Source organism: Prenolepis imparis, unplaced genomic scaffold (assembly GCF_030444845.1).
Source record: "Prenolepis imparis isolate NDT839.2.m4 unplaced genomic scaffold, iyPreImpa1.0 SCAF_12, whole genome shotgun sequence".
NCBI lineage: Eukaryota > Metazoa > Arthropoda > Insecta > Hymenoptera > Formicidae > Prenolepis > Prenolepis imparis.
In genome coordinates, this window is record NW_028141170.1 from 14390205 (window position 1) to 14462293 (window position 72089).

Sequence of the window (72089 nt, forward strand, 5' to 3'; positions counted from 1 at the left end):
CTGCATTGTGCAGATTCCCAGCAGACCCTGCTCGGTTTCTGCCGCCAATCTGCTATGATAATTTTATACAAATCCTACTTGGTTTCTGCTGCTGACTTGCTACCAAATTATGTCAGCAGGCTTTGTAACATTTCTGCCAACATTCTGCTATCATTATTTCATATAACAGATTTTGTATACAATCTGCAGTTTTTTTGCTAGCAAAAATATATAGCAGACGTTTGGCAAAATCTGTTCAAACAGATTTGGCTGTCTGGGTATATATCTATATATTGTCGGTATGTATTTAATCGATTTTATAATAATTAAATGAGCTTCATTAAAAGAAATATTAATAAACGTAAAATTTTTAATATATATATATTATATATATGTATATATTATTTAAAATATTCTCGAATAAAGGTTAACTTTTGATTTTAATATAAGACTAAATAATAATAATACATATATTTTTATATATTTATTTGAATTTATATTTATATATTATTTTACATTTAAAAGTGTCACGAGATTTTTCACATAATCGAAAAATTTCTTTATTATATTATTTTTTTTCATTCACATATTTTTTAATAAAGAAATTTTTTGTAGAGAGTTGGAACAACATTATTGATTGTATCAATATTTATTGATTTATTAGGCGATACTTGGGATTTGATAGTGATATGAGCAGTATTTTTTTCCTGCAGGACGTGCAGGACATCGGACAACTATTGATGGATCTAGGCCAGGGCCAGGACAAGAAGAGCAGTTCTTTCATCGCGTACTTCCTGGCGGCGCATGGCGCCGACCTGGAGTTAAAGAACAAGAGGGGCCAGAAACCTTTGGACCTTTGTCCGGATCCCAATCTCTGCAAAACCTTAATTACCTGCCTCAAGGACAAGGAGTCGTTATATTAGTATCTGAGCGCGTGCGCTCCCTGATTTTTTAAATCTTTGGTTTCTTTATTTCTTAACCCGTTTTATAAACAAAAAATATTATTTAATATTATTAAATTATAATTTAATATTATTTAAAAATATTATTTCAATATTGTTAAGTATAATCGAGTCCTTCTTTTAAACTTTGCCTAATATAATAATCAATTACCGGCATTTAAATACGAGATAGAATTTTTTCTTTTGCAAAAAATGATACATAAAAGTAAAAGAGAATCACGAGAAAGTAATCACGAAAGATCAAACGCAAACTCGATATATTTTCTGCAAATTCGATCAAATTAGATGTTCCAAAAACAGTTTCTTGTACAATTATACATATATGTAAGGTCTGAGGTATTAAGAATGTCTTTACTTTTAATAATTAAATTCACTTTTATAATGTTATGATGAACATTTATTGACACATTTTAAAAAGAATTAATAACACAAAATAAGAAAAGCAAATGTTCAAATGTTTAATAAAGAAGTAACGCAAATAAGCTGAATTCGTATTCACACACAGTCACACAATTTATATAAATCGTTCTCGCACAGTTATCGCTCGTGTTCATCCGTTGTATATTGCGGTTGGCTTAAAATTGCCTCTCGTCTCTCGCGCTCTCGTATATCGGCGCTTTCTCCCACTCTCACTTGCCGTTTTTATTTAAATTCCTCCGTATACATTCCCAAAATCTTACGTATACGTTGCGTCAAATAATTGAAATAATATCTATATTCTCAGGAGCCTACAGCTTCGGCCGTCCTGGCGTTAGTTCGTCTCGAACTAATTTTCGCTTCGAGAATGTCATAATTTTAAATACAAATATAATTATACGCTAGCAGTTTACAAAATTAAAATTTATACGAGTACCACTAAAAATTTTTAACTTATTATATAAAAGAAATTTAACAAATTTATTCTTTGGATCACCCAGAATCATCGTTCGCTACGTTAATCCATTTTTTTATTTTGTCCGCTGATAATATAGTATTTAAAGGCTTTATTGAATGACTATAACCCGGAACATCCACAACTACATAACGATTTTTATTTAACACTTGTTTAATTTGATAAGGTCCTTTATATTTTGGCAGTAACTTTCTATTTGTGCTGTAGAACCCTTATCAACACCAGATCACCTTCACAATATTTTGACGGTTTTTTGTGACGCTTATCATATTGGGACTTATTGTATTCTTTTAACGCACGATTCGCTATGTCCGCTGCATCTCTTAATTTGTTTCGCTTTTCCTCAAAATCTTTATCGATATCAGTTAGATTATCGATAAATTGTCGCAGTCGTCATCGTTCACATTTCGTTGCTCGAAACCTAATAGCAATTGACTTGGAGTAGTATTAATCGCTTTATGAACCGTATTGTTTATCACGTACTGGGCCTTTCCTAAATTTTTTTCCCATTCGTCAGAGTTCTTAATCATTTTCGCTAAGGTTGATTTAAGGAAACGATTTACTCGCTCCACTTGTCCATTAGCCCGTGGAGACGCCACGGCTACCATCGTATGTATTGTCTCATTTGATTTCATAAATTCCGCGAAAAGTTTAGAAAAAGCAGTTCCCCTGTCGCTAATTATTTTTATCGGAAGGCCGAATGAAAGGAACAAAGTAGAGAAATGTTTTATAACTTCTTCTGTAGTTGTTGACTTGCAGGGATAGAGCCATACATATTTAGTAAACGAATCAATAATTACTAGAATATATTTAAATCCCTTTTTCGTTTTTTCAAGAGGTCCGAAATGATCCACATGCAGAATTTGCATAGGTTTTGTACAATTCTCCACCAATTCCATTTCACCCTCCTTTTTTCCGGACGCAATCGAACAACTCAAACATCTAATACAGTTATGGATATATTGTTTTACTTTCCATTTAATACAAGGGAACCAATAATGACTGAGAATTCCGCGCATTGTCTTATCAACGCCTACGTGGCTCATATCATCGTGATATATTCTGATGACGCTATTTATCATATTCTCCGGTATTACAAATAAAGGTTTGTCTTTATAATTTCTAAATATTAGGCCATCTATCAATGAAAAATATTTATTATCTTTACATTCGAGTTCTATAGCGATTTCTTTTAATTTCGGGTCCATTAACTGCTTGTACATTAATTCGTCTTCTACGGAAATAAAATTTACTAGCATCACATTTCGACTTAGACAATCTACATGAACCATTTTATTTGACGGACGATGTTTTAATTCGAGATGATAATTTTGCAAAAATAGGCTCCAACGAGCAATGCGTGGATTAATATTAATTTTTTTCATGGCCAATACAAGTGAATTACAATCGGTAACAATAGTGAAGTTAATACCCTGTACATATATATAAAAACGTTCAATAGCCCTAACAATGGCCAGAGTCTCCAGTTCAAAGCTATGATATTTTTTCTCTACGTCCGAAGTTGCCTTACTAAAATATGCTATCGGCCCGAAACGACCGTCTGTCTGCCTTTGCAGTAAAATTGCTCCGAATCCCAGGATACTCGCGTCAGAATGTAACTCAGTATCCGCGGATGGATTATATATACACAATACCGGGGGAGACGACAATTCTTGTTTTAGCTGAGTAAAAGACTCAATACATTCATTATCGAACACGAAGGGCACGTCTTTTTTAAGTAAAGTTTGAAGCGGTCCGGTCTTTACAGCAAAATTTTGAATAAAACGTCGAAAGTAATTGCACAGTCCAAGAAATGCTCCTTTATATTTTTAGGTTGCGGAAATTCTAAAATCGCCTGCACGTGTCTTTTACATAATGTAATGCCGCGTTCGGAAACTAAATATCCTAAATATTCTATTTCTTTTTGTAAAAATGAACACTTTGACAGATTTAATTCGAGCCCATATTCTTTTAATCGAATTAACACCCTCCTCAATACATCAAGACCCTCCTCGACATTAACCGATGGAATAAGCAAATCATCAATAGTAGATATACTGCCAATTCTAACTCAGGTCCTCCGAGGGGAGTGCGGGGCGCGGGGGTATCTCGATGGTGCAGGGGCTGACGTCACGCGGGTGGAGGGGATGTTTCGACAAAGGAGGGGGAGTTTTATTATATGAGTGTAATATTTGTAGATGAATATCTTTACGACTTTTTTTTTTTTTTTTTATGAGGGATCCTAGACATTTTCCCAAAAAGATATAGAACAAGCGCCGATGATCGACAATTTTGTACCCTCATTAGTATAATTTTATTACGGAAGCGCCGATGTCCGGCTGCTCGAAATTGTCAACGGAGCGTTCTAGAATCCATAAAACTATGTTTTCTCATTTTATGGACATTTTATCATTAGGAAAGAAATGAAGATTTTAGGGCCAACGCTGCGACGAACATGTTGAAACGTGATTAGGCAAAAGCGTTGACGTTCGGCAGCTTTGTACCCTCGCGGAAAATCTCCCATAAAAACGAGAGCAAAACATTTTTTCTTAATATTTATATAAGTGCAAATGTAAAAGCGTTGACGTTCGGCAGCTTTGTACCCTCGCGGAAAATCTCCCATAAAAACGAGAGCAAAACATTTTTTCTTAATATTTATATAAGTGCAAATGTAAAAGCGTTGACGTTCGGCAGCTTTGTACCCTCGCAGAAAATCGGTCGTAAACGAGAGCGAAACATTTTTTCTTAATATATATTTTTTTTTAAGGAAGAATTGCGATAATTTTGAGAGGAATGGGGGTTGAAACTTATGAAGAGAGTCTGTCTCCGCATCAAACAGTCTTTAGCATTCGTATAGCACAGATCAGAGTAAAAGAAATGGATGAAGATATTATGACTGAGGATAGTGATAATGACATAGAAATTATAGATATTGCGGAAGATAGTGATAATGACATAGAAATTATAGATATTGCGGAAGATAGTGATAGAGAAGAAAATGATATAGTGAGTGAATCAACAGACTCCGATTATAATAGCGAGCACGGCGGGGACTTGGATATAATTGAACAATTATTGGGAGTGCCTGTAATCAGCAACATAAATGTTGTAACGAAGGTGTGCGCTATATATTCATATTATATACCTGAAGATTATATTAAATTATGCACTGCTTGTGTAGTACGAAATGCGGAACTATTTGTAAACATTTGTGCCATACGCGTGCATTGTACCACTTCTTATGAAGTGATTATAGAAGAGTGGTACAGCGATTGTCACGCTCCGCTGCATCTGATATTCACGCGGAACATGTGTCCACTTTGTAATCATTGTAAGTATCCGTTTTATATTTATAATAAATTAAAAATTTGAAAAAACAAAAGTAAAATTCACTGTTTCTATTTTCAGTATAAGACACAGCCTTCACTCTACTACCTCACCAGTCATCGCTGCAGTCACTGTAACCACCTCCATCGCCCGACCATCTCACAGCTGCCGTTGCCGCTAGCATTTTTTTTTTTAATTTTATATTTTATAATTAATAAATAAACGGGCTAATAAGAGCCGAGCGCGGATAGAAGCGCGACAAAAAAAAAGAAACGAACTTATAGTTACAAAGTTAATTTATTCAAACGTTTCGGTCCCTGATTCGGGCCATCCTCAGTAAGCTGTACAAACATAAAATAAAAATAAAAGGTAAAAAATACAAAATTGAAAAAATGGCAAAAATTATTTAACAAAAAAACGGTGAGGCGATGGTAAACAGAAATTTAGTATAATTATAATAAAAAGGAGGATCAACATGAGATAAAGAATAATTAAAATTAAAGATAGAAACAATACGTACATAAAAGAAAGAAAGAATGATTCATAAGAATCGTGCGGCAAAAAACGGCGAAGAGCCCCGCAGCCAATGTATAATCGCAACAGCGTCACCTCTCATCGTTACCAAACGGAAAGAGAACGTTTGTGAATGCATATTATTGCAAACCTGTGTTGATTAAAGAAAAATTGATCGAGCTAACAAAGAAACACAAAAGAAAGAGGCAACTTACCGATGCTAGAAAACACAGAGGCATACGGGAACGTGACATATAATCGCACTTGTTAAACGATACATCGCGACTGGTCTTTAAATGGAAAGATGAGATCGAGACAATAATATAAACACAGAACTGAGGTCAACCGAAAACAGATGATAAATGAGCGCACGCTTGGCTTTAGATATTATACATATGTTCTATCATCGGGAAATATATATGGTCTAAACACTCCGTGTCATTTTGTAAATTGATGCTATTTTTTTGTAATTTGATGTGAATCATTTCGGAGTCTTTTCCCTAGAATCGGCTCCTCATCCAGGATCTCCACGCTGTTCCAATCAAACTCATGGTTTAGAAGTCTATGGTCTGTTATGACCGAGCGCTGCGTCGTGTTTCTATTGATGTGGTTGCGGTGTTCGCTTATTCTCGTTTTGAGGAAACGGCGCGTTTGACCGACATAAGAAGCGTCACAGTTATTGCAGGAGATCTTGTATACAACGTTCGTGTGAAGGTCTTTCGGCAAGCTATCTTTATGCACTTTAATAAACTTGTTAAGCTTGTTGATGCCGGTATATGATATTTTTGTATCCAAATCTCGAATTGCACGACTAAATTGCTCGGAAATGCCAGGGACATACGGAATGTTAAAGAAAGTGATTGGAAGCTGTTCTTTTTTGCTTGTGTCATTCTTACTTAGAGAAGAATTATTTTTCTCCTTAAATTTCGCGAACAGAAATTTCAATCTTTCGTTAATTGTATCAAAGATATACTGCAATGGATACCCGTTATCGAGCAAAATATTTATAACGAGTTCGAAATTCTTTCTATGGAACCTGGGATGTGACAGGAGGAAAACTCTATCTGTGAGACAAAAAATTGTGCCTCTTTTTTGGCAAAGAGCGTGTCGTGATTCGAAACTTTGATATCTCCCGGAGAACGTCGGTTTATGGAACCAATCGAATTCCAACTTTCCATCGTTAACAATAACAGTGACGTCCAGGTAGTTAAGTCGATTATCGACGCCCTCCTCCATTGTGAACTGGAGTCTCGGATGGAAGGAATTGAAGGTCTTTAATATGTCTTTGAGCATGGAGGAGGGAGCCGCCAACGCGACATCATCGACATATCGAACATAGAAAGGAAGTGCAACCGACAAGTTCGCAAGCGCTTTGCTTTCTAGGTCCTGTAACGTTAGATCAGCAATAATCGGTGACAGCGGTGAGCCCATGGGGGTGCCAAATGTTTGTCTATAGTATACGCCATTGAAGGAGAAGTACGTAGAATCAAGCACAAACTTCACAGCCGATAGAAAATTGTCTCTTGGTATGACGCATTTCCTTTCTATGTCCGGCCACCTACTAGCGACACTGTCCATTGCTAAATCTAATGGGATGTTGGTGAATAGCGAGACAACATCAAGAGAAATTAATTTATGTTGATTATCAATGTATGCGTCTTTAAGTTTCTCTACTAATTCAAAACTGTCAGCAACGTGGCTGTCGGCTGCAGGTAGCGAGGCATGTACAGTATCGTGCAAAAATTTAGCCAAGAAATATAATGGACTGTTTTTTGAAGAGACGATTAGCCTAAGAGGGCATCCGGCTTGTGAATTTTTGGCAATCCGTAAGCACGCGGTAATGTACTATCCGAGCAATTCATTAGCTTGTAAGATTTTTCTGAGATATAATCTCTGCGCTTCCACAACATGAGTAGCTGACGGAGATTGTTAATTAGAGTTCTAGTCGGATCTTTCTTTACCACCGTGTTTGGTAACGATGAGAGGTGACGCTGTTGCGATTATACATTGGCTGCGGGGCTCTTCGCCGTTTTTTGCCGCACGATTCTTATGAATCATTCTTTCTTTCTTTTATGTACGTATTGTTTCTATCTTTAATTTTAATTATTCTTTATCTCATGTTGACCCTCCTTTTTATTATAATTATACTAAATTTCTGTTTACCATCGCCTCACCGTTTTTTTGTTAAATAATTTTTGCCATTTTTTCAATTATGTATTTTTTACCTTTAATTTTTATTTTATGTTTGTACAGCTTACTGAGGATGGCCCGAATCAGGGACCGAAACGTTTGAATAAATTAACTTTGTAACTATAAGTTCGTTTCTTTTTTTTTTTGTCGCGCTTCTATCCGCGCTCGGCTCTTATTAGCCCGTTTATTTATTAATTTTGAATAGTCAGAGCCTTGACATTATATGTTTATTATTTATATTTTATATTAATTTTTTTTTTTTTTTCATATATCTTCATTTTTATTTTATATTTTCTTTTATCCATTCAATTTCATACTTATATCTTTGATATTGAGAGCCGATAAAAATATTCTTAATTTTCTTTAATATTAATTTATATTTACATTTTATTGTATTCTTTTATATTCTTTTATATTATATCTATTTTTAAATTTTACATGCTTTTATATTTTTAATCACACACACACACACACACACACATTTTATGAATAAAAATTATTCTTAATAGAAAAAAAAAAAATTCTCTCTCTCTTGCGAACACCTCATGCTCTCCTTCGCTGCATCATCTCTCGCGTGCGCCTCGCGTCATCTCTCTCTCTCTCTCTCTCTCTCTCTCTCTCTCTCTCTCTCTCTCTCTCTCTCTCTCTCTCTCTCCTCGCTGCGCCTCGCGTCATCTCTCTCGCGCTATCTCTCTCGCGCTACCTCTCTCATGGTCCCTAGCCTCTCGGTCCCTAGCCTCTCAGTCCCTAGCCTCTCAGTCTCTAGCGTGACGTTCCCCCTTCCCCGCATGACGTCATCCCCCGCAAGGACCGTGCAACGAGCTACGTATGAGAGCTGGGACTGCTTACGGGTGGGAGAAAGATGGAGAATGGAAATGCATGCAAAGAAATTACATCATAATTTAGACTTAAAAACTTTTTATTCTTCTTTTAAATTTTTTTTTTTTCTTACATATTATGGACTAAAAACTAAAACTGTCAGTTCGCAACCGATGAGCTGATGCTTGTTGAAGGCGTCGCTAGCGCGTATTACATTTGATACTTCTTTAGGATTCGTTACATTGGACGCGATATTTGAAAATTGCGTAAACTTGATATCGACTGTATTAGTAATTTTAACCAATCGGTCAAAAGTTACATCAATGCATGGATCGAGATCGAACATACGGTGTAACGTCGATTCGATCATCATCATGCATACATTTGAAGAATCAAGACTTATTAACTTGGCGTCGTTAATCGTACGAACTCGCACTGTTAACGGTCCAACGCTTATAAAACTATAGGCATCTTTAGAATCATTTCGAAGCAGATTCTGAATATTGTGAAGTTGCTCGTAGAGTCCCTTCCACACTTCGAGAGATAGTATCAGTTCCTTTCCTCAATGATCTCCTATTGCGATTTCCACGTAACTCGGTGGATCCACTTTGATACCAATTTCGAGGAATTTAAATTCCGTAGCTGTCAATGCATATCGTCTACCTAGTATACGAACTGCACGAGGCTCCAACGAAATGCTGTAAAAAATGAAATTAGTTTGAAAAATAATACAATTTGTAAAAATATAAAGACAAAAATACAAAAATAGAAAAAGTTAAACTTACTTGTCGCATTTGTTCTCAAACGATGGAGTTTCATTACAATTCGGTATGTAATTATTCACATGTCTGCCGGAGCCGCTGCTTCTTTCAGCGTAGTACATATTTCCAGATATTAAAAGTGAACCACCAGCACGAACGGTTAACGCAACATTGATCGTATAAAGAAATTAATCGAGTGTTGTACATGACGCTTATTTTTAAAAGAAGTGGGGTAAATGTGGTGGGAGATTCTAGAATACTATTGGCGCTATGAAATTTAGGAGAAGGGAAAATGGCGCTCGGATAAAAAGAATTCTTAGAAACGATTCGTGAGGAAAGGATTGGGGAAGGGGAATAAGAGATAAAACACATTAATGTTTAAATATTTTATTTTTCCAAATCTTGCAATTCTTTCTGGCGTTGCGACCACCAGTTAAATATTTTGAATACATTTTGTAATGCGCAATTCTTAACATGTTTTCCACATCGCATAGTGTTTTTAACATCTAGATTATTTAGAGACTCGATATCGTCGTAATCAGCATCCAAGGTCTCAATAATGAAACCGTTTCCAGCATCATCCAATATATCGGCTAACCATTCTCGCTTTTCAAGTCCTTTTACATATACGAGAAAGGATTCTTCTTCTTCTTCTTCTTCATGCGGTCCACCAACGATAGCTGTTGTAATCAAACGCTGAGCCATGCTATATGGAACGTTTCCATCTACCCATTGCAATCTATGATGATTTCGAGTCAACCATGAGGCTTGGTGTCTCTCAGATTTTATGAGCACACCCCATGGTACAGGACATGCGAAAAAATAATGTGATAAAATAAATCCTCTTCTCAGGATTGCCGCTTCCTTTACAATGAATTGTTTATTGAGGATAAACCCCTGTAGATCCACAAACGTTGGTACAGACATGACGAGATCACTCTTTCTTCGATGTATCAGTTAAAAAAGAAGAATGACAACCATCTCATAACACTTTGATTTATATTCTGCTATGCTTCCCCCTCTCTCTAAATTGTTGGTGCGTTTAGGTGATTTTGCGCACAACGTTGGTCAACGGGTTGTACTGGATCACGCGATCGTGTATGATGAGACAGTACACAGTGGTATACATCGGCACATTCTCCTTACACTCGAATTCCAATCTCACATCCACGGTTGCGCTCTTGACCGATTCGTTTTGTCGAGAACAATCGATGATTACGAACGGACCGTTACGTAGAAACATTGAGACGGTGAGACTAGTATGGGTATGAGTATCTCGGCTCGAGATACTCATACCCATACTAGTTCTTGCAGAAACGCGCATACGTATCGTACAGAATCGACCATCTGTTTTTATCGAAATCCAGATTCATATCGTCGTACGGATAACATTCCGAGTTCAGATAGAGTTTCACATTGGTCATCTTGCAATCGTCGAATCGACTCATATCCTCAGACATGATGTTTTTCCGACCTGTCTGCAGAGCGAAGATAACATATCGTGGCTTCTCCAGCTGAGTCGCTGTCTTAATGGCCCATGAATGCTTGGTTGTACGCTGCAATAGCGGATACTCATACAGATCCCACGAGCGAAAACCCATGCTGAGGTATTGTCCGCTTTCCAGAGCGCGCAGCATCGACAGCTTCTTAATCTCGCTCAATAACACATGTGGCATTCGCCATTGTATCTTGAATATGTTGATCACAGGCTCCAGCGTCGAATCTCCAACCAGACAATTGTTGTCGTTGCGCGATCGTATTAAGATTAACTCATGACGAGCGTTAATCACCACTCGTCTGTAATCCTCGCAAAATCCCAATAACATGTAGAGCGGTACGCAAAAATTGAAGTTTCCATTTGCAGTAGTCGGATCAGTCCAGCCGGCGTTTCTCATAATCACGCTTCTATCGGATGATATCGTTACATAGTTTTTGAGCAAACTTGTTATTCCCACGTTTCTGTTGCGATCAATCTCCACGCCATCGAGTTTGTATCGAATCTCATCGAACATGAATGCGACACAATTATTTCCCAGTATCACAGCAGATCCTTCGGCTGGTTTATTTATCTTTAGTTCTCCCTCGATGTATAGGAAACTTTCATACGGCAACGTATACAGATCCTGTTGTTGTATGGATATTCTTATCTCATCACTGTGTCCGAATGTTGTGTTAGCGAACGGGTTGTACGTGTGAGTCTCGATCTTGACGATGCGATCGTCGAAGATTGGCTCGTCTCCAATGTTGAGGATGTCGGTCATTGTTCAGATGTTTCGCACCGCAAATCCCAAAGATTGTAAAAACGCAACGTTTGATGCGTTCAGTTTCTTTTTCTTAGTGCAACCGGATGATTGGATATTAGTGAATGTCGACGTTGTTGTTCTTGTCGCTGGCTCCGTAAAGATTGTATTATCTCTCGTGTCTTTCGATCCGTTCAACACGAGCATCTCATACACCACACACGTACGTTATCGCTGTCGTCGTCGTACGTGCAATCTAATGGTGATCTCTTCTCGAAAATCGAGCAATCGTCTGTCCTGGTCGACAACGCGTAACGTTAAATCCGTAATGCTCCGCACGATGATCGGCAGGTAAATGATGTGTGCCGGTGTTTCCAATATCTTATATCCTGGTGGTACCCTCGGTGAAAATTCGTGTATCGTATGAACGAGTTTGCCGTTGCTGTACGCGCCCGCGGTCACCTTACATTCTACGCGGATAATGTTCACGTTGATAATATTAATCGGCATGTCCGACTTGTACCATTTTCGCGGCTGCAGTATACGGTTCGAGAATCCTAGCAGCGATCCAATGTTATTAGGCTTGCTAAAATTAATTCTGTAGGCGCATTTGATCTCGCTCCTCATCGTATTATAATTAGCGCGGAGCACTATCGGATATTCTCCATCTTTAAAGTCACCGTCCTCATTCGTCCGAATATGCGTGATGTCAGCGTGTTTTTTATCATCGTCACGAACAACGTGTCGCGGACGTTTTCGTGAAATTGCATGTTTCAAAAACTCATGTATCGCTTGCAGCTCGTACGATCCCTCGGGAATCGTAATTTCCGCGTCATCTTTGCCAAAGTAAAATTTATTATTCGAGGAATTCACGTTCGATATCGTATGATAAGTCTCAAAATCCGCTAGACCTAGCTCGTATTCATCGTCGCTCAAATCTACGGCGGGAAAGTAGTTTACCGCGAGAACACTACTCTTCCCGGTCAGTGTGAATGTCATAGACATGTTGACAAAACTGTTAAACGAATACTGAGGTAAATAGCGCAATGTCAGTCTTTAAATTCACGTGCATCGATCGCTCGGAGAAACTGTAAGCACAATTGTCCACAGATGCTTTGATTGTAAGTTTGAACAGGTGTGTAATTGTATTGTATCTTTGTCACATTTAAATATCGCACCAATTCATTCGGCGGTCGAAGATTGCCGAAACTGTCAAAATATATAGCGCGATCCCCCCTCTTTGCATACGCTACCCAATGAGTACCCGATCCTTTAGCGTTATCCAAATTTACGATGCCGCTCTCGTTTCGATATATACCACCGATTGGTAATGAATCACGCATGAAAACACCTCTAAAATACGGAATGTGCATACGTTTTGCCAGTTGTAGCAATTGTATGTTGGTAGTTACGCCCTGCGGCATTTTTAGCGACTCTTTGATGTTTTTTTTCCCCCTTTTTTCTCGTTGAAACTCCTCGTCCGTGTTTGTATGGAGCGAGATACAATCCGTGACCTTCCATGGCGCGATTCTGACGTAGCATCTCTTGCAACTGACGTTGTGCAGCTTTTCCGTCGTTCACCATCTTTGCTACACCAGTCGCTCCACCGATCAGAGATCCGAGCGCGCCCAACATTGGTAGAATCGGTAATACACCCCCACGTTTCGCTACCGGAAGTATTCGTTTCTTCGCCATCTGTTTCTTCGCCTTCGTCTTTGTCGTCTTCAGGCCCATACCTAACTTCGTCTTGGCTTTCATCGCTGCCCAGACAGCTGTGGCGGCGGCTCTCTCACCGAGAGTCGAATCTCTCGCAACGAAGCGAGTTTGCGCTTCTTTTGCGAGTATCCTATCTGCCGCGTGTCTCTCGATGAGATCGTTGCTTCGAGAGTACGCTATATCGTGTTCACGGCACGCCGCGTCCAATGAGTTGATACCTCGATCGCCTCTGGCTAATCGCTTTTGTAGTCGCGTGCCCGGACCGCAAAACTGATAGCCGGGGATATGGAATTCGATCGGAAGTGCGTTTATCACCTGATTTAATAGGCCTCTACCTATTTTCGTTGACATTCGCTGCAATCTTTTATCATCGGCGCTGGACCGTCAATGTGCGTTCGCTGCCACGGTCGATTGTAATGTTCGAAACAGCGGCGATAAGTTTGAACCTCCAAATCCGCCTTTATATGTTCCGGAAGCTTGTCCCACACGCAGTGGACGTAATTGCCGCACATTCGCAATAAAACTGTTTTCGACACAAATTGTAGCTGTTCGGCTCAAATTACAAATATCGTAAGGACTTGATAGCAAGACATTTTTTCGTTACTGAGCAATTCGCGGTTCCGCTCAGCTATAAATAGGCAGACGTTCGATCCAGTTAGGAGTGTGAACATGAATTTCGTGCAACAACCTTTCGCGATACGCGTGACGAATTACGACGCCAGATTACGATCGATGGGGGACAACGCGGAGATGCGTAGACACGGTACGATACTGCCGACTACTATACGCGCGATCGTTTGCGGCCCCTCGAATTGCGATAAAACTAACGTGTTGATTAGTTTGATAGAAAGCCCGCACGGCGTCTGCTTTGAAAACGTGTACGTGTACTCAAAGTCGCTGCAACAGCCAAAATATCGGTATCTGGAGAATTTGTTGACGTCGATCGATGAAATCGGCTATTTTACATTCTTCATTAACAGTGACGTCATTCCACCGAGCGAAGCATGTCCAAACTCGATTTTCGTTTTCGATGACGTGGCGTGCGACAAACAAAATACGATAAGAGAGTACTTTTCAATGGGACGTCACTCGAACGTCGACTGCTTCTATCTCTGTCAGACATACGCAAGAATACCGAAACATCTTATACGCAACAACGCAAACCTGCTAATCTTGTTTAAACAGGACGGTACCAACTTGAAACATGTGTACAACGATCACGTGAATACCGACATGTCATATGAGGATTTCAGTGAATTATGTCGTACTTGTTGGCAGCAAAAGTATGGATTTCTAGTGATAGATAAGGATAGCTCGCTTACGAACGGCCGATACAGAAACGGATTTAACGTGTTCGCGATACCGCAAAACAATTAGTCGTTGCCGATGTTCTGTCGAGAGAGGTGAAACACGAGCGTTCGACACTCTACCGACATGGCTGAAAACGATAATATTCGCGAACGTGAAAAGATAGCGAAGGAGATTGCGAAAACGAGTGAATCAATCCGCAAGAAACATCGCGCTTTGAAGACCGGTAAGATCGATGATGATATCGCGGTCAAGACCCATTTTAGACCTATTATTGAGCCGCTACAAAAGATGGTCGACAACTCGATCATGGTGAAAAACGAGCCGGAAAGTACCGCAAAGATTAAAATCTTACCCATCAAGCGGTACAAAGAGGAGGAGGAGGAGGAGGAGGAGGAAGAGGAGAAGGATGATGCGACACCGAAAAAGAGGAAACGGTCAAACCCGAATCGCTCATCGACACCGCGTACATCGAATGCTTTACTGGATGAACCGATGATAACCTCTACACCGTTCGCGACAACGAGAATCGTACAACCTATGATACCCGAAACACTCGCAAACGAAAATGTTTTCGAAACCTCGGGCAGCACGCTCGAAACATCGTTTGTTCGAAACACATTACAAACGCTGGAAGGTCAAGAAATGTTGCAAAAGCACTTGGGACCACTGGGACAAGAGTACATGAGCACTCTCCTCAGTGGCGACAAAGAAAGGAAAATCGATCACGTGTACGGTGTCTATTTCGACAAGGATGAAATGCGTCTCGGTAACAAACGATTCGACATTGACAAATATGATTCTATAATTATAGACAAAGTGAGGTACATTGGTACACCAGGATTATACGAGTTGATCTTCAAGAGAATTCCCGATGATGACATTTACACGGAGGATGATATGCATAAATACAAGAGCATATTATTGGCGACGAACGCGCATAAACGTAATTATGACACACAAGGCCAATTACGAAGCAACAGGGGATACAAATACAAACAAATAATCGCACCGTTGATGTCAATTGAAAAGAAGAAATCTGGAAAGGGAGTATTAATGCCTCACGCGATGGCACTAACCGACAATAAGATCGATTACATACACTGGGATGACCCCAATGAGCTAGTGGATCGGGTACGATTGCTGGACGCTTCGCGCCGAGCTGGTCACAACGCTCACGTCAATGAGATCCTGTCGATCATCGAGGAACTTCGCGAAGCAGGCATTATTATAAATTGAATGGTGTCTCGACAAATCTAATCAGTCGATCAGCATCACTCGTATCGGGGAAAAAAATGCCTATCAACAAATTTGGATTATTCGAACTAAGAAATGATGCAACCGGCACAAGCGATCATTGGGATAGATTGGTGAATAGTTACGTGCGCGGAAACGCTCTGTGTCGTGTCGCTACAGACTATGATGCAAAATCGCGCAAGATTCGTTGTGTAGCGCAACTTGAAGCTGACACTGATGCCGTCAACAAACTGTATGTGGAATCCTGCGTTAAAAGATTGATGAATCAACAGAAAGAATCAGATGAGAAGCTGACTTCGTTCGAGAAGGATGTGCGGGCAATACAGATTGTGATAAACGAACTTCAACGCGCGGCTAACGCTAACTCAGAAACGGCTATCAACCTGAATGAGCAGCAGTGAACGGGTTAGGAGCGGCTATCGAACGGTTATCGAACGGCTACGAACAATTATCGAACGGCTACGAAGGATTATCGAACTGCTATCTAACTACAATGAGTGGTAGTGGTAGTGAACGGCCTAGCAACAGCTGCGAACGAGAGTACGAACAACTCAAGCAGGGTTGCGAACGAGGCTACTAACAAGTCATTAAAGACTACATACAAGGCTACAAACAACTCAAGCAGGGCTGCGAACGGGTCAGTAACGGCTGCGAACGGGTCAGGAGAGGCTACGAACGGGTTAGAAACGACTGTGAACAAGGCTGCGAACGAATCAAGAACGATTTTCGAATGAGTCAAGAACGGAAGTAAACAACGCAAGAACGGCTCAAGAACGGCTCAAGAACGGGTCAGGAACGGGTCAGAAACGGGTCAGGAACGGGTCAGGAACGGCTCAGGAACGGGTCAGGAACGGCTACGAACGGCTCAAGAACGGGTCAGGAACGGCTACGAATGGCTCAAGAACGGGTCGGGAACGGCTGCGAACGGGTCAAGAGCGGGTCTAGAACGGCTACGAACGGGTCAGAAACGGCTACGAACGGCTCAAGAACGGGTCAAGAACGGAAATGAGCGTTAAAACAAGCAGCGACAAACGGCGATCGAGAAAAACCGACGAAGCGATGAAACAACATAGTTTGGAGAGACGGCAGTTGGTGAACGAACTGCACGCGCCGGCGAGAAAAAATTTTCCCCGAAGACATGTCATAGTGCGAGGATATGATGATCTGTGGCAATCCAACATCGTCGAGATGCGTCCGTATTCTCGTTTCAACAAAGGTTATCACTACATACTCACCGTCATCGATGTGTTGAGCAAGTACGCGTGGGCCATACCACTCAAGAGTAAAGGTGGAAGCGAGACGGCTGACGCTCTCGCCGAGATAATTCGAGATAGCAAGAGATGCCCGAAAAACATGCAAACTGATATGGGGAACGAATTTTACAACGCCGACGTGCAACGGCTTATACGGAAACATAACATCAATCATTATTCTACATATTCGGTAATGAAGGCATCGGTCGTCGAGCGATCCAATCGTACGCTGAAGAACGAAATGTGGAAGATGTTTACGCTGAATGGAACTTACAAGTGGATCGACGCGTTGCCGCGGCTCGTATCGGATTATAACGCGCGCAAGCACCGAACAATCGGCATGCGACCCGCCGACGTCACCCCCGCGATCGCTGATAAACTTTTAAAAACAGTATATAGTAACATAAAGATTGCCGCTCCGGCGAAATTCAAAGTAGGTGACTCGGTACGCGTTAGCAAGTACAAGAAACTTTTCGAGAAGGGTTACACGCCAAATTGGACGACGGAGGTTTTTAAGATTGTTAAAGTGCAGCGTACTAATCCCGTAAGCTATCTACTCGAGGACTATCGCAAAACATCTGTCGCTGGAGCGTTTTACGAGTATGAGTTGCATAGCGCGAATTATCCGGATGTGTATCTTGTGGAGAAAGTACTGCGCAGGAGGGGTGACGAGGTTTACGTGAAATGGCTGGGATTTGACAATTCGCACAACTCTTGGATACATAAGGATAATACAATTTAATTCATACAAACTGTATTTATTAATTACTCAAAAATTAAAAAATATATAATGTGTACAACATATAAAAATATATAAGATCTTTATTAATACATCCTTTCCGTTACTATATGAAATACATACACATATGTTACATAACATTAGGTCACACATACATTATATTACATTATATTTTATAAGGGTATCTGGTAATGTCCCCATGGTAATGTGTCGGTAGAATCAGGTATGATATACCGCTTATCGTCGTACGGACTTAGAGCAATTTTCGTCTCGCGAATGGTGTATACTTCATGCAATTTCGATCTAATACATGACTGACTACGTGTCATTTCAATCTCTTCATTCAGGCACCGCGTATAATCGTCGAATGTTATCGTTCTTGCGACAACGTTACTTTTGACACCTTTAACCTTTTTTGTATCTTTCTTACCATCTACTCGCATAGCGTACATTTTTGCTCTAAGTCCTACAAATTCAGTCATTATCGTACCGTTATTTTCATCTTTCATTAGACCTGGCACCTTTTTATTTACAAGCGGTATACCGTACGCGTTGTCAATTGGATAATCGCTCGTATCGAATCTAGCGATATCGCGTTTCATATTTTCATAGTTTCACGTCTTCGCATTTAATATGATATATTAAACTATCTGTATCGGTGTACATTACCCGACATCTGTCGGGTCCATGCAACGCAATGCGAACCATGAAACGCAATCAACGCTACGGCGAGAATTATGCGCGGATAATGAGTTGTCGTACGAACAATGCATATAATAAGCGATGCTGAATACCTTGTGATGTTGATAATTTGTCGCTTCTTCGGTCTTTGCCAAAACGCATTCCAAGTCGGCGCACTACAAACAGAAGTCGCTCCTTTCTGTTGTAGTTGTCAAACGATAACCACTTGTCTTTATCGCTTGGTAACCGGATAGCGCAGTCGTTTATCTTTCCGCAGTCTACTGTATGTGACTGCAACTTGTTCTCCGATCCGAAATAGTGCAAGCATCTATGAAAGAAAAAAAAAATTACAATTTTATTTACAATTATATTTTAATATATAATTTGCAATAAATATACACACCGATCGCAGATATATTTCTTGTGACCATTTTTGCTCAATTGCGTGTTCACAAGGCGGGATAGATTCTTGATCCACGCGAAGTCCAACGCTGTTGCTGTCTTGCACATACAGCAAGTTGACATGCTTGTCTTTCTTTTGCTCCGAAAGACGAATCGGGACGATGTCATTCTCAATACTATATATATTGATAGAGATATTATTTGCTAGTTCAAACTTTTTAATTTGATTTATGGTCACTGGAAACTCAATGTCTTGGAGATTTAGCACCGTCGTATAGTGCGGATATGAAGATTCCCGTGTCACATTTCTTTCGGCGGGGTACAGAGCGGCCACCACTGACCACGCGAAACACGCATTGTCTTTAGACTGCACGTTCACCACCGCTCTCTTTGTCACAATTTCTCGCGGTAAGTTTAGATAACACCCCGCGCGCATTGAATTATACTTGTTTATATTTATAGTCAAGTTAATTATTTGTGACAACGCCCAACCACTATCGCGTTCTTGAAACTCTTCTAGCGATGCTAGCGTGGGCTCGATAACGCGGCGCTCGTACCACTCGTGTAAATCGGACGTGTGAAAGAGTTCATAGTTTTTTGTATTGACACTTTTGTTGGCGCGTTTATCACCGGACACAAACTCGCCATTAAACACGGTGTTCACTTTTACATTAATGTATTTTTGCATCACTTTCTGCACGTGTTCGACCACAATGTCTTTGGCATCTTCGAGAAATTGACGAGGTTCGATGTAATTATTGTTTATTACCGCACCGGTCAAGATGCGGCTCTCGAACGCCGTATCAATCTCTCGCCAAACGAGTTTTCCCACGTTAGTCACGAGTGTCACCACTATAATTACCACCACTGGATATAAATTGTTTCTGCAATCGAATTTTTGCACCCTCGAGTCGCGCGATTCTAGCCACTAAAGATTGTCTATTTCCAATCGAGAGTCGCGGACGCTTGTTACGGCTGTTTTCTTCGAGCAAATTGATAAATTCCTCGCAGCGCAGCGCCCATGCAAAATATTCACCCAAGGTGGTGACTTGGCGGGACCGCTCCAACAGATCGCGTTCGTTCTGCTCGATGTTTTCCATTATTTCTTTTATTCACTATTATATCACTAACACTTCTAATACAAGAAAGTAGTCACTAAACTTTTTTCACCGCTGCATCTATGCGCTTTCATCGTACTATGGTTTGACGCGCTCTCATCCTCCTTATATATATTTCATCTAATTCTGTCTCCTTTTCTAACATTTGGCGTATCTCAAAAGATAGTTTCCCGAGATATTGGTTTTATGGATAGAGGAGTAAGGACACAAGCAGCCGAACGTTGGCGCCGATACGTTGCATTCTTCCTTAAAAAATATTAAGAAAAAATGTTTCGCTCTCGTTTTTATGGGAGATTTTCCGCGAGGGTACAAAGCTGCCGAACGTCAACGCTTTTGCACCTAATCACGTTTCAACATGTTCGTCGCAGCGTTGGCCCTAAAATCTTCATTTCTTTCCTAATGATAAAATGTCCATAAAATGAAAAAACATAGTTTTATGGATTCTAGAACGCTCCGTTGACAAGTTCGAGCAGCCGGACATCGGCGCTTCCGTAATAAAATTATACTAATGAGGGTACAAAATTGTCGATCATCGGCGCTTGTTCTATACCTTTTTGGGAAAATGTCTAGGATCCCTCATAAAAAAAAGAGTCGTAAAGATATCCATCTACAAATATTACACTCATATAATAAAACTCCCCCTCCTTTGTCGAAACATCCCCTCCACCCGCGTGACGTCAGCCACTGCACCATCGAGATACCCCCGCCCCGCGTGACGTCATACCCCTCGCCAACGAGATACCCCCGCGCCCCGCACTCCCCTCGGAGGACCTGAGTTAGAATTGGCATAGTATATCTACTATCAATATGAACTAATACTTTGTTTTCTCGTATCAGTTCATTGAAAACATGCAACATTCGCTTTTGAAACTCCGCGGGTGCTTCCGAGAAGCCAAACGGTAATCGTACATATTCGTATTAACCGCTGGACGTTGCAAAAGCAAAATATTTTGTAAATTCCGGATGAATTTTGATCTGATGAAAGCCATCTTTAAGATCTAACTTAGTGAAAAACTTCATGCCATGCAGCTTGTCTAAATGATCCTCGATAATCGGAAAAGGGTATTTTTGCGGTTGCATTCGCTGATTTAACGGCCTCAAATCAATACACATCATTTTTTGCCCGTTACGTTTAGGAACTAAAATCGCGCGCGAACAGTAAGGCGAAATACTAGGTTTTATAATTTCTCTATCTAACAGATCCTTTATGATTGCCTCGAGTTCGTTCTTTTCGTTAAACGATAATCTACGTGGAGCAAAGCGAAAAAGTGAGTCATCCTTTATATGTAATTTTACGCTATGATCGTCCTGTATTGGCTCAACTTTCATTGTCTCTACAGACTTAAATACTTCTATTAATTTCTTTCTCTCAAGGAAGGGAGTATCCGGATTCAAATTATTTTCGATCTCATCGTATTGATCAAATTTTTCTACATCTATTGATAATATCGAATGCACAAAATCATCTGAATTTTTTACTTTTTCAAAACTAAATCCTCCTTGATGATAAATCAATTTAATACCTGAGTTTACAAAGAATTGTCGACCCAACAATAAATCGTATTGCATTGTGCTTTCATTTACAATAAATAATTCCACATCAAACCAAGAATTTTCAATATCCGGCATTGAGATCTGATCATAAAATTTACCGAAAATTGTAATTGATGAATTATTTACACCTTTCAAATTAATGTTGTTTACAATCCTAAAACTTTCTTTATTGGGAAAAAATCTTTTAAATACAGAATAAGACTCACCGGACTTCCTGTGTCGATTAGCGCTTTAAGACTTACGTGAGGGTTGCTAACGGATTTTATTCTAACGCACGCTTCGTCTTTAGCTGCAAAGTTCATCATTTAAAAAAGGTCAACATTTACACTTTCAGACAATGAGGCACTGTTCCTTTCCACCATCGAATCCTCCTGTACGATCACGTGACTCGACGAATTTCTCGCTGTTGATTTCCTTGGACAGGCCACACTGATATGTCCTTCTTGTCCACATATAAAACATGTAATCTTCCTCTGTGTACAATCCTTTGAAATGTGACCAGGCTGCTTGCAATTATAACACGTCCTTTCAGATCCAAAAGGTCGTATGCCTTGATTCTTGTTTACCGAATTTCCTCGACCTCCAAAACGACTGTTTGCTTCTTTGTTTTTTGGAATTGTTGTGTCTTCCGTTATCCTTCTTACATGTTCTAGAAAGTCAGGTATATTTGAAATCCAGGTACTCAACACGAGTTTCCTTAGTACAGGATCCTTAACTCCGTCGGCCAATAAATCGATTTTTTCTTTCTCCGTCAAGGAAAGAGTCTGCATTAGTGTCAATTTTTCTTCAGAGTAGTCAATAAATTTTTCAGAATGAGCTTTCCATGTCCTTTGCCCAATTCTTGCCAGAGTAGCAGTATACGATTCCTTGATTTCGAAATGTCTTCCAATATAATATTTAAAATCTTCCCAAGTTGATACTGATTCCAAATTCTGTCGATTATACCAATCTAAGGCTCTGTCTTTCAATTGCGATATCGCCGCTAGGAATACCGTGTCGTTTCTTAAATTGTACAGACGCGCAACACTCGAAATTCGATCCAACCATTTGGATACATTCTCCTCCTCCTTTCCAGAAAAAATTGGAATTAGCTTGGTCGCGAATTTTATTTGAGACCAATTATTTGCATCCCGACTGCCTGCACCACTGCTAGAGCCAGATCCCTCCTCAGCAAAAGGCGAACGTCTCTCCCTCCTCGGATTACGCTCCCTCGCATCCAGCACTCCAATCACAGCTCTAACAATCTCCTCCACATTCAATGCAGCAGCAGGACTCGGTTGCAAAACGTTAGATCCATTAGAAACTGCCGACACTTCCGATTGCAGAGTATTTTCCCCGGACGTTCCCTCGCCCGTATCCTGCATATGATCCATTGCTCTTCTAATCCCTGGCCCACTTCTATCGTAAAAGTCCAAAATTCTCACAAGAAGTGTTGCTCGCGAGCCAGCCACTGACAAATTTAAACTTGACGCCAACGATCGCAACTGATTTATCGTTAAAGTTTCCACAGTCGCACGATCCATAAGAACTGTCAACAGACCTTGACCTATATCCGCCAAAACATGCCTTCAATCACGTGAACACGTCCTGGGCGTTCGAAATCCTTCTAGAATAATCGAGCGTTCGAATTCCTCTCGAACCGAGAATTACTCCACAAAAATAAAATTAAATGTTAATTAATGCTCTTCAGGTCGAGCATGCGCTCAGATCCCACTTCTGAAATTTTTACCGCTGTAAGGTCTGAGGTATTAAGAATGTCTTTACTTTTAATAATTAAATTCACTTTTATATTGTTATGATGAACATTTATTGACACATTTTAAAAAGAATTAATAACACAAAATAAGAAAAGCAAATGTTCAAATGTTTAATAAAGAAGTAACGCAAATAAGCTGAATTCGTATTCACACACAGTCACACAATTTAATATAATATAAATCGTTCTCGCACAGTTATCGCTCGTGTTCATCCGTTGTATATTGCGGTTGGCTTAAAACTGCCTCTCGTCTCTCGCGCTCTCGTATATCGGCGCTTTCTCCCACTCTCACTTGCCGTTTTTATTTAAATTCCTCCGTATACATTCCCAAAATCTTACGTATACGTTGCGTCAAATAATTAAAATAATATCTATATTCTCAGGAGCCTACATATATTTCATACACTTCTGTATAATGTTCACTACGCGACTTTTCTTTCTTCCAGACATGATATCGAAATCGTTACCCTATCGGCAGCGATCGACGAGTGCTTCGTGTGCTCTGACGGCAAACGGGAATGTTTAGCCCATGCTCTACTGAAAATAAGAAGACTCTGTCACCGATCGAATTGCGCGCTTGAATTTTCCGAGGTCGATTATACGATATGAATTATAGTATAATTTACGATTATCTGCGACATTTTTCGCGAGAGGAAAAACTGACTAATTTCTTAACAGTTATTTTTGACAACAAGATTATATCGAGCCGAATCGACAGAGCAATATTGGTTTAAAAAGACATGATCCAGTTGCAAAAAACTAAAAAATGTATGAAAACACTATATGTATATGCTAAATAATAATATAACCGACATAAAATTTATATTGATTATATTTATAACATAAGTGCCTTTTATATCAACTTTATTAGTAATAATAAAATGTATTACAAATTTATAAAAATCAAATCTTTTATTAAAGATCCGAAATATTTTAGTTTTAGACTCTTGAAAATGTGAATCATTATTGATTCAATGATATTTTATTTTACAACTATTTTTTATCATGGAATATTGCTATATGTGCTAGTGAAGCAAATTAATTAACACCCCGTATATTATTAATCATAATATCTATATATTATGGACACATTATATATTATAATTTTTCTGAATAATAAATGAATATATACATATACCCAGATAGCAAAATGTTAGCAGCATGTCGGCAGTATGACGGCAGATCTAATCATGACTTTACAGCAGATTCCTATCCACTGTGTCCGCAATTGATGATATTCTGCTAGCATAGTTAGTAAGCAAAATCTGACAGCAGATTGGCTGCAGAAACCGAGCAGATCTGTCAAACGCAATCTAATAGCAGATTGGCGGCAGAAATCGAGCAGGATCTGCAGTTCCTTGTCATTTGAACATATACCTAGATAGTAAAATGTTAGCAGCATGTCGGCAGTATGACAGCAGATCTAATCATGACTTTACAGCAGATTCCTATCCACTGTGTCCGCAATTGATGATATTCTGCTAGCATAGTTAGTAAGCAAAATCTGACAGCAGATTAGCGGCAGAAACCGAGCAGATCTGCACATATATTATAGTTTGATGGCAGATTGGCGGCAGAAACCGGACAGATCTGTCAAACGCAATCTAATAGCAGATTGGCGGCAAAAATCGAGCAGGATCTGCACAGTTCCTTGCCATTTGAATATATAAGTATAATAAAATTCAATATTTTTCGATGAATATAACAGATGCATAAGACATGTTATCCGCTACTTATAATTTTTTTTTCATAAATTTTTCATAAATCGATATTTAATGTATAACATATTATATTGTATGTAGTTATATCTCACATAGCAATTAAATGTTCAATTTAATCTATTAATTAAATTAATAAAATAAATTGTAAAAATAATTAAATTTATATAATTTATAAAATTTAAGATATAATTTATATGAGAATTAAATTCTGCTTTATGCTTTAAATAGAAAGTAAATGGATAATTTTTCATATATATCCTATTGATTCTAATAAGTTTAATATTCTCATGTTAAACTTGTCAGATATCAAAAATTAAACTGATAGAAAAATATACTTTTGATCTTTTATTAATAGCCACGACTTACAGACTTTATATCTATTTTTAACAGAAATTTGATTGCGAGAAAATACATCACATAGCGGTAGGTGAAGGAACTATTAAATAATTGCAAAATGCAGATCCTGTTGTCAATTTGCCATCAGATTGTGCGCGCGCAAATCTTGCTCGATTTCTGCCGTCAATCTGACACCAAACTGCGTTGCGCAAATCCTGCTCGGTTTCTACTACCAATCTGCTATGATAATTCTATACAAATCTTGCTTGATTTCTGCTACTGACTTGTTGCCAAATTATGTCAGCAGATTTTATAACATTTCTGCCAACGTTCTGCTATCATTATCTGATATAACAAGTTTTGTATAAAATCTGCAGTTTTTTGCTGGCAAAAATATATAGCACACAGTTTTAATACATGCTCTTGACAGATTTGGCTATCTGGGTATGCATATATAAAGTAATATTCACACATGTGTTGCTATGGTAATAAATAAACTGTCGAACTTTCTTTTCACCTGTGCGTCCATCATAGTGTGCTCCACATTTTCGTCGCTCACGATAAAATATATATTAATAATTATAATATTCATTGAATATAACAAAGAAGCAGTTCAAATATAAAGACAAAGGTATGTATATATTCATATACTCAATATTATTCATATTTATTCATTAAAATATTGAATTGTAAATTACACATATGTATGTGTGTTGCATGGCTACCCACATAGAAAAAAATATTTGAGACGAATCAGATATTTCTCATTCTACATCTGCATATCAGACTTTTTAAAAAATCTTTAAATAGCTTTCCTATAAAATCAATATTTTTGATTTAAGACAATGCAAAAAACAATACAAAATACAATACAAAAATTTTACATATAGTTTGTTATTGATAATATATATATTATGTAATGACTCTTTACAATTTTGTATACAACATTTTTTATATAACGCGTTTACAAGTTAATTCAAAGTGCACAAGTTACGTGTTTCACCATGTATATGGATTTTTTTTTAATAATTATAAAAAATTCTAACTTTCTTACTTTTATATTCTAACATTTCAGGTTGTTTGGATTTCTTCGCACTTATCTATTAAAAAAACGGAGACTCTTCAGATTCAATATATCTTTTAAGTGTGCTTTATATCTCGTCTGTTTCAAGAAACAAAAAGGTACATATATATATATATATATATATATATATATATATTTATATCTATATACATAATATCTATATATGCCAAAATTATCTATATATGAAAGTCTGTTTTTTCGAATAACAATAATAATCGCAAAGAAATATTTTTACATTTGACGTGTCACCTCTATTTTGTGGAAATATATTTATAATAGTTACGTTGAGTTAAATTATAATATTATGAAAAATAATTTTTTTATTATTTATTAATCAATCTGGAATAATTGGTCATTTATTATCGGAATTTTTCTAAGTTGAACATATACATATAATTTAAAATTAAATTTTCACAAATTATAGTTTTATGAAATTATTGAAATTATTATAATTTTTTTTACAAACAGCATATTTTTCATTATTACAAAATAATGGATTGTTTTATTCAAATAATTTGAAATTGCTAGTTAATTTGCAATGTGTCCAAAGCAGATTTTGTTATCATAATTAATACATATACAGGGTGGTTCACGTAACGGTCGCCACGATTTTTGAGACATTTCCGCCAATTTAAAAAAAAAGTTCATAAAGTGAAAATTAATCTGCTTTACGCAAGCTATAACATGCAATAAAAAAATTTTTTTTAAATTTTTTTTATACAAAAATCAATGTTATTTTTTAAATGGAACCATATTTTTTTATATAAATCGATTCCTCATAATATTCTGCATAAAAAATTATAAGGGTAGGATGGTCAAAAAGTGAATAGTTTACAAGATATTTTATACTTTAATTTCACATAATCTTACATAAACTATGAAATATCTCGTAAAGTATTCACTTTCCGGTGATCTTACTTTAATATTTTTATGCACAAAATAATGAGAAATCGATTGGTGTAAAGAAAACACATAGTTGTTTGTAAGAAAAAATATGTTGCCGATGGTTGTAAATTACATATTTTTTGTTTGTGTGTTTAAACACATTTAAACATGTTTACCCGGGATAAAATCTTAAAATGGCCCATGTATAATTATATATAAATATATATATATAGATATATATAACTTATTCTATATAAATATATATAATTTATATTTAAATATGTATAAATATATACAGGGTGAGTCATTTTAATCAATACACGCAAATATGCAAGAAAGCGATAGTATCCCATTATTGGAATTAGATACAATAAGTCCTATTAAATTTAATTCCTATAAATTTTTGCACAAAAATACCGAAACAAATAATCCGCCAAAAAGTCCATCAATAATCTGTCCACTATATCCAAGGAAGAGACTGAAACAATCTCGACTTGCATTTTATTCAATCAAGAATAATGAAAAAAAGGTGTGTAAAGAATGGTACTGTCCTCAAGTGTAGACAAACATAAGGCAGCTAATACATTGCACACTATAGAACAAATTTTTATTCAAGATGTTTCTACAGCAAATGCTACTGTTACTGAAAATAATGCTTCAACACTAGTGAACAACACTAGTGAAATTTCCAAAGATGTGATAGAAGTCAGTCCAACGCAAAGAAGTGTTACGTCAGAAGTCAAACAGTCTTTAAAACTCAAGAGGAAATATCCTGTAAAACATATAGATTTTGGATTATGTCCTTCGCCTAAACATATTTTTACGCAAATGGATGATAAATCTTTAATGAATACTGCAGTTAATACATTGAAAGGTAAAATTAACATAAAGTTGTCTTTCACCAATAAAAATGCATAACAAGATTGAGATTAAAATAAAAAAATCGATTAAAACTAAAAAAAAGATGAATTATTAATAAATAAAGTAAAAAAAGATAAAGTACTTATATTTAAGATATAAAAGACTTTGCCTGTGAAGACAAACTTTTTATCTGCCTGCAGAGCAAGCTGCAAATATAAATGACATGGATCATTTCAATTTGGATGACAGAAAACAAGCCACCTGAAAAAAATTTGGATAAGTTTAATGTGTAAATGTCACTTCACAATTGTGGTAATGTTAGTTGCTTTTATATATCTAATGAAAATATTTACAGACGGTCAAAAAGAAAGAACATTTCAAATAACCAGCTTACCATGCGATGTAAAGCTGACAGAGCAAAGTTAAACGGCTGGGATTGCTGGGAATGCAGAGAAGTAATACAATAATATAAGATATAAATAAATAAAAAAATATAAATAAATAAATATAAATATTTTCCTATAAAAGAATAATTCATGATATTTGATTATTAGTATTATAATAATTTGTCTTTGTCAAGAGAAGAATTACAAAAACGAAAGAATCAAAGCTCGCGACATCGACACAAATATGAGCGACCAAATACACCAGAAGGTTTATAATATTTTATTTTATTATCACTTTTTATGTTATGTATGATAAATATAATATTTTTAAAGGTTTTTGGGATCCCCAGAGTTTCCCGAGACATGTACTGATTAACAGAGAATAAAAGCTGAAATGTTTCATCACTCAAATTTGATTCTCAAGGCTTCATTGTGACTCGTGGTGCAGAAACATTATCGTAATATGAGGTTGTTTTCACTGGGTAATTAGAGATAAAGATAAGCTATAAAGATAGTTTAGCTATTTAATAAGAAGTTTAAATATTTAAATATCTCGTAAACTATTCAGTTTTTGATCATCCTATCTTTAACTTTTTATGCCAAATATTGCAAGGAATCGATTTATATAAAAAAATTGTAGTGGTTTCAATTAAATAAATAAAGTTGACCTTTAAATAACCCTCTAGACTTTGATTTAATATCAAATAAAGATCACCATTAGATGACCCCCTCAACACCAAATAATTTTATTTAATTATAAAATTTATAAGATTGCCATTTATTTTCGTTAAAAACTTTCCAGGTAGCAAAATTAGTCATTTTGACGTAATTTGATGTTAAATCGACGTCAAAATGACTAATTTTGCTACCTAGGTTGTTTTAAGAAAAATAATTAATAATACTTTAATAATACTTAATTAATAATACATAAATATTACACTCCTCACAATAATTAAGGGATCAAAAAAATTGTCTAAAAAATAGGCAATTTTTAAATAGCTATAACTTTGTTTTAATTATTATTTTTAAAAAATTAGAATTTAAATTTTAAAACAGGATTTCAAAACTTGAAATCTCTACTTTCGAAAGGTTATAGCTGTTTTTCATTTTCTTTAATTCTGGTATATTTTACATACAGAAAACGATGAACTTAACAAAATGGAAAATTTTCTTCTCACTTTGTAGACGTGTCGCATGCACAAAAAAATTTGAAATAAATTTTTATTTTTTCGCGTTAAAGCTTGAAGTTTATCCTGCAAAATTGTTTTTTAAAATTTAAAACTTGATTTTTCCTTATCAAGTTTTATCGAGAATTGAAGAGAAAATGGTTTTCACTTTGATCGTTCATAATGGGTGCTTTCCTGCAACGACACAGTGCGACACAGAGTATCATTCTATCTTTGTTGTTCACTCATACTGAAAGAAGATAGAATGATACTCTGTGTCGCACTGTGTCGTTGCTGGAAAGCACCCAATAACTCCGTTAACAACCATCGTACAACAATTTTAAAACTGGATTCTTAAAACTGAATCTTTGCTCTATAGTATGATATAGTGGCCGAATTGTTTTTTAACTTGTGAACTTTTTACAAATAGGTGAAAATAACGAAAAAAATTCGCGTTTTCTTTTTTTTTGTTTATACTTTTTTTTAACGGAGTTATGAACGATCAAAATGAAAATGACTATTTTCTCTTCAATTCTCAATAAATTGATAAGGAAAAATCGAAATTTAAAATTAAAAAATCGATTTTACAGGGCAAACTTCAGGCTTTAACGCGAAAAAGTTAAAAAATGTTTTTCAAATTTTTTTGTGCATGCGACACGTCTATAAAGTAAGAAGAAAATTTTTCATTTTGTTAAGTTCGTCGTTTTCTGTATGTAAAGAATACCAGAAATGAAGAAAAACAGCTATGACCTTTCGAAAGTAGAGATTTCAAGCTTTGAAACCCTTTTTTAAAATAAAAATTTTTATTTTTTAGAACAAAGTTACAGCTATTTAAAATTTGCTTATTTTTTAGACAATTTGTTTTTATCCCTTAATTATTGTGAGGAGTGTGTATATAAATAATTCAAAATATTTTTTAATACAGTATTTTTTATTAGGATATATAATAATATTTAATTAAATAACAGGTTTGTAAGAAGAATCAAAGAACACAATGCCAAAAATTAAAAAATTTAAAGAGATATCAAAAAGACAACAAAATCGTCGTTTATTATTGGCTACGCAAAATGACAATATTTTTGTTAAGCTTCCAAAGAGGCTTCTCAATAACAATCAAGATTCTTCTCTCAATAACAAGCAAGATTCTTCTTATACAGAATCCTCTCCCAAAAATTGTGTTACGTCCTGTGGACTCCACGATTCTTTTCTTTCGGAGAATGCAAGGCGATATTTGAAATATTGCAGCTGCACTAATAAACTGTGATTTGATAAGCGAGAAAAACATACACAGAGATAGTTTAATAATAATAGTAAAAAATCGTTACGCCCTGTGGACTCCACGATTCTTTTCTTTCGGAGAACGCAAGGCGATATTTTAAATATTGCAGACACACAGATAAACCGACAATCTGACAAGCGAGACAAACATATTCCGAGACAGTTCCATCGTAAAAGTAAAGAGTAAATACAGAACTTGAGAAGCAAACAGATCAACTCAGAAAATTCAAACTATAACTCATTATATTCTAAGAAGTTAAACTATAGTCGACAGTTCTCTAAACGAAACCAACACTCGGAAACTAATAACAATTTAGAAGAAAGACTAACAACGATAACCGAACCTAAACAATTCTCGCCTGACAGATCGTCGTTACGCGATATCTGCCTGAGATAAATTCGAGAGGGTAATAAAAATATCAACCTCACTTGACTACAACAAATTCTCCATTGGTCGAAACCTAGAGCACTAAACAAAAGCCCTAACCAATCGTAGTAATTGTAAAATTAAAAGAGACGCCTCCGGGACCTAAAAGGCGTCATTGAAAAATTTCCTATTCGTCAGGAAATGTTAATAAACCAATGGAGAGGAGGAGCAAGAAGGTTTATATACCCGCGGTATCCCTCGAGAGATTAGATTTTAATCCGAACTTTCGAGCGCAGTTTGCCGTGTACAAGCTATCCGAGCTCGTATCTAGACTCTTCGGACTTTTATATACTTTCAATTTCGAAATCCGCTTTCAACTCAAATTCCGACGTTCGTTAGAGTGCAAGTGAAAAAACATAGTGGAAGTCCGGAAGACCACACAACCAGACTAGAACCCTGCAGCCATTATTAACAACGCACTCTACTAACAGTAAGTCAAGACACACATATATGTATATAAAAAGGGAAAAACATAAAGTACAATTTTCACCCCGTATCAAAATAATTCTTGGATTTATGATAAAGCCATCTTCTTTATCTCCTTTTGCGCAAGTCCTATCATATCCAACCCTAAACCTTCTTCTCCCTCTCTCTTCCACCCCGAAAACCACTCAGGATTTCCGTGATAACGGCGAGATCCGTGATTTCATCCATCTCCAAAAATCACTCAGAATTTCCCGTGATAACGTCGAGATCCGTGATTTCATCCATCTCCAAAAATCACTCAGGATTTCCCGTGATAACGGCGAGATCCGTGATTTCATCCATCCCGAAAAATCACTCGGGATTTCTCGTGATAACGGCGAGATCCGTGATTTCACCCGTTCCAAAAATCACTCAGGATTTCCCGTGATAACGGCGAGATCCGTGATTTCATCCATCTCCAAAATCACTCAGGATTTCCCGTGATAACGGCGAGATCCGTGATTTCATCCATCCCGAAAAATCACTCAGGATCTCCCGTGATAACGGAGAGATTCATGATACCATTTCCCATACCTTTCCCCTATTCAACATTATCCAGTCTCTCTCTCTCTCTCTCTCTCTCTCTCTCTCTCTCTCTCTCTCTCTCTTTCCATTTCTTTCTCCTCTCTTATCTCTTTTTCTTCATCTTTCTTCTTGTCCATTTATTCATTATATACATTTATATGTGCATAGTAAACAGATATATGTTGTGTATTTGTGCTGTGTGTAACAGTAATTCTGAATTAATTATATTATAGAATTATGACATTACTAACCTTCTCATCCATATTCCCAATCTGCGAGAGTAGAGATACTATGCCGGTTCTAACTCAGGTCCTCTGAGGGGGGTGCGGGGCGCGGGGGGGGGGGGTTCTCCGGGGCGAGGGGTATGACGTTACGCGGGGCGGGGGTATCTCGATGGTGCGGGGGCTGACGTCACGCGGGTATTTCGACAAAGGAGGGGGAGTTTTCTGAGTGCAATATTTGTAGATGGTATCTTTACGACTTTTTTATGAGGGTTCTTAGACATTTTCCCAAAAAGGTATAGAACAAGCGCCGATGATTGACAATTTTGTACCCTCGTTAATATAATTTTATTACGGAAGCGCCGATGTCCGGCTGCTCGAACTTGTCAACGGAGCGTTCTAGAATAAAACTATGTTTTTTTTTTCATTTTATGGACAAAATGTCCATTAAATGTCCATAAAATTATTAGGATATTATGGAAAGGAATGAAGATTTTAAGGCCGACGCTGCGACGAACATGTCAAACGTTATTTATAGGTGCAAATGTAAAAGCGTTGACGTTCGGCAGCTTTGTACCCTCGCGGAAAATCGGTCGTAAACGAGAGCGAAACATCTTCCTTAATATTTTTTAAGGAAGAATGCAACGTATCGGCGTCAACGTTCGGCAGTTTTGTACCCTCGCAGAAAATCGGTCGTAAACGAGAGCGAAACATTTTTCTTAATATTTTTTAAGGAAGAATGCATCGTATCGGCACCAACGTTCGGCAGCTTGTGTCCTTACTCCTCTATCCATAAAATCGATATCTCGGGAAACTATCTTTTGAGATACGCCAAATGTTAGAAAAGGAGATAGAATTAGGTGAAATATATATAAGGAGGATGAGAGCGCGTCAAACCATAGTACGATTTGAAAGCGCATAGATGCAGCGGTGAAACAAGTTTAGTGGTTACTTTCTTGTATTAGAAGTGTTAGTGGTATAATAGTGAATAAAAGAAATAATGGAAAACATCGAGCAGAACGAACGCGACCTGTTGGAGCGGTCCCGCCAAGTCACCACTTTGGGCGAATATTTTGAATGGGCGCTGCGCTGCGAGGACTTTATCAAACTGCTTGAAGAACGCAGTCGCGTCAAGCGTCCGCGACTCTCGATTGGATATAGACAATCTTTGGTTGCTAGAATCGTGGGTGAGGCAAAGACTCGAGGGTGCAAAGACTCGATTGCAGAGACAGTTTATAACCAGTGGTGGTAATTACAGTGGCGATAATAACACGGGAAGACTCGTTTGGTGAGAGATCGATACCGCGTTCGAAAATCGGATACTGACAGGTGCGGTGATTAACGCAGACTATATCGAACCGCGACAATTTTTGGAAGATGCTAGTAGTGTAGTGCTCGAGCAAGTGCAAGATGTTATAAAAATACACAACTGTGCAAAAGTAAATACCGTGTTCAACGGTGAGTTTGTGACAGGTGATAAGCGCGCCAACAAAAGCATTAACACGAGAAATTATAAACTCTTTCGCACGTCCGATTTACGCGAGTGATATGAGCGGCATGTCATCGAATCCACATTGGCGTCTCTCGAAGAGTTTCAGGAACGTGATAGCGGATGGACATTGTCACGAATCCTCGATCTTATGGTCAACGTCAAGAAGTGCAATCCTATGCGTGCGGGGTGTTATTTAAACTTGCCACGAGAAATTATGACGAAGAGAGCAGTGGTGAACGTGCAGTCTAAAGACAATGCATGTTTCGCGTGGTCAGTGGTGGCCGCTCTGTACCCCGCCGAAAGAAATGTGACACGGGAATTTTCATATCCTCATTACACGACAGTGTTAAATCTTCAGGACATTGAGTTTCCGATGACGTTGAACCAAATAAAAAAATTTGAACATATAAATAACATCTCAATCAACGTCTACGGCATCGAGAGGAAGAAAGAACTATCTATTCTTCCGATACAACTCACCGATCGCAAAAAAGAAAAACATGTAAATTTGCTGTACGTGGAGGAGGATGATAACATTGGGCATTTCGCGTATATAAAAAATCTGTTTCGCCTCGTAAGCTCGCAACTGAGCAAACATGATCACAAGAAATATATCTGCGATCGGTACGTATATTTATTGCAAATTATATAAAATAATTGTAAATAAAATTGTAATTTTTTTTTTTCACAGATGTTTGCACTTCTTTAATTTGAGCGAAAAATTGGAGACTCACATTGCGGACTGTCGAGAACGACTGCGCTATCCGGTTACCAAGCGATAAAGACAAGTGGCTCAGCTTCGACAACTACAACAGAAAGGAGCGACTTCCCTTCGTGGTGTACGCCGACTTGGAGTGTGTGCTGAAGAAGACGCCGGAACACGTGTCATACGATCAACATCACGAGGTATTTAGCGTTGGGTACTACGTGCAATGTTCGTACGACAACTCGCTATCCGCGTATAATTCTCGCCGTAGCATCGATTGCGTTTCATGGTTCGCCGAAGAACTTAAAAATTTAGCTCATCGCGTAAAGGGTATTTTGTCTGATAATGTCCCCATGACAAAATTAACGCAAGATGAACGGGAAAAATTTCATAGCGCCACGCAATGTCACATTTGCGAAAAACCGTTTGCGCCGGATGATACACGCGTACGCGATCATTGTCATCTGACCGGGCGATACAGGGGTCCCGCGCACTCAAACTGTAATATAAATTACAAAGACTCTTATGTCATTCCTGTAGTTTTCCATAATCTATCCGGCTATGACGCACATTTTATCATAAAAGAAATAGCTACCGCGTATGAAGGACGCGTAGATGTGCTTCCAATAACAAAAGAAAAATACATTTCATTTACGAAGACTGTCAATAGTACCGAGGACAAAGATCGGAAAACTTGCGTAAAATTACGATTCATCGATTCATACAAATTTCTCAGTGCTAGTCTTGACAAATTGGCATCTTTTTTGAATAAAGAAAAATTAAAAATTTTACGTTCCAATTTTTCCGCATTATCCGTTCACAATTTCGAATTATTAACGCGAAAAGGTGTCTTTCCGTACGAGTACATTGACTGCGTGGACAAGCTGCAGGACACGCGTTTACCACCACGCGAATCGTTTTACAGTTCTTTAACCGGTGATTAACTGTATCCGAGAGCGATTACGCGCACGCCGAAAACGTATGGAATCGATTCTCCATTCAAACCTTGGGTGAATACAGCGATCTGTACTTAAAAACTGATGTCTTGTTATTAGCAGATATTTTTGAAAACTTTCGCGACACTTGCATCGCGAGTTATGGACTCGACCCTGCGTATTATTATACTCTTCCCGGGTATACATGGGACGCGATGCTAAAACATACACGCGTAAATTTCGAACTGCTTACCGATATCGATATGTTTATCGAACGGGGTATACGCGGCGGTCTAAGTCAATGTTCCAACAGATACGCGCATGCTAATAACAAGTACATGCAGTCGTACGACTCATCGAAACCATCATCATATTTAATGTATTTAGATGTAAATAATTTGTACGAATGGGCAATGTGCCAACCATTGCCATATGCCGATTTTCGATGGGTCGACGATGTATCTAACTTTGACATCTCGTCAATAGCGCTCGATTCACCTACAGGCTATATCCTCGAAGTAGATTTAGAGTATCCACAATATCTTCACGACACGCACGCTGACATACCGTTTTGCCCGACGCGCGACAAGCCGCCCGGCAAGCGGGAAGATAAGCTTCTCGCAACGCTATATGACAAGAAGCGTTACGTCATACACTACCGCAACCTGCAGCAGTGCACACGTCACGGTCTTCGTATCGTAAAGATACATCGAGACACCATTCAATTTATAATAATGCCTGCTTCGCGAAGTTCCTCGATGATCGACAGGATCTCATTGTCGTGAGCGTTGTGGCCAGTTCGGCGCGAAGCGTCCAGCAATCGTACCCGATCCACTAGCTCGTTGGGGTCATCCCAGTGTATGTAATCGATCTTATTGTCGGTTAGTGCCATCGCGTGAGGCATGAATACTCCCTTTCCAGATTTTTTCTTTTCAATTGACATCAACGGTGCGATTATTTGTTTGTATTTGTATCCCCTGTTGCTTCGTAATTGGCCTTGTGTGTCATAATTGCGTTTATGCGCGTTCGTCGCCAATAATATGCTCTTGTATTTATGCATATCATCCTTCGTGTAAATGTCATCATCGGGAATTCTCTTGAAGATCAACTCGTATAATCCTGGTGTACCAATGTACCTCACTTTGTCTATAATTATAGAATCATATTTATCAATGTCGAATCGTTTGTTATCGAGACGCATTTCATCCTTGTCGAAATAGACACCGTACACGTGATCGATTTTCCTTTCTTTGTCGCTACCGAGAAGAGTGCTCATGTGCTCTTGTCCCAGTGGTCTCAAGTGCTTTCGCAACATTTCTTGACCTTCCAGCGTTTGTAATGTGTTTCGAACAAACAATGTTTCGAGCGTGCTGCCCGAGGTTTCGAAAACATTTTCGTTTGCGAGTGTTTCGGTTATCATAGGTTGTACGATTCTCGTTGTCGCGAACGGTGTAGAGGTTATCATCGGTTCATCCAGTAAAGCATCCGATGTACGCGGTGTCGATGACCGATTCGGGTTTGACCGTTTCCTCTTTTTCGGTGTCGCATCATCCTTCTCCTCTTCCTCCTCCTCTTCCTCCTTGTATCGCTTGATGGGTAAGATTTTAATCTTTGCGGTACTTTCCGGCTCGTTTTTCACCGCGATCGAGTTGTCGACAATCTTTTGTATCGGCTCAATAATAGGTCTAAAATTTTGACCGCGATATCGTCATCGATCTTACCGGTCTTCAAAGCGCGATGTTTCTTGCGGATTGATTCACTCGTTTTCGCAATCTCCTTCGTTATCTTTTCACGCTCGCGAATATTATCCTCAGACATGTCGGTAGAGTGTCGAACGCTCGTGGTTCACCCCTCTCGACAGAACATCGGCAACGACTAATTGTTTTGCGGTATCGCGAACACGTTAAATCCGTTTCTGTATCGGCCGTTCATAAGCGAGCTATCCTTGTCTATCACTAGGAACCCATACTTTTGCTGCCAACAAGTACGACATAATTCACTAAAATCCTCGTATGACATGTCGGTATTCACGTGATCGTTGTACATATGTTTCAAGTTGGTACCATCCTGTTTAAACAAGATTATGCAGGTTTGCATTGTCGCGTATAAGATGTTTCGGTATTCTTGCGTATGTTTGACAGAGATAGAAGCAGTCGACGTTCGAGTGGCGTCCCATTATAAAGTATTCTCTTATCGTATTTTGTTTGTCGCACGCCACGTCATCGAAAACGAAAATCGAGTTTGGACATGCTTCGCTCGGTGGAATGACGTCACTGTTATTGGAGAATGTAAAATAGCCGATTTCATCGATCGACGTCAACAAATTCTCCAGATACCGATATTTTGGCTGTTGCAGCGACTTTGAGTACACGTACACGTTTTCAAAGCGGACGCCGTGCGGGCTTTCTATCAAACTAATCAACAAGTTAGTTTTACCGCAATTCGAGGGGCCGCAAACGATCGCGCGTATAGTAGTCGGCAGTATCGTACCGTGTCTACGCATCTCCGCGTTGTCCCCCATCGATCGTAATCTGGTGTCGTAATTCATCACGCGTATCGCGAAAGGTTGTCGCACGAAATTCATTTTCACACTCCTGACTAGATCGAACGTCTGCCTATTTATAGCTGCGCGGAACCGCGGAATTGCTCAGTAACGATAAAATGTTTGTCCTGCTATCAAGTCCTTACGATATTTGTAATTTGAGCGCTGAACAGCTACAATTTGTGTCGAAAACAGTTTTATTGCGAATGTGCGGCAATTACGTCCACTGCGTGTGGGTCAAGCTTCCGGAACATATAAAGGCGGATTTGGAGGTTCAAACCTATCGCCGCTGTTTCGAACATTACAATCGACCGTGGCAGCGAACGCACATTGACGGTCCAGCGCCGATGATAAAAGATTGCAGCGAATGTCAACGAAAATAGGTAGAAGCCTATTAAATCTCGCGATAAACGCACTTCCGATCGAATTCCATATCCCCGGCTATCAGTTTTGCGGTCCGGGCACGCGACTACAAAAGCGATTAGCCAGAGGCGATCGAGGTATCAACCCATTGGACGCGGCGTGCCGTGAACACGATATAGCGTACCCTCGAAGCAACGATCTCATCGAGAGACACGCGGTAGATAGGATACTCGCCAAGGAAGCGCAAACTCGCATTGTTGCGAGAGATTCGACTCTCGGTGAGAGAGCCGCCGTCACAGCTGTTTGGGCAGCGATGAAAGCCAAGACGAAGTTCGGTATGGGCCTGAAGACTACAAAGACGAAGACGAAGAAAAGGATGGCGAAGAAACGAATACTTCCGGTAGCGAAACGTGGGGGTGTATTACCGATTCTACCAATGTTGGACGCGCTCGGATCTCTGGTCGGTGGAGCGGCTGGTGTAGCAAAGATGGTGAACGACGGAAAAGCTGCACAACGTCAGTTGCAAGAGATGCTACGTCACAATCGCGCCATGGAAGGTCACGGATTGTATCTCGCTCCATACAAACACGGACGAGGAGTTTCAACGAGAAAAAAGGGGAAAAAAAACGTCAAAGAGACGCTAAAAATGCCGCAGGGCGTAATTACCAACATACAATTGCTACAACTGGCAAATCGTATGCACATTCCGTTTAGAGGTGTTTTCATGCGTGATTCATTACCGATCGGTGGTATATATCGAAACGAGAGCGGCATCGTAAATTTGGATTACGCTAAAGGATCGGGTACTCATTGGGTAGCGTATGCAAAAAGGGAGGTTCGCGCTATATATTTTGACAGTTTCGGCAATCTTCGACCGCCGAATGAATTGGTACGATATTTAAATGTGACAAAGATACAATTACACACCTGTTCAAACTTACAATCAAAGCATCTGTGGACAATTGTGCTTACAGTTTCTCCGAGCGGTCGATGCACATTAATTTAAAGACATTGCGCTATTTAACTCAGTATTCGTTTGACAGTTTAGTCAACATGTCTATGACATTCACACCGACCGGGAAGAGTAGTGTTCTCGCGGTAAACTACTTTCCCGCCGTAGATTTGAGCGACGATGATGTTACGTCCGCGCGGAGTCGCGGGGTATAATTCGCGGAATATATTTTCACGAACAACGTACTCGGACTATTGCGCAAGACAACGTCGCTATTCGGAGATTTACTTCCGGGGATTGCCCGCGACGGAGGCTATCCGAATATATGGTCACGCGTCCAGAACGGATAGATACAAGAGTGAATAGGAAACACGAATTTGCGTTGTTTAGTTAGAGGTATTCTGGGTACCTGTCGAACGAATAATTAATCGCGTGGAAAACGGTCACTACTGTTTTGCCGTCACTGTTCGTGTAGGGAGTTTCTTCTCCGTCGATATACTTTAGATATGCGATTTGACACACGAGACAATGGTGGTGTGGGTCGCGAGTTTGTGTCAATCTGTTCAAATTACACACGGAACACGTTATCCCAGTGGGCAACTCACCGATTATGAGGTGGTGCTTTACTGAAATTACCCAATTAGACTTTTCGCTTTTGCTTAATTTGAAGTAACAACGTATGCACAACGCGGCGTCCGTACCTAGATGAATGTACCCTGTGGCACATTGACAATAAATCGTCTCCACAGTCTCGATTGTCTCGTATTCCTCCTCAAAGGGTGGAATAATATGGTTGGAAAAACTACGCGGACACATGAGTAATATATTGTTTAAACAATTAAAGCGTGTTAATATTGGAAAGTATCCGTTCTCTTACTCTAGCACGAAAAGCGAAACCGGCTAAAGAATTTGGAAAGAGAAATCGCTCCTTTGTCTTTTTTTTTATGACTGACCCTTTTTTTCTATCGGACCCGAGTTTCACTTTTATGACTGACCCCTTTTTTTTCTATCATGACCCGAGTTTCACTTTTATGACTCTGTAGCTACGTACTATTTTAGTTTGGTTTGCCCGTTGAAGAAGTTGTTCATTTACAGTTAAAATAGAACGTTATTGTTACTTTTAAGTGACCGAAGGATCATAAGTTGACGAAAGATATTTCTTCTACTTACTTTTTAGTCGAGCTTGTAGTTGGTGGGTGGCAGTTCCACGATGTTTTGGAGTGGCTTCTCGTATTGCTCGTGCAAGGCTTCAGCTCTGCGTTGGAGGTAACCGGATTTGCGGGGGTCGTTTTCTGGGATGTCGACTGGCGGGGGCTCAGGTTTTTCGATGTCGATTTGCGATAATTTCGCGGGCCACTCTCTTAATAGCACGTGTTTGGTGAATAATGCCTCGTAGTCAGGATCGTTGTAATAATCTGTGCCAATAATAGCTGAATATTCGTTTGGTTTTGCCGGGTGGTAATAACGCGCGACTATTCGACGAAGCTGATTCTTCCTTCCTGCACGGCGTGTCTTAGGCATTATAAATCATATAGAACATTCTGGAGACTGCGCTACTTTCACAATAAGTCGACGTGCGGCGGTCCTCACTGTCGGTTATTGTTTCGGTATATGACTGTGAGCGGGTTGTCCTCTCGAAACAGTCATTACAGGTTCCAGAATTTAATAGAAGAAATGAATTGTTTAGCAACGATGAGCGGTTCGTCCTCTCTAAATCGCAGCCTAGAATTCAATCGATAATAGGTTATTTAATAAGTAAGTAATTTATACGACACGTGCACGCTGGAGAAACAACTGAATTTAGAGATTTTGAGAATAAATATAAGATGTAGAACTAGAAAAGCGTGAGGTTAAAGATGAGGATTGTATTTTCAAATAAATATTAGAATTGTTAATATAAAACACACAATTTATTTAAAGTTAACACTAGACGCACTTAATACAAAAAAATCAAATCTTAGAGTTAGAGCTTATTATTAGATTTAGAATTAGAGTTAGAATTTGAACTAGGATTTAGAGTTAGAGAGCGTTCGGAGTAGAACTGCTCTGGTTGGAGTCGCGATTAGAACTGACTAAGTTTGGGACTGATCTGAGGTCCTTCGTTTCGGCGGCTCGGAGTTGCGGCGGCCCATGGTGGGGGACGCTTGCCGTAGTGGGAACGCTCGCCGTGGTGGGAAAGTTCCTAGGCGCTACGCAGCGCCACGTTTAGGCACTAGGCGGAGTTAGGCATCATGGCCGTCGCTGGCGCGCTTTTCAAACAGCGTTAGGGGACTTAGAATTATTTGTATGAGAAACATAAGAAAATGAAAAATGTTTAGCGGCCGGACGTGACAATGAATACTTATCATATGATATCGAACGTGAATTCCTCGAATAATAAATTTTACTTTGGCAAAGATGACGCGAAAATTACGATTCCCGAGGGATCGTACGAGCTGCAAGCGATACATGAGTTTTTGAAACATGCAATTTCACGAAAACGTCCGCGACACGCTGTTCGTGACGATGATAAAAAACACGCTGACACCACGCATATTCGGACGAATGACGACGGTGATTTTGAAGATGGAGAATATCCGATAGTGCTCCGCGCTAATTATAATACGATGAGGATCGAGATCAAATGCGCCTACAGAGTGAATTTTAGCAAGCCTAACAACATTGGATCGCTGCTGGGATTCTCGAACCGTATACTGCACCCACGAAAATGGTACAAGTCGGACATGTCGATTAATATTATCAACGTGAACATTATCCGCGTAGAATGTAATGTGACCGCGGACGCGTACAGCAACGGCAAACTCGTACATATGATACATGAATTTTCACCGAGGGTACCACCAGGATATAAGATATCAGAAACACCGGCGCACATCATTTACCTGCCGATCATCGTGCGGAGCATTACGGATTTAACGTTACGCTTTGTCGACCAGGACAGACGATTGCTCGATTTTCGAGGAGAAGAGATCACCATTAGATTGCACGTACGACGACGACAGCGATAACGTACGTGTGCGGCGTATGAGATGCTCGTGTTGAACGGATCGAAAGATACGAGAGATAACACAATCTTTACGGAGCCAGCGACAACAACAACAACGTCGGCATTCACTAATATCCAATCATCCGATTGCACTAAGAAAAAGAAACTGAACGCATCAAACGTTGCGTTTTTACAATCTTTGGGATTCGCGGTGCGAAACATATGAACAATGACCGACATCCTCAACATTGGAGACGAGCCAATCTTCGACGATCGCATCGTCAAGATCGAGACTCACACGTACAACTTGTTCGCTAACACAACATTCGGACACAGTGATGAGATAAGAATACCCATACAACAACAAGATCTGTATACGTTGCCGTATGAAAGTTTCCTATACATCGAGGGAAAACTAAAGATAAATAAACCAGCCGAAGGATCTGCTGTGATACTGGGAAATAATTGTGTCGCATTCATGTTCGATGAGATTCGATACGAACTCGATGGCGTGGAGATTGATCGCAACAGAAACGTGGGAATAACAAGTTTGCTCAAAAACTATGTAATGATATCATCCGATAGAAGCGTGATTATGAGAACCGCCGGCTGGACTGATCCGACTACTGCGAATGGAAACTTCAATTTTTGCGTACCGCTCTACATGTTATTGGGATTTTGTGAGGATTACAGACGAGTGGTGAATAACGCTCGTCATGAGTTAATCTTAATACGATCGCGCAACGACAACAATTGTCTGGTTGGAGATTCGATGCTGGAGCCTGTGATCAACATATTCAAGATACAATGGCGAATGCCACATGTGTTGTTGAGCGAGATTAAGAAGCTGTCGATGCTGCGCGCTCTGGAAAGCGGACATTACCTCAGCATGGGTTTTCGCTCGTGGGATCTGTATGAATATCCGCTATTGCAGCGTACAACCAAGCATTTATGGGCCATTAAGACAGCGACTCAGCTGGAGAAGCCACGATATGTTATCTTCGCTCTGCAGACAGGTCGGAAAAACATCATGTCTGAGGATATGAGCCGATTCGACGATTGCAAGATGACCAATGTGAAACTCTATCTGAACTCGGAATGTTATCCGTACGACGATATGAATCTGGATTTCGATAAAAACAGATGGTCGATTCTGTACGATACGTATGCGCGTTTCTGCAAGAACTATTATGGATACGAGTATCTCGAGCCGAGTCTCACCGTCTCAATGTTTCTACGTAACGGTCCGTTCGTGATCATCGATTGTTCTCGACAAAACGAATCGGTCGAGAGCGCAACCGTGAATGTGAGATTAGAATTCGAGTGTAAGGAGAATGTGCCGATGAATACCACTGCGTACTGTCTCATCATACACGATCGCGTGATCCAGTACAACCCGTTGACCAACGTTGTGCGCAAAATCACCTAAACGCACCAACAATTTAGAGAGAGGGGGAAGCATAGCAGAATATAAATCAAAGTTTTATGAGATGGTTGTCATTCTTCTTTCTAACTGATGCATCGAAGAGAGAGATCTCGTCATGCCCGTACCAACGTTTGTGGATCTACAGGGGTTTATCCTCAATAAACAATTCATTGTAAAGGAAGCGGCAATCCTGAGAAGAGGATTTAGTTTGTCACATTATTTTTTCGCATGTCCTGTACCATGGGGCGTGCTCATAAAATCTGAGAGACACCATGCCTCATGGTTGACTCGAAATCATCATGGATTACAATGGAAAGATGGAAACGTTCCATATAGCATGGCTCAGCGTTTGATTACAACAGCTATCGTTGGTGGACCACATGAAGAAGAAGAAGAAGAATCCTTTCTCGTATATGTAAAAGGACTTGAAAAGCGAGAATAGTTAGCCGATATATTGGATGACGCGGGAAACGGTTTCATTATTGAGACCTTGGATGCTGATTACGACGATATCGAGTCTCTAAATAATCTAGATGTTAAAAACACTATGCGATGTGGAAAACATGTTAAGAATTGCGCATTACAAAATGTATTCAAAATATTTAACTGGTGGTCGCAACGCCAGAAAGAATTGCAAGATTTGGAAAAATAAAATATTTAAACATTAATGTGTTTTATCTCTTATTCCCCTTCCCCAATCCTTTCCTCACGAATCGGTTCTAAAAATTCTTTTTATCCGAGCGCCGTTTCCTCTTCTCCTAAATTTCATAGCGCCAATAGTATTCTAGAATCTCCCACCACATTTACCCCACTACTTTTAAAAATAAGCGTCATGTACAACACTCGATTAATTTCTTTATACGATCAATGTTGCGTTAACCGTTCGTGCTGGTGGTTCACTTTTAATCTGGAAATATGTACTACGCTGAAGAAGCAGCGGCTCCGGCAGACATGTGAATAATTACATACCGTATTGTAATGAAACTCCATCGTTTGAGAACAAATGCGACAAGTAAGATTAACTTTTTCTATTTTTCTATTTTTATGTCTTTATATTTTTACAAATTGTATTATTTTTCAAACTAATTTCATTTTTACAGCATTTCGTTGGAGCCTCGTGCAGTTCGTACACTAGGTAGACGATATGCATTGACAGCTACGGAATTTAAATTCCTTGAAATTGGTATCAAAGTGAATCCACCGAGTTACGTGGAAATCGCCATAGGAGATCATCGAGGAAAGGAACTGATACTATCTCTCGAAGCGTGGAAGGGACTCTACGAGCAACTTCACAATATTCAGAATCTGCTTCGAAATGATTCTAAAGATGCCTATAGTTTTATAAGCGTTGGACCGTTAACAGTGCGAGTTCGTACGATTAACGACGCCAAGTTAATAAGTCTTGAATCTTCAAATGTATGCATGATGATGATCGAATCGACGTTACATCGTATGTTCGATCTCGGTCCATGCATTGATGTAACTTTTGACCGATTGGTTAAAATTACCAATACAGTCGATATCAAGTTTACGCAATTTTCAAATATCGCGTCCAATGTAACGAATCCTAAAGAAGTATCAAATGTAATACGCGCTAGCGACGCCTTCAACAAGCATCAGCTCATTGATTGCGAGCTAACAGCTTTAGTTTTTAGTCCATAATATGTAAGAAAAATATATTTAAAAGAAGAATAAAGAGTTTTTAAGTCTAAATTATGATGTAATTTCTTTGCATGCATTTCCATTCTCCATCTTTCTCCCACCCGTAAGCAGTCCCAGCTCTCAAACGTATAGCTCCCAATAGTTGCTTGGTCCTTGCGGGGGATGACGTCATGCGGGGAAGGGGGAACGTGACGCTAGAGTCTGAGAGACTAGGGACTGCGAGGCTAGGGACTGCGAGGCTAGGGATCGCGAGAGATAGCGCTTACGAGAGAAAGAGAGAGCGCGAGGCGCACGCGAGCGAGATATTGCAAGAGAGGCGTATATGCATGAGAGAGAGAGATGTTGCGAGAGATGATGAAGCGAAGAAGAGCGCGAGGTGTTCGCGATAGAGAATTTTTAATAATATTTTAATAATATTAATATATAATTATTTTATAATAATATTAATATATAATAATTCTTTTATAATATTCTTAATATAGATGGAAAGAGGAATTATTCTAAAATAAACTATATATTTTTTAATATTTAAAATAATTTTGATTCTTAAAATGAGTATGTTTAATATTGATAATTGTGTATGTTATTAAAATTAAAAATTTAAAATATATATATAATAAAAAATATATGATTATTAATAATATGATTTAAAATATATATATGTAGCGGCGCGATGGTGGCAGCGGTGGGGGCAGCCGGGTAGGGCTTCTTTTACAACAAATTATATATTAAATATATTATTATTTACATATTAATATTTTAATTTATTAAAAGAAAGACACATACCAATTCCAATCTTCATCCTCTGGATATAGCTCCTCCCCAAACATTGGTCTCAAGTTGAAGCGATCCTCATAATCGAAATAATTATTGTTTTGTTCGGGGAGGTCACCCCACAACCAATCATGAAGTTCACGATCCACCCGCCGCCAGTACCTCACATCTCTCCTTCTTTCTACATTCACAAAACCATCAATTTGAACGTCAGACATCATAAAGCTCTGGAAAAAATATTAATATCATTAATAATTAGTAAAAACATCATAAGAAAATTAAATTAAAAAACAAAAATTAAATAAATTAAAATAAAAAAATTAATATATATGTATATAATAATAAGCCTTACCGACATTGCGAAGAGGCAGAATATGGCCCTTACAACACATTCAATGAATCGTCTTCCTTCAAACTCCTCTCGAAATATATATATGGTGTCCCCAGGAAGGGGGCATTCCGGAATAGCCCCGTAATTAGAGATTCAAAGAAGCGTCGCCCAAATATCTCTCCAATAAATTCCATTTTTTAAAAACTGTTTTACACTTTTTTTCACGCTCTGACACGTTGACTGTTCGAGACTTTATGACGAACGTTGCTGAGATAGACCCGCTCTCCATAAACTTCAACCTCCATTCCTCTCAAAATTATCGCAATTCTTCCTTAAAAATATTAAGGAAGATGTTTCGCTCTTGTTTACGACCGATTTTCTGCGAGGGTACAAAACTGCCGAACGTTGGCGCCGATACGTTGCATTCTTCCTTAAAAAATATTAAGAAAAATGTTTCGCTCTCGTTTACGACCGATTTTCTGCGAGGGTACAAAACTGCCGAACGTTGGCGCCGATACATTGCATTCTTCCTTAAAAAATATTAAGGAAGATGTTTCGCTCTCGTTTACGACCGATTTTCCGCGAGGATACAAAGCTGCCGAACGTCAACGCTTTTACATTTGCACCTATAAATAACGTTTGACATGTTCGTCGCAGCGTCGGCCTTAAAATCTTCATTCCTTTCCATAATATCCTAATGATTTTATGGACATTTAATGGATATTTTGTCCATAAAATGAAAAAAAAAACATAGTTTTATGGATTCTAGAACGCTCCGTTGACAAGTTCGAGCAGCCGGACATCGGCGCTTCCGTAATAAAATTATATTAACGAGGGTACAAAATTGTCAATCATCGGCGCTTGTTCTATACCTTTTTGGGAAAATGTCTAAGAACCCTCATAAAAAAGTCGTAAAGATACCATCTACAAATGCACTCAGAAACTCCCTCTCCTTTGTCGAAACATCCCCTCCACCCGCGTGACGTCAGCCTTCGCACCATCGAGATACCCCCGCCCCGCGTGACATCATACCCCTCGCCCCGGAGAACCCCCCGCGCCCCGCACCCTCCTCAGAGGACCTGAGTTAGAACCGGCATAGTATCTCTACTTGCGAGTACTGAGAGACAAAGATTTGTTTAATCTGCCTGATCCTATTATGCACTATATATATTTTATCACTGAAAATATCACAGTTTATATCACACTATTCGACACGTTATAACACGTTGTAACTGTCGAGTTATACTGCTTACACGTACGCAGTACGGCGCGACAATGAGTTCCCGCGCAAATATATATATATATATACATATTTCAATAATTATAATTGAATAAATTAATGAAATCATACAAGAATCATCTGTTCCTTTTTCTATATTTGTGTTTTTGTACTTCCTTATTTATGTTTGTATACTTTCTTTATTTATGTTTGTGTATTTTTTCTCAGAATTAACATCTGTAATTCATAAACGGTGTTTTATTATTAAAATATTTTCTCTACTTCAATCTATTATTATTTTTATATTATTATATTGTACTTACCTTTTGATGCATCTTTTGTAATTTTCGATGTTTTCTCTTGGTGGTTTCTGCAGACATGGAATGCTTGTTTGGAAATTTTGGAATCTGAGATTAGTACCATTTCATCTGACAATTCATCATCATCGTTACTCGTTTCATCATGAACTTTAGCGGCTCTAATTTTTCTCAATTTTTAAAAATTTTCTTCTATATCAGTGCCAGAGTTAATGTCGAATAATTCATCGGCATCTTTTAACTTTTTTCTTGCGACTGCGTAGTTTTCTAAAAAATATATATATATAATTTTTTTAAAATTAAATTTAGTAAATAATAATTTAATAAACATTAAATTTAATAAACCATATTTTTTTATATTTTTACAAAAAGCAACATATACAGTGGCGGCCAGCTACTTAATCTTAATTACAATTTTAACTTAAAGATTGAAATTTATTAAATGTGAGACACATTTATTCTTTAAGAGCCGGTTGTTCCAACTTCTTGGTAAGTTTTATCCGACAGGTAGCATATCATTTTTAGAACTTATGAAAAGAGACGAAAATATGCTACCTGTCGAGTAAAACTTACCAAGAAGTTGGAATAATCGACCCTAAACAAGGGATCTTAAGTAGCAGGCCGCATATTTATTGCAAAAGAATAACATATTTCAGATATAAGAAAAAAATATAACATTGCTTACGAAATGTTCCATATATTTTCCGAATGGGATGCTCCAACCAAGTACTTTCTGGCTCCTCCCTCAATTTTACTGCTTTATCATATCGCTTGTTGTTTGTAAAATTTGGCCAAAAAGCTCTCTTTAAGTCTCCACTTAATCAATTATTTGGTATAACTTGTATTCCATCTTCGAATTCCACGATTGCATAAAATTTACTAGTCATTCTGTGTGTCAATGAATATAATTTATTTATTCGCTGTGTATTAATGGGAAAATGCGTATTTAGCATTTTCGTATGGTAATTTGACATATTTTTTAATCACATTTTTTAATGGCCATGATTTCAAATCTGATAATGATTTCACGGAATAAAAGCAACTGATGCAACCCAAGCAACGATGAGCAAGGTATATTAAAGAAATCTTCCTTTTCCAAAAGTTTATATCCAATAATAACAGGAATATTTCGTTTTTTGCAATGAGCCATGTTTTCAATACATACTATAGCACCGCAATTTAAACCACAACAATTATCTGCATATGAGCCAATTTTAAATGTTATTTCGTTGACATATTTGAAAATTTTATATTGTGGATTATTGCAGTCGAGTAAAAGTGGACCATCGTTATGTAATGATATTAAACTTGGATGTATCAGAATAGAATCTGACAAATTAGTCAATGTACTTGATGTATTTAAATTAATTTCTTTTTCAATACATCTTCGTATCACTTGTTCGTACCACTTGGAAAAAGGTTTTTCTGCTTTTCTGATATACTTTTTCAACACTTGCATGTAGTTCTCAAACTTAAACGCACTAAAGTTGTCAAGTGGTCCAAATTTTTTTACATCGTCAACAAGATGTACGAAACTATGAATATTCTCTGAGCCAAGAGGCTCGTTTGGCTGTTGCAAAAGTGAGCGAGGGCGCTAAAATTTTAGCAGATCTTTTCTATCGCCTCTACCTGTCCAGAAGGGTTCAGATTACACCGGCCCTTAATTTAACAGCTAAAAATACGGTGGATGCTATTCCGGCAGACGAATTTTTATTCGGGGTCTCATTTGGTGAGGAGATAAAGAAAGCTTCAGCCATGGTTAAATCCTCCCGAGACATTGTCAAGGCTGCACCGACAGTTTTCAAGAAAATTCAGCAGCCGATAAAACAAGCGACACGGCTGGGTCCGTCCAGGCAGTGAAACGCCAGAGCCCCTGCTCGGACCTTCAGGTCAGCGACATCGAAACGGGCAGGGGCATCGAGCTACAACCGCCGAACGCCACACCGTCCCAGATCCCACTCGAGGAGGAGGTAATAGGTGACGAGGTAAGGATCGCCGGTAGACTCTCTTTGTTCTTCCCTGAGTGAAGACGCATTTCTTCGGATCCAAGGATTCTGCAGGCCATTGCTGGTTACAGGCTCCCATTTGTGCACCATCCCCTCAGGAGATTGAACCTCTGCCGGGACGTAGGACCGTCGAGGCTATCCTGCCCTGCTTCAAGGACTGGCTTGACAGGGCACATGGGGGTGTATCTTACCGAATGACCCAGGTGCTCATCGGGCATGGCTGCTTTGGGGAGTACCTGGGTCGAATTAGGAATAGAGGACGACAAAATGCCACCACTGTGACCACCTAAGGGATGATGCCCAACATACCCTTGCAGATTGCTCTGCATGGTTAGATGAAAGGACGGACCTTACAGCCGCAGTGAGGGCTGACCTCAGTTTGCCCACTGTGGTCTCAGCCATAGTGGGCTCGGAGGAGAGATGGAGTGCGTTCTCCTCCTACTGCGAGAGAGTTCTCCAACAGAAGGAGGAGGCGGGGGGAGAGAGAGCGGACGGGAAGAAACACCCGCCACAACGTTCTTTCTCCTGGGGCCCGGGAGGAGAAGGACGACCCCTCCTGGCTGCCTGGGCGAGAAAATCGCCGTGGTGGGGGCCGGGGGAGGGTCATTCCCCACACTCCAGATAATACTGGGGTGAGATGAGGTCGCCGGGGGGGGACTCGGGACACATAAGTCCTGAACTCCTCCCCCGGCGGCCTCTCGGGAATTGGGGGGTGGGCGGCTGGCCCTCGCTTCGGCGGGGTGCACTCGCTCTAGCCCCCAAACGGGCAACCTCCTCGGTTGCGGCCGAATCCTAACCCCCTTCGGGGCGGAAGGAGTCGCAATCAGGGAGGCCGGGGGAGTCGCGTTTCCCGGGCATCCGGGCTTCGGCCTGGTCGCCCGAGGCGCGCGACTCCCCCCACGGACGGAGATGCAGCGAGTGGTGCCCTCACACCGGGAGTCGTATGGCACCGGGGTGGGGGCACCACCGCTGTGGAGAGGGCCCTTCTCCTTCTGAGGAGGGTCCTCTGGTGAGGGCCTCCGGGGCTGAATGCCGATTTCGACCACCTTCTGGAGGTCGGAGGAAGCACCAGCCCTGGAAGCGGGGGGCCCCGGCTCGAGCGGGAATACTCGAGCCGTGACCCTGCCCCCCAAGCTCTTTGGGAGGGCGCGACGTGAGGCTGGTGTCACCTTGCGTCGCAACCGCGAAGTCCGCAAGCTGGCGGAGGGGAGAGCCACTCCGTGGCTCTCCCCCGAGATGGAAAGGCGGGGGGGCGGCGAGTCGGCATGGGATACCAGCATCCTCGCCGCCCCCTACCTAACGCCCGGGAAGGACACCCGCTGTGTTTTAGTGCGGTCCCCTTCTGTGCCCCATCACAGGGAAGAACACGGTTCTCCCTGGGATGAGGAGAAGGAATCCCACATAACCCTTGCTCTCTACCCAGGGGGCAAGGATACCTCATGGAGGTTTCCACAGCGTCAAAAAAAAGGAGATATAACCTTCTCCTCGTCTATCGCTCAAGGAGGAGCAGATTTGTACTCAGGAAGTGGCCAGGCTTCTAAAGATAGGGGCAATCGAGCGGGCGGTGAGCTGTAGGGATCAATTTCGTCATATTTTGTGATCTGGAAATCTTCGGGGGGTTGGAGATTTATTCTGAATTTGAAGGGCCTTAACAACTATATTTACGCCCCTCATTTCAAAATGGAGAATTGGAAAACAATAGATCGCCTGCTTTCCCCGGGGGACTACCTTGCGTCAATTGATTTGGAGGACGCGTATCTGCTTGTTCCAATACATCAGGAACACAGGAAGTATCTCCGTTTTCGGTTCCAGGATCAAATTTACCAATTTACGGTCCTGCCGTTTGGTCTCGCGTCAGCCCCTTATATTTTTACGAAAATTCTCAAGCCGGTTCTCTCTTCTCTTAGAGAGAGAGGTTTCCTCTCGGTTGTTCATTTGGATGATTTCTTGCTCATCGCGCCTTCGTCTCATTGTTGTAAAAAGAACGTCACTGCAACGATTAACCTTCTCCAATCTTTAGGTTTTCTCATCAACAAGAGTAAGAGCAATCTTGTTCCATCAAGATCCTGTCGTTTCTTGGGCCTCATCTTCGAGTCGGAAGCATTTGCAGTGTCAATTCCAGCCGAGAAGAGAAGGATTCTTTTGGAGAGAACAATCTCCCTGTTGTCACTGCGGATGTGCAGCATTAGATTTCTTGCGAGTTATATCGGCTCTTTAATCGCTGTTTGCCCAGCTGTGCAATATGGGCTTTTGCACACTAAATCGTTAGAGAGAGAGAAATACTTGGCGCTCAGGGCAGCAGAAGAGAACTTCGAAGCTCAGATGTCGCTTCCAGATTCTATTAGGGAAGATCTTTTATGGTGGGAATCTGTTTTTTCGGACACATCTCAGTGGAATTGTATTAGATCAGGTTCTTTTAAGCTTGAAATTTTCACGGACGCCTCTTTATCAGGCTGGGGAGCTGTTTATGGCAATAATCGAACATATGGATTTTGGTCGCCAGAGGACAAGCAGAAGCATATTAATTACCTAGAACTCCTAGCTGTTTTCCATGCCTTGAGGTGTTTCGCATCGGAACTGAAAGATTGTGAGATCCTTTTGAGAGTAGATAATTCTACAGCCTTATCTTTACATTAATCGCATGGGTTCCATTAGATTTCCTCACCTATCTAATTTGGCACATAAAATCTGGGATTGGTGCACAGATCGGAACATTTTTATATACGCGGCCTACATCCCCTCCGCTCAAAACTTCGAAGCAGACGCAGAATCTAGGGTCATCTCGGAGGAAACCGAATGAACCCTAGAAGGGAGCTACTTTCGCAGAACAGAACTCCACTTTGGGCACGCACTTTGATATAGACCTATTTGCTTCATCCATCAATTCGAAATGCCCGTACTTTGTTTCTTGGGTTCCGGATCCGTTAACGTACGCGGTTGACGCGTTCTCATTAGATTGGGGTAATCTACGATTTTATGCCTTTCCCCCTTTTATCTTAATCCTAAGGGTGCTACGTTAAATTATTATGGATAAGGCAGAGAGGGTGGTGGTCGTTCCTTGGTGGCCTGCCCAGCCGTGGTTCCCTCTATTTAATAGTATGATTATTGGTAGCCCGATCATATTTAAACCATATTGACATGCTCACATCTCCCTTCAGGGATTACCATCCGGTATGGAGCAAAATTTCCCTGGCAGCCGCGAGATTGTCAGCCAGGCCTTCTTGAAAAGAGGAACACTGCTTTCAGCGTTGGATGCAACGATAGCTTCACTGTCGAAAGCTACAATTGCCCAATACACTAAACCTCTTAGGTTGTGGTGGACTTTCTGCGTACGAAATCACATCGAGTGTTTCTCTCCCCCAGTTTCTCGCGTACTTGAGTTCTTAGCGGAATCTCTATCAATATCTGCATCCTCATCCTCGGGATCACCCCGTATACGTTTCCGGGAGATTGGGATTGTCGTCAAGGGGGTTGTTGATAAACAACCTCGGACTTTCGTTTGTTTTCCGGCACCATTTTTAGTCTTGGTCTAGCTGTCATACCGTTTTGACGTTACGAGACCTCAGACTACTTTCCCAATATTAATTGTACTTCTTCTATTTGTATCTCAAAGGGTTATCACTCCATTAAACACCAATCTGTTCACAATCGTGTCTTGATTTATTTCGCGCGCGAGTGAGAGATGTCACGTCCGGCCGCTAAACATTTTTCATTTTCTTATGTTTCTCATACAAATAATTCTAAGTCCCCTAACGCTGTTTGAAAAGCGCGCCAGCAACGGCCATGATGCCTAACTCCGCCTAGTACCTAAACGTGGCGCTGCGTAGCGCCTAGGAACTTTCCCACCACGGTGAGCGTTCCCACTACGGCAAGCGTCCCCCACCATGGGCCGCCGCAACTCCGAGCCGCCGAAACGAAGGACCTCAGATCAGTCCCAAACTTAGTCAGTTCTAATCGCGACTCCAACCAGAGCAGTTCTACTCCGAACGCTCTCTAACTCTAAATCCTAGTTCAAATTCTAATTCTAATTCTAAATCTAATAATAAGCTCTAACTCTAAGATTTGATTTTTTGTATTAAGTGCGTCTAGTGTTAACTTTAAATAAATTGTGTGTTTTATATGAACAATTCTAATATTTATTTGAAAATACAACCTCATCTTTAACCTCACGCGTTTCTAGTTCTACATCTTATATTTATTCTCAAAATCTCTAAATTCAGTTGCTTCTCCAGCGTGCACGTGTCGTATAATTACTTATTAAATAAACTATTATCGATTGAATTCTAGGCTGCGATTTAGAGAGGACGAACCGCTCATCGTTGCTAAACAATTCATTTCTTCTATTAAATTCTGGAACCTGTAATGACTGTTTCGAGAGGACAACCCGCTCACAGTCATATACCGAAACAATAACCGACAGTGAGGACCGCCGCACGTCGACTTATTGTAAAAGTAACGCAGTCTCCAGAATGTTCTATATGATTTATAATGCCTAAGACACGCCGTGCAGGAAGGAAGAATCAGCTTCGTCGAATAGTCGCGCGTTATTACCACCCGGCAAAACCAAACGAATATTCAGCTATTATTGGCACAGATTATTACAACGATCCTGACTACGAGGCATTATTCACCAAACACGTGCTATTAAGAGAGTGGCCCGCGAAATTATCGCAAATCGACATCAAAAAACCTGAGCCCCCGCCAGTCGACATCCCAGAAAACGACCCCCGCAAATCCGGTTACCTCCAACGCAGAGCTGAAGCCTTGCACGAGCAATATGAGAAGCCACTCCAAAACATCGTGGAACTGCCACCCACCAACTACAAGCTCGACTAAAAGGTAAGTAAAAGAAATATCTCTCGTCAACTTATGATCCTTCGGTTTCACTTAAAAGTAACAATAACGTTCTACTTTAACTGTAAATGAACAACTTTTTCAACGGGCAAACCAAACTAAAATAGTACGTAGCTACAGAGTCATAAAAGTGAAACTCGGGTCATGATAAAAAAAAAAGGGTCAGTCATAAAAGTGAAACTCGGGTCCGATAGAAAAAAGGGTCAGTCATAAAAAAAAAAGACAAAGGAGCGATTTCTCTTTCCAAATTCTTTGGCCGGTTTCGTTTTTCGTGCTAGAGTAAGAGAACGGATATTTTCCAATATTAACACGCTTTAATTGTTTAAACAATATATTACTCATGTGTCCGCGTAGTTTTTCCAACTATATTATTCCACCCTTTGAGGAGGAATACGAGACAATCGAGACTGTCGAGACGATTTATTGTTAACGTGCCACAGGGTACATTCATCTAGGTACGGACGCCGCGTTGTGCATACGTTGTTACTTCAAATTAAGCACAAGCGAAAAGTCTAATTGGGTAATTTCAGTAAAGCACCTCCTCATAATCGGTGAGTTGCCCACTGGAATAACGTGTTCCGTGTGTAATTTGAACAGATTGACACAAACTCGCGATCCACACCACCATTGTCTCGTGTGTCAAATCGCATATCTAAAGTATCTCGACGGAGAAGAAACTCCCTACACGAACAGTGACGGCAATACAGTAGTGACCGTTTTCCACGCGATTAACAATTCGTTCGACAGGTACCCAGAATACCTCTAACTAAACAACGCAAATTCGTGTTTCCTATTCACTCTTGTATCTATCCGTTCTGGACGCGTGACCATATATTCGGATAGCCTCCGTCGCGGGCAATCCCCGGAAGTAAATCTCCGAAAAGCGATGTTGTCTTGCGCAATAGTCCGAGTACGTTGTTCGTGAAAATATATTCCGCGAATTATACCCTGCGACTCCGCGCGGACGTAACAGAGAGTGCTTGTGTGAGTAAGATATCTCGGGAGGATTGCCAGAGGCGTCCGGAGGACGCAACAATATGTTGAAATATAATATTGGTAAAATGATAATTATATATACAGGGTGGGCCACGCATACACACACAACATTTTTCATCCAAAATATCTTTGTTATTTTGAGAGCTTACAAAAACATTGTAATTACAAAAATTGTGTGGCATTTTGAGGTTATTAAATTGTTAGAGTGGAATAATCGAAAAATGAATTATTTATTTTATGTTTCATTTTAACATATTTTGACAAAAGATGAATATAAAATTATTATACTAATTTTTTCATTATCTTACTTTAATAATTTTTTGCATAGATTAATAAGATAAATCAATTGTATGTGTGATGCAAGAAAAATGTATTCTTGTGATTAATGAAATTGCAATTTGCAATGTGCGACTGTATACTCTTTTTAATAACTTTTTTAAATTGTTTTTTTGTACCAATTGATTTTTTTCATTATTCTATGCAAAAAACTATTAAAATAAGATTATTGAAGAATGAGTATATTATAAGATTTTTCATATTTTTTGTCAAAATGTATCAAAATAAACATAAAATATCTCGCAAACCATTCATTTTTTAATTATTCTACTCTAACAATTTTTTACGCCAAATATTATGAGAAATCGATCTATGTAAGAAAATTATGGTGCTTTCATTTAAAATAGTAAACAAAATAAAATATGCAGTGTCCCATTTTAAAGAATTCACTCAAATATCTCAGAAACACTGCGTTAAATCGAAAAATGTTTCAGACAAAAGTTTTGTGACTTCGAGGAGGACATAAAATGGTACCATTGGTTTGACCTTGGGTGGCGTTGTCAAAGTCAGGGCAAGGTCACTTTAAATATTTTAAACACGCGGAACATTCTATTTTTTATTACATATTCTCGTAGCTTTTACCTCGTGAGTTTTCCAAACCACTATAATAAAATATTTTTTCATTAAGTACTTTTCGAATTATAAGGCTTGAAGGTAATTTTTTGACTTAAAATGTAAAATATCTTGTAAAGTATTCAGTTTTTGGTAATCTTACCTTAATATTTTATGCACGGAATAATGAGACCAATCAATTGGTGTTAAGAAAACATATATAGGTGCTTGGAAGAAAAAGTATGCAGCTGCATGTTGCAAATTACATATTTTTTAAAAAACAATTGTCTGTTTTCTTTACACCAATTAATTGGTCTCATTATTTTGTGCATAAAAGTATTAGGGTAAGATTACTTTGAATATTGAATATTTTACATTTTATATTAAAAAATTGTGAACTTCATGCCTTATAACTCGAAAAGTACTTAAAAGAAAAATACTTTATTATAGTATTTTGGAAACTTCTCGAAATAGGGTGTCTATTACTGTTAAAAAATATGGGTTTCCACATTTAAGAAATTAAAGGTGACTTCCACGTGACTTTCAAACGACGATCCAAGATCAAACTAATAACAACATCTTATGTCCCCCTCAAAGTTAAAAAACTATAATCTAAAACATTTTTCGATTTAACGCAATGTTTTATACTTATAAATATATAAAATGAATACACATATAAAATAATAATTAAGAATTTAAAGGCTCCTTTATATTAAATATAAATTGAGAATTAAATAGGCTATATAGGAGCCGTACGCGGATTTCGGTGCGTTGATTCCAACGAAATTTTAATTTTTCGTTGGAATTAAATACTTGTGCACGGGGCACGAATTTTTGCTTGGTACGTTGCCAAGACTTTTTCCGGAATAATTTCGACTCGAGATTTTAAATTTCGATTTTTCAATCCACTTTACTTTTATGTCTTTGTTTTATCCCATCTGTATATGTATATATATATGTATGTAGAGAATTTTTCTTAATTTTACAGAATATTTTTCTTATTCCGTAAATCAAATTGATAATATGATTGATAATATGAGGTTCTTTTGTACAAATGTCTGTAACATATGTATATGAGAATGAGAATTTCACATAAAAATACACACACATACATATACATATGCCTTTGATACATTATCAGTATAACATAAATATACATAGAATGTGTCATACGGATATGAAATGATATATTATTAACTCTAGGCTCTAAAATCACATATAATATAAACTTAAATATTTACCATTATATTTTTAACTGATTTGAAAACATTAATATTTTTATACATATTTATTATTTAAATCAATTCAAAAATGTGGTTATAAACATTTAGATTTAATGTAATTTTAAAAGTTTATGTATTTGTCATAAGTATAATTTCATGTCTGTACAGAGCATTTTGTATAAGTGTCCCAAAAGATATAGTCATAAATTGAGTTGCTTGTTAATAATGTTTTTGTGAGTCAAAAATGTCAATAAACTTATGTCTGTATGATAAACTTCGATTATCAATACATTCAAATCAACGCTCAACCGTTAACTAATGTTAGGAGTTCCATGATTGACCGTTGTAAAATGTGTATACAGAAGCAAGATAATCATTTTGAATAATTACTTTAATATTTATTAAATTTGAAACATGTTAATTTAATGTTACTTTTAAAAATTTGTAAGTCTAAAGAAATAAATGAATTGATCAATAACTCCTGTAACAGTTATACTAATCAAACATAGTTTATTGACATTTTTGACTCACAAAAACTTTTATAACAAGCCCTTAAACTTAACTATACTTTTTGGGACATCCTGTATATTATTTATAATAAATCACACATATATATATGAAGATGTACAAATATGCATGATAATAAAAAATCATATAAGATACGCATAGTGTTCCTTGTTGCTTCAGTATAATATAACGGAACAAATTATTGATGAGTGGTGTATATAAGAAACAAGAAATAAAACAAGACAAAATATAAAGGAAGTAATCAAAATGTTAATTTCTTACGGATTATTTATGATCCGTAAGAGGATTATTTATGATCCGTAAGGATATACTTACTTGATCCTTGCTATATGTCCCAGTCTCAGTATGCTTTCTATATGTACATATATGTAGATTTGTGCAAACATAGATTCATCAGGTTGTGCTTTTATGGCGCAATACTGCAATACAACGAGTCTTAGATAAGAATAAGTATTTTTGATCTATATATTATATGTGAAATAAACTTATAATAAAATAAACATTTATTTAAAATTCAATTTTGAGGTTAATTTGCAACGTTTTATCATAATTAAGTAGATAGATAGATAGATGTGTTTATTAGATCCCCTATGGGGTTACAATTATTTTACAACCATTGATAGCTTCCGTCTAAACTTATTTCTACGTACACAACTTAATCTAGCTTATCTCTACCTTCTTATTCTACGCTCTTCTCGCTTTCTCTCTCCCTTCCTAACCTCTCCTCTCTCTCTCTTTTCTATTCCGACTGTTCTCTCTCTTATCTTGCTTCGCTATCTACATTTCTTTAACTTACTCTTAACCTAATTGGACCTCCGTTTCCGCTGTATCATTTTATTCTCTCTTTTTCTTCTTCTCTTCTCACCCTCTATATTCTCTTTCTCTTTTCTCTCATACTCTCTCTCTCCCTCCCTCCCTCTCTCTCTCTCCCTCTCTCTCTCACCTTCTCTTTTTCTCACATCCCTTCTCTTTCTCTCTCTCTGATTCTTACGCTCTCTCCACTCTCCTCACTCTCTCCTTCCCTCTCTCCTTTCCCTTCTCTTATCTCTTCTAAGTCTATCATCCATCTCTCTCCCTCTCCTTCTCCTCCTAATATTCTCCCTACTGCCAGCTCGCCTCGTTCTCTCTCCCTCCTCCTCTGCACCTTTCCCAAACATGCTCTCATGTTTCCTCCTCCATCTCGCATACCCTACATTTCTTCTTCTCTTCTCCCTCCCAATACCATCCCTCCCTCATTTCATTCCCTAGTCTAAACCTTATCACTCTTTTCCATCTCTTCTCTGTCCATCCTTTCTTTAAGTATTGCGGAATTCCTTCTTCCCTTATTTCTCCATACCTTTTATTGTATCTCGACTCCTCTATTTTTTCCTCTCTCTTCTCTTTCTGCCTGCTCTTTTCCCTATTTTCTAGTTCTTCGTATGGTACCCCTCCCTTTTCTCCCTCCCTTACTTCTCTTTCGCTCAAGAACTCCCTCCTTTCCTGCTCCCATTTTCCTGTTATTTTCCCTCTTCCCCACCTTTCTTTCAACTCTTTCCAACATTTCCTTGCTATCTCTCCTCCTTTCCCTTTTTCTAATCTATTTTCGAAGCTCCAAGCTCTTTTTTCCGCTCTTCCTCTCATCATCCCTCTCCTCAATTCCTCCCTTATCATGTACCCTGGAGTTCTTCTATCCAGACCCATCGTCCATCTCAAAAATCTTTCGTGTACTCCTTCTATCGCTTTCCTTTCCCTCCATCCCCATATTTCTGCTCCGTATCCCATCATGTCCACACCAATGTATCATACAGCCAAAGTCTTCTTTCCCAGTCCTTCCCCCATAATCTCTTTCCTATTCCCCATACCTCTCTCATCACTATTGCTGCCCTTTTCCCTCTCTCTCTGACGTGCTCTTCCTGTCCTCCATTCCTTTGTATCTTATATCCTAGATATTTCATTGTCTTTACCTCTTTTAATTTCTTTCCCTTCCATCTCCAGTTTATTTTTCTGCTTCTCCCCCCTCCCCTTCTGAATCTCATTACCTTTGTCTTCTGCTCATTCAATACTAACCCCTTCTTATCTAAATATTTCTCTAGCCTGCTCAGCATTGCCCTCATCTCCTGCTCCTCTTCCGCTAATAGCACTATATCATCCACATACGTCAGTGAATATATTTTCCCCTTTCCCAACTTCACTCCTCCCCATCTACCTTTCTCTATCTCTTCCTCCAAGTCCGCTAGCAGGATGTTGAACAGCGTCGGACTCAGCGGACACCCTTGTCTTAATCCCCTTGCTGTCCAGAACTCATCCTCCACTCTTTCCTTTACTTTAACTCTATTCCTTGTTTCCCTCACCATTTCTTCCACTCTCTCTACCAACCCTTCTCTTACCCCCTCTCACTCGTTGCTCTTATTACTTTCTCCCTGTCCACTGAGTCAAACGCTGCCCTCAGGTCTATAAAAACCGCTACCATTTTGCCCCCTGCCTTCCCCAGTTGTCTGTTTATTAGGTAATTTAATGCGTATATCTGATCCATCGTACCCATACCCCTCCTAAATCCTGCTTGGCTTCCCGATAATATCCCTTTCTCTTCTATCTCCTGCCTTAACCTCTCCCCTAATACCGCTGTATATATTTTATACAGTGAGGGCATTAGCGTCACCCCCCTATAATCCTCTACTCTTTCTCCTTTTCCCTGCTTTATAATCGGTATAATTATTCCATCTTTCCACTCCTCTGGCCATCCCTCCCCCCTCCATACCTTATTACAAATCGTCCAAGCCGACCTTCCTATATCCTCTCCCCCATGCTTCCATACCTCGTTTGGGATTTCATCTTTCCCTATCGTCTTCCCGTCCTTTAATCCTACTATTATCTTCTTCACTTTCTCCCATTCTAGCTCCCTTTTTTCTTGTTCTCCAGCCCTCTCCTTTCACTACCTTTCCTTCTATTCCTCCTAGCAGTCTCATAAAGTGTTCTTTCCACTTCTCCATCTCTATTTCTTCATTTACTCCTATTCCTCTTTTCCTTTCCTTTCTAACTAGTTCCCAAACCTTTCCCTCTGTCTTCGCTTCCCCTGCCTCTCTTATTATTTTTTCTCTATCCTCCCTTTTCTTTTCTTCACACCGCGTCTTATATTCCCTTTTTCTCTTTCTATATTTCTCCCCGCTTCCTCCCCATCTTCTTCATCTCCTCAATTCCCTTCTTACCTTTTTTTTCATCTCCCTACATTTCTCGTCCCACCATCCACTTCTCTTTACTTTTTCTCTTTCCCTTTGCTTTTCACATACCTCCAAAGTTTCCCTTACCCTGCCTTTCATCTTTTCTATCGCTTCCTCCAATCCTTTCTCTGCCCCTTCCACGGGCCCCAACTCTTCCCTAAATTTTACTCTTCCTGCTTCGTCCCATATCCCTCTTCTTACCTCCTCCCTTTCCCCTTTCTTCCTTCTTTTCCTCCTCTTCCTTCTTCATCCATACCGTTATCGGATGATGGTCCGAATCCACTTCCTCCCCTATCTTTAATCTCTCTACCCTCTCTCTTATATCCTCATTCCCTATAATATAATCAATTACTGTTTCTCCTCTTCCCCCTGTATACGTCAACTCTCCCTCCTCATCTCCCTTTACGCTTCCGTTTAATATGGACCATCCCCTTTCTTCCAAATACCCTACTAGTTCCCTTCCCTCCCTATTTATTTTCTTATCCTTAGATCTCCTCTTCCAACTCTTCCTTTCCCCTCCATCCTCCCTCCTCTTCTGTCCACGCGTTAAAATCTTTCCCAATTATCGTCTTTACTCCCTCTTCCTCTTCCTCCATCCAGCTCTTTACTCCTTCTAATTTCCTTCCTAAGTCTTCGTTTACATACATTCCTACTATCCTCCATTTCTCTTCCCCCACTTTTATCCTACATGTCATCTTCCCTTCCTCTTCCTCCTCTTTCAGCTTTTCTATTTCTAAGTTTTTTCTTACCCCCAGCAAAAATTCCACCCATTGCCCTTCCCCTTCTACTCTTTCTTCCCGCTCTTTGTGCCTTCCATATATAATCGCTTGGTAACCTTTCCTTTATTTTTTCCCATCCTTTCGTCTTTAGCCATGTTTCTGTTAGTATTACCACATCCCAACTTCTTAACCTCTCCCAAAACTCTTTATCCTTATTCTGTATCCCTGCTACATTCCAGAACGTTATACTCCATGTCTTCTCTCTCTCTCTACCCTCCCCCTATTCTCGCCTCTCTCTAGCCCTCCCCCTTCCTGTTGCTCCCTGCTCTTCCCCCTGTTCCCTCCAATCCCTTCCTTCTTCGTCTACTAGTCTATCTTTCTCTTCTTCCCAACTCCACCATTTTCCATCTACTTGCATTTTCCCATATTTCACCCATACTATTTTTCCTTTTTCTCTTTCTCTCCCTACTATCTCTTCCATGTTCCATTTCATCCTTCTTTCTTTCCAGGTTAGATCGTCATCTACTCTAATTTCACTATCTTTCATCTCCCTTCTCTTTTTCATTACTTCTATTTTCTTCTCTACGCTTTTTAGTCTTAGAATCGCCATTTTCTTTTCCTCCTTGTTCCTACCTCCTATGTATTTTGTTTCTTCTATATCGTCTTCTATACCTAGCTTTTTTATCATCTCCTCTACTTTTCTCCCTAAATCTTTTTCCCCTCTTGTTCCTCTCACTAGTATATTCCTTCTTCTGACCTCCCTTTCCTTTTTTTCTATCCATTTTTCCATCTCTTTTACTCTTCCTTCCGTATCCCCTCCCTTCCCTTCCTTCCTTTCTCTTCTCTTTTCTTGTTCTATCCTCATCCCTTTCAATCCTTCCTCTAGCTGCTCTATTATTTTCTCCAGTTCCAATCTTTCTGTCTTCCATTTTACCTCCCTTTCCCCTATCCTCCTATCCACTATCTTTTCCATTTCCCCTTTAAGTTCCCTTAAATTTCTTTTCCATTCTTCCTTCATCATCTCTTTCATTCCTCTGAAACCTTCCTTCATTTCTCCATCCACCATCCTTCTCTCCTACCTTCTCCCTCTCCCATGCTTTTCTGTGACTCTATTTGTATCTTTTTCCCTTCCCTGGCTGCCATTTTTTCCCCTTCCCAAATCCCCTCCTCTGCCTTTTCCATTTCCTCCCTTTTCCTTTTCAACAGTTCTTCAATATTACCCGTACTTCCCCTTCCCTTTCATAATTAATTCCTTTCCTATCTTCCAACCTTTTTTCTTTTCTTCTTCCATCTTTCTATCTCCTTTTCTTATTTCTTCTCTCGAGTTCCCTCTCTATTTGCGCTTGAGGGGATTCTGTCCCAGAGCGCTCAATAAATGTAGCTTTCTCTCTTTCTCTCTCTCTCTATCTACTGCCTACTCCTTGCCTCATTCGCTACGTTACGGTTTCCACTCTATCACTTCTACTCTCCCGGCCTTTCCTCGCACTTACCCTACCGCTGCCACTCTATCTATTTTTTCTTCCCTGACTGTTCGCTCTCTCCCGTCACGTGGTGTTCTACTTGCCTACCTAACCTCTGTCTCTCTGTCTCCTTTTTCACCCTCCTTCGCCGTTCTCCCTCCACTCTCTCCTCCAATGTTTCCCCCTGCACCTCTCACGCCGCTCTTTCGCACCACGCTTTTCACTTTCTCTCCTGCACCTTCAACTCCTCTATTTCTCTCTGTTTCCAACCACACACTTTTCACGTTGCTTATCTATACTCACCGGAAACGGAAGTCCTATCATAATTAAGTTGTAACGAGACCCCCGTTACCCGACCGAACACCGTGCGGAAGGCTGCGCCCGGCAAACACCGGCCGGGCGATGCAGCGGGCGCAATGCGCCATCATTTATTAAATACACCCGAAGCGGGCCAGTCATTCAAAATCCGTACGGCGTACCGAAAACCACGTCACGAAAATACCCGAGCGCTACCGAAGACGCGCGAAAATTCCCGAACGCGAAGCCGGGACGCTTAAAAAGAGCGATTCGAGGCGAGAAGATTGATTCCGGTCCCGATCCGCTCTCGAGCACACATCCCGAACCGATTCCAGAATAACAACACGAGTAAGCCGCAAATAACGGGGGTCGGGTGTACTCTGCCTCCGGTGGGTGTTCCCACCTAGAAAGCGCTATAGTGTTTTCCGTCTCCTCTCGCCGTAAGCGTATGACCAAAGGGGTCGGGTGTGCCCGGTCTCTACCGAGAGTTTTCGGTTAGCGGACAAACGCTGACGTCCTTCCGTACCCCAGTTCCGGCAATCAGTCACAAGGTAGGGAGTTCCCAGCCTTGGACGGGAGTTCTCGTCGCCGGTCACTATCCTCCGCGCACAGATATCCTTACACGCGGACGCGAGTCGCGAGTCGCGAAAGAGCCCGCGTATAATCCCGCGCGGCTTTCGAGATATATCGAACGCTCTCTCGGGCGCGAGAGAGAGCCCGTGTAGAAAAACGCGAATTCCGGAGCCACGCGCTCGGCCCCGCCGCGCCCCGCTTCCTGCGCCGTCATCGTTCACCACAATAACATCAACACGCGTGAGCTAGTGGCCCTTTAAAGTATAGCTACCCGAGCCTAGGGGCAATAACCTCGCGATTGAAAACATATGATCGCGCCTCTCTGTATCGATATTATATCGCGGATTTTTGTATGTTATTTAGCCGAAGCGTTTCCCGCATTAATTCTTTTAATTGTAGTATTGTTATATCGCGGATATTTGTATATTATTTAGTCAAAGCGTTTACCGCATTAATTCCGTTCTTTTAATTGTGGTATTGTTATATCGCGGATTTTGGTATATTATTTAGTCGAAGCGTTTACCGCATTAATTCCGTTCTTTTAATTGTAGTATTGTTATATCGCGGATTTTGTATGTTATTTAGCCGAAGCGTTTACCGCATTAATTCCGTTCTTTTAAGTGTAGTATTGTTATCTCGCGGATTTGTGTATATTATTTAGCCGAAGCGTTTACCGCCTTAATTCTGTTCTGTTAATGATATTATTATTATATCGCGAGTTGGTCTCTTATATGGACACCTAACGGACGAAACCTTCATTTCTTTTGTGTCTTTTGAATAAACAGTTTTAAGTTCAATATTAAATCATCGTCTTGTGTTTTCGCCTGAACCGTTTTCCCCGAACCTTGTGATCCCGACTGAGCGCAGTCCGGCCGTATCGGAAAGAAAACGGTACGTTACAAAGTATTAATATAAAAAATGTGAATAACAAAATTTTTCATACGGAGCTTTTATAAAATATCTTTCATATTATAGTGTATTTGAAAAGAAATTAAATTAATTAAGGATTACCTGCGATTAATCACAATCGTAGTATAATTGCACGTCATCATCAGTAAAAAAACATAAGGAAAAGAGAAATGCCGACAATACCGGAAATTACGTATGCAAAATGGCATACGTACATATCCGTTAATAAATAAACGTAATTCAAAAGTATATTATGAGAATATACGAAAAATAATATACTATAAAAGATATTAAAAGTATATTCTCACACAGAATATACGAGAATATACAAGAAATAATATACTACAAGTGATATTATAGAAATGTTCTCACAAGTAACACTACCCAACTGATACTCACCGATTTGAATGAAACTTAACATACTTATTAAACACCGAAAAATATTAAATACGTGTTTTTTTGTTTCGGCTAAACGCTTTTTAGGGGTAGAAAGCACCCCTCAACCCCTGGAGGTGGAAACAGTTATAGCTAATTATTTCTGAAACGATACATTTTCTGAAAAAAGTGCTTAGGACCAAAGTTGTAGAGTTCAAAGTGATGCACTTGATGGCGACCTTGAAGTCGACCTTGAGGTCGATTTTCAAGGTCATTTGAAAATCATTTCATGTTTTTCAAAGGGAGTAGTTTACTTTTCATCCCGAGAATCGATAGAGCGTAAAATTTTACATTCAGAACGTTGGTGATTTGTAAATAAAACAAGCCTCTGCAATTTAAAATTGTTCATTGATCCAACCAATTAAGGCAAGATCAGTCAATAATTCGATCAATAAAGGAATTAAAAGTTAATTATTCATTCAAATAAGGCAAGATGTGATCGAGATCCAGCCAGTGAAGGCAAGATGTGAGCGAAATCCAGCCAGTAAAGGCAAGATATGGTCGAGATCCAGCCAGTGAAGGCAAGATGTGAGCGAAATCCAGCCAGTAAAGGCAAGATATGGTCGAGATCCAGCCAGTGAAGGCAAGATGTGAGCGAAATCCAGCCAGTAAAGGCAAGATATGGTCGAGATCCAGCCAGTGAAGGCAAGATGTGAGCGAAATCCAGCCAGTAAAGGCAAGATATGGTCGAGATCTAGCCAGTGAAGACCATATGTGAGCGAAATCCAACCAGTAAAGGCAAGATATGGTCGAGATCCAGCCAGTGAAGGCAAGATTTCATAATTTCTTTTCATAGTCTATGAGTATAAATTCCATGATAATTGGCATTATTCTTTATATTCATGGCAATAATGAGGAATAGCTTTATCTTCTATCGTAAAAAATGCTCCATACACAGAGAGTTAGTACACCACGCACATTTTATTACTGCAATGTTATTGCAGATTTTGCAGACTGTACCGCAATTCTTTAAACAGAAATCAACAGGCGTTTCACATCTATCTGGTTTTTCTTCAATATATCCACTTTCCCACCAGGCATATTTAATCATGTTTTGGAATCGGGGTGATGAGAATTGATTGTGGATTAATGATTAAATTTTGAGAATGTTATTCCTCAAATGTAGGTTAATATCATAGTTGTATAAGAGAATTAAGTCCGAAAATTGTTTCAGGAAGTTTTTCCACGATCTGAATACGTAGACATCCAATGGTTGAGTGAAGCCAGTTGTTCCCACAGGAATTGTAAGGATTATTACTTCTTTATTACCCTTGTCTATATTTTCAAATTTCTTTTCTGTTTGTCCTGACCAAGAGTCCAAACACAAAATAGACTTCTTGCCAGCATTAGGCAAGAAGATATCTTCAAACCATTTAATAACAATGTCGGATGTCAATTTTCCAGATTTTGTGGCAAAAACGAGGATATTATCTGCTTTGACTTCTGTATTATCGGTCCGAAACGGCCACTTGTTTTTTGCAGAACTATTAATAAGGGGGATCAAGATATCATCGGCAGATATTAAAGATTGTATTGTGTAACTGTGAGTCAAGGAATTCAAAGATTGAGCAAGACACTTCACTTTCAAAGAACCCTTTGCGGTTAATGTACGACCAGCATGTGTTTTCAAATTGAACCCTGATTGATCTGAATTGTAAACGTTTGCTGTTCCTAGCAAGCCTATCTCTAGTTTAACTTGACTCACATAATTGGAAGATTGTTCCAATAGTTCTGCTTTATTTAAAATATGCACTTGTGTCACGAATTTATTTATTTTTCTTGAAACAATACCATGTTGTATTTTAAAGTTGTGTATCCATTTTGATGAAGCCGTAAATAATTGAGAAGGCAAATGAACTACCTCTCTTGCTTTCAAGGCCCATCTCTTTAGATCTAAATCGTGAATGGGTAGATTTCGATCAGATGCACTGTTAAATTGTTCTAGAACGTATTGAGAGATATATAACAATTTATCAGTCCTTGACCCACCTTCAGCAACTTGTGCTTCCCATCGGTACAATTGTGTTACATTTATAACTTTCTTAAATCGGTTTTTAACTGATTCTATATTCCTTCTTTTCTTTTGTCCAGATCGCCAAAATTCAATTACTCTCTTCTTAATATAATCAATGTCTACAATTTCTTTGAATTTTGTATCGTCTTGCATAACTTCCGAAACATCTTCTGGATTGTCTTCAACTAAAACAGCATCAGGAATCACACTAGCATCAGTACAGTTCAAAGTGTCATAAGTCTCTTTAAATATATCAAAATTGATAGCGTCTTTTATCAAATCTGCAAGTTGAGAAGCGAATGATCTTTCTTCATCTGTTATTCTAGATTCTATATTGTACACTGGGTCCTCGAAAGTGAGGCATAATAACTTTAAAATATTTTTTGGGTTTAATGACATTATGAAATTTTACAGATTAACAATGCTTTAATAATATTATAACAGAGATTCAAAGTAAATTCATAGAAAGCAGAGTTTATGATTGTAAGCCTAAATGAAATTAACACAAAAAAATAGTCGTGGGAACAAATGATGGAAAAGTACTTGCAGTAAATACTTTCCGAAAGAATTTTGAAAACATTCACGAGAAACAGCAGTCGTAAGAACAATTGACGTAAAACTATAAACAATGAACACTCGCCCAAGTACAGATGTGAAAATGATAATTGAAGGTATATTCGAACGAAATTCACGAGCAAGATAGCTCATAGCAAATAAGTGATCAAGAAGTAATTTTGGAAAATGCTTGCTCAACGACAGTCGAGAAAATAATAATTGATCATATGTCCGAATGAAATCCTAATACAAAATAAAGAGTAAAAGATATTGTGGATAACTCCAGAGTAGCAATAAAAATTTTAAAAAATTTGAAAATTTTTAATATAGCATGAAGGTAATGTTTAACTTATAATTAGAGTGACATTTTATGTTTTCTTATCTTTACTTCTATTCTGAAGTTACTTACAAAACTTTTTTCTCCTTCTTATTTTTTCTATAAATTTGCGCCTATTTTCCCATTACGTCAGGTTTTTTTTCTTTTTTTAGGAAAATAACGCAACAAATCAATTCTGAAGACAGATTTAGAGTCAACGCATAAAATTACTGATTATATATACAGGATGTGGTCAAAGTCCGGCAACGGCTAATTATTTCCAAATTTAATTGACCTTGAAAATCGACCTCAAGGTCGACTTCAAGGTCGCCATCAAGTGCATCACTTTGAACTCTACAACTTTGGTCCTAAGCACTTTTTTCAGAAAATGTATCGTTTCAGAAATAATTAGCCATAACTGTTTCCACCTCCAGGGGTTGAGGGGTGCTTTCTACCCCTAAAAAGCGTGTTTAGCCGAAACAAAAAACACGTATTTAATATTTTTCGGTGTTTAATAAGTATGTTAAGTTTCATTCAAATCGGTGAGTATCAGTTGGGTAGTGTTACTTGTAAGTGTGAAGAGCGAGTCTTATATCGTGGGATATTAGCTCTTACTTCTCTCCAAACACGTTCAATATGTTGAGTGTGAGCGCCTGCATATATAAAACAAATAAAAATATAATATTACATTTAATATTGTTTAATTTGTAAGATTATATATTTAAATGTGTGTGTGTGTTTGTTTGTATTTACCGTTATCTGGGTCAACAAAGTTCATGGAGTGATTTACTTTCAGATGTTGGAAGCCTTCATTGCTTAAACAGTCATATGACTTCCAACAATCTGACATTATTGTTGTCCCATGTAAGATCCATTCTTTTATTAAACCGAGAAGAGTCTTTTCTGTACGATCTGGAACTGGAACAAGAAAAACTTTATGTGTGTTGCGCTCATATCCACCGAAGATCCAATTTCCTTTAACTATTCGGCCACGATTATATTTTCTTTTGCCGATTTTTGCTTCATCTATCTCGACAATACTATTGGGTTCACCAAGTTTTGTTGTATTTTTTTCAACTCAGTGTAGGCAAACCTATAAAATTTTTTTATATTATGAATTTTACAAATATTTATATTTAACGTATCATTTTAATAATAATATTAATATAATAACAGATATTTAATATATTAAATTATATACTTACCTCTCGGCAAAAGGAAACCCAATCAACAACCGAATGACAAGAAATTTTCAATTCTGTACATAAGAATTCTTGTCGAGGAGGCCTTAACATAATAAAATATGCAGTCATTCTGCATATTGTTTCCAAACTTAATTTAGATCTGCTAAATCAAATATCAAATTTTGCACTTGCTTTAAAGTTACATTGTTTTTTCACATATTTTTTATGCGCATTTTTTTCACAAAATACATTTTGGCAGCGAAACAAAAGATTATTTCTATTTATTTTTAATTTATTATTGCATTTTGGACAATGTATTTCACTGCTTATAAGATTATTTTCTATTAAATAATTAATTAATTTCTCTCTATCGTGAGTAATTGCTAAAAACTCATACAGCTGCATTTTGACTTGTAATAATGTACAATGAAATGTACAGTGGCTCATGATAAAACAAAAGAAAATCATTTCAAATTGTTATATTTTTGACTTACTTATTAAACTGCTGTCACGTGACCCATTTAATTGCACTCTTACACTACATTTCTAATTTCGCGCACTTTTACGTGCGCATGCTCATATGTGTCTACATCATGTCGGTATGACAGATATCCTAACCACACAACTGTCAACTTTAACTGTCAACTTAATAACTTTTTTCCTAACTGAGAGCGACAATTTTAACTTGCAGATTTGTGTTTTACGCACCAAAATATACAAAATTACAAAATTTCAACAAAATCGATGAGGAATCCCCTCTCCTTCATAATTATCAATAACAATTACAATGAGTATGCTGTAATCAATCTTTTTGGTCGTACATTTTCTAACAATTCTCATTTTAAACATTCTTTCAAAATAAAGTTTCAGTCTTCTAAAAATAAACGCATCCGTTTTTTAAAAAAATTTCAAAAAATTTAATTTTTTAATATTAAGTTTGACTTTTTCTTGCAAAATTAAATAAAGATATTAAAGAAAATTAAAGATACTAAAATAATAAAAATGTAATTATAACTGTAAACACAAACAAAACACTTTCGAAACATAAATTGTGAATTCAAAATGAAAATTGTTCAAAATTATAATGATCATAATAATAAACTTAAAGTTAATAACAAACTTAAAAAATTTTTTGTTTTTATAGTAGATTCTACTTTTTTCGTAATAATTCAACATTTTTATTACGCATATAATTTTTCTTTCTAATTTTATCTTTGCACTGATTGTCAATCCAGGATTTTAATTGTTCAGGAATTCTTCTTAAACAACTATTCTGTTGAATTAATGCTCTACATTTACTCAGTGATGGTAATACGGGCAGCTTACTAATATCGCCTAAGTTTTTTATAATTACATTTTTTTCCATTTCTGTCCATTTAATGCGTTTCACTGCTCTTTGTTGTAAAGC

The 72089-nt window shown here is 38.8% G+C and overlaps 1 protein-coding gene and 1 pseudogene across 1 annotated transcript; both read right to left on the bottom strand.

Moving 5' to 3' along the window:
• Nucleotides 1–6129: 6129 nt before the first annotated feature.
• LOC145943404 (uncharacterized) lies at nucleotides 6130–22013 on the bottom strand. Its single transcript, XM_083050917.1, has 4 exons — nucleotides 21918–22013; nucleotides 21681–21792; nucleotides 21161–21593; nucleotides 6130–7438 (listed from the first exon to the last, which is right to left on the bottom strand). The coding sequence occupies exons 1-4, from the start codon at nucleotides 22011–22013 to the stop codon at nucleotides 6130–6132; spliced, it is 1950 nt and encodes a 649-aa protein (XP_082907043.1).
• Nucleotides 22014–40985: 18972 nt separating this feature from the next.
• LOC145943405 (uncharacterized) lies at nucleotides 40986–49414 on the bottom strand (annotated as a pseudogene).
• Between the last annotated feature and the right edge of the window lie 22675 nt (nucleotides 49415–72089).

Coding starts and splice junctions, on each gene's coding strand:
- LOC145943404 (XM_083050917.1), bottom strand. CDS start 22,013: ATGAACTTTGCAGCTAAAGACGAAGCGTGCGTTAGAATAAAATCCGTT. Junction 21,793..21,917: donor TAATCGACACAGGAAGTCCG/GTGAGTCTTATT, acceptor TTTTATGATCAG/ATCTCAATGCCGGATATTGA. Junction 7,439..21,160: donor GGCATGAAGTTTTTCACTAA/GTTAGATCTTAA, acceptor TTCAAAAAACAG/TCCATTATATTTCTTGGCTA.